The 72,089-nt window shown below is 36.4% G+C and overlaps 1 long non-coding RNA gene across 1 annotated transcript; it reads right to left on the bottom strand.

The window, feature by feature from the left end:
- Positions 1-27,886: 27,886 nt before the first annotated feature.
- Positions 27,887-41,116, bottom strand: LOC120877821. The gene is made up of 3 exons (XR_005724406.1): positions 41,000-41,116; positions 31,804-31,808; positions 27,887-27,903 (listed from the first exon to the last, which is right to left on the bottom strand). It is a non-coding gene; the product is annotated as an uncharacterized LOC120877821 (long non-coding RNA).
- Between the last annotated feature and the right edge of the window lie 30,973 nt (positions 41,117-72,089).

Genomic DNA, 72,089 nt, shown 5'->3' with positions numbered 1-72,089 from the left:
ACTGTCATAATCAAAATGTGTAAAAATAATACATGCTAGATAGGGTGTATGGAATAAGAACCCCTCCTACACTGATGATGATAATGTAAATTAATACTGTGGAGAACAGTAAGGAGATTCCTTAAAAAGCTGAAAATAAATGTACCATATAATCCAGCAATCCTACTCTTAGGTGAATACTCAGAGAAAATGAACACCCATGGCGGATTCATGTCAATGTATGGCAAAACCAATACAGTATTGTAAGGTAAAATAAAAATAAATAAAAGAAAAAGAAAACATTAATTTGAAAAGATGCATGCATCACAGTGTTTATAGCAACACTATTTACAATAGCCAAGACATGGAAGCAACCTGTCAACAGACAGTTGGCTTAAGATTATGTGGTGTGCTATCAATACACAATAAAATATTACCCAGCACCCTCCCCCAAAAATGAATGAAACAATTTCATTTGAAACAACATGGATAGATAATATTATACCCACTGAAGTAAAAGACAAACACTATGAGATATCACTTATATGAGGATTCTAAAAAAATAACACAAATGAATTTGTATATAAAACAGAAGCAGAGTCACAGACATATAAAAACAGATTTATGGTTACCAAACGAGAGAGAGATTGAGGGGGACAGATTATGAATATGGAATTAACAGGTACAAACTACTATATACAAAATAGTTAAACAACAAAAATATATTGTATAGTGAAGGGAATTATACCCATTATGTTGTAATAATCTTAAATGGAATATAATATGCTTAATCTGAATCCCTGTGCTGTACATCTGAAACTAACAATACTTTAAGTCAAACATACTTCAACTAAAATAAAGAAATATGTTTAACTGAACCAGAAACAAAACAAAACAAGAAGTTTTAGTTTAAGTAGTTTTGAGACTAAATTTTTATTTTGTTATATTTCTAGACTTTATGTTTGCATAGAACATTTCAAATTATCTTCCACTTGTTCATTTAGTGTACAAAACTATTACTTAGTTCTTACTACACAATAAAGGCAGAATGACAAAAAATAAAACAGCTTTTTGGAAACATTATATGTGCCCATAATATTGAAGCCAACTTCGTTGGATCATTATTCATAGCCACAGGGAACTAAGTTAACTTCTCCTTGATGAGAAATTAGAATTGTGAGTTCCTCAGAAAAAAAATCAATTAGCACAATCTTATCAGAATATATTGATTTAAATGAATCAATGATGCCAATATCTAGCTAAAGATACCCATTATTCATTTATATTTTATAACATATCAAAAACAGATTCATGATTTGCAAACATAAATGCAGATAGATGAAATAAATATTTATAGGTGAAATAAAACTGGAATAGGAAGATAAAAGCTAAAATCATTATATAAAATAAAGAATAATGACTGTGTAGAGTAGAGATACAGAGAAGGCAATGGCAACCCACTCCAGAAACCTTGCCTGGAAAATCCCATTGACAGAGAAGCCTGGTAGGCTGCAGTCTATGGGGTCGCTAAGAGTCAGACACGACTGAACGACTTGACTTTTATTTTTCACTTTCATGCGTTGGAGAAGGAAATGGCAACCCACTCCAGTGTTCTTGCCTGGAGAATCCCAGGGATGGGGGAGCCTGGTGGGCTGCCATCTATGGGGTTGCACAGAGTCGGACATGACTGAAGCGACTTAGCAGCAGCAGCAGAGTAGTGATAAAGAAGTATGACAACCCCTTTCTAAAATTTATAAATGTTATATTGTATTTTAAGCAAAGTTTTATTAAACAATAATTCTAAGTAACATTGATATTTGATTCATAGTTTTTGCCAAAATACTGATATTACTTTCATTTAGAAATTTTCAGACATGCCAGAATGTAGAGAAGCTTTGACTGAATGGTTTGTACTCAGTGCTTGAGAAATATGGCCCATTGCTCACTAGTAGACTCCTATGTTTTCTTAGGTCTAATTATGGAGAAATAATGAAGTTAATTCATGTTAATAGAAAGTTTTTTTCAGAAATTAAGAAAAAAATACATGTATCCAAAAGATAACATTATCAATTATGTTCTGATCAAGAGCAAAATAGTTTAAATTGTGTGTTTTTACTGCAGTTATACACTCCCTCAAGTCACAATTGACTCTAAACTGAATTGGTAATTTCCCTGAAAAGTAGATGGAGTAAATCATCAAGAAGGTCAAATAATACCTGCAATTGGGTGGTTCTTATCCCTATACTAAAATGTGCAGCATTAATTTTAACTTCTGTTTTCATATACATTTCAATTTTTATTGATTTGTCCAGCTTTATTAGGTGCAATTGAAAAATAAAACTATGTACTTTTTTGAAATAAAAAAATACATATAAATTTGAAATGTATACATTGTAAAATGATTATCAAATTCAAGTACACGTCTGCACCACTTCACATAGTTACTTTTTTTTTTTTTTTCCCTAAAGAGAACACATAAGATTTACTCTTTTCAGTTCACTACAATTCAGTCACTTGGTAGTATAACACTTTTTGTGACCCCATGGACTGCACCATGCCAGGCTTCCCTCTTAGCAAATTTCAAATATACAGTAAAATAGTATTAACTATGTCACTATGCTGTGTATATTACTTCCTGCAAACTTATTCATCTTATAACTGTAAATCTGTGTCCTTTGACCAACATCTCCCCACTTCCCTTGCTCCAGATCCCTGGACAACAGCCATGCTATTCTCTGGTTCTTTGAGTATTACTTTGTTTTCAAGAATCTACATATAACAAATACTGTAAAATAAGAGTAATGCTATTATTATTATATTGGGCTTCCACAGAGGCTCAATGGTAAAAAATCTTCCTTTGGTTGATTGTGTACACATTAATTTATTTCTGTGTTATCTATTCTGTTATATTGGTTCATATGCCTGCTTTATGCAAGACCATACTGTTTTAATTACTACAACTTTGTAACACAGTTAGAAATCAAGAAGTGTCATGCTTCTCACAGTGTTCTTCTTACTCAAAATTGCTTTAGCCACTTGAAGACTTCTGTGATTCAAAATGCTTTTAACAATTGTTTTCCCCATTTCTATGAGAAAATGCCATTAAAATGTTCATAGAAATCAAATTGAATCTGCAGGTTGGTTTGGGTAATATGGACACATCAATATTTTTGTTGTTGCTCTTCAGTCACTCAGTGGTGTCCAACTCTTTGTGACCCCATGACTGCAGCACATCAGGGTTCCCTGTCCTTCACCATCTTGATTGAAATCATCTCCACTGAATCGGTGAAACCATCCAGCCATCTCTTCTGTCATCCCTTTTGCCTCCTGCCTTCTATCTTTCCCAGTATGAGAGTCTTTTCCAATAAGTCAGCTTTTTTCATCAGGTGGCTAAAGTTTTGCAGCTTCAGCATCAAATTTTACAATGAATATTCAAGACTGATTTCCTGTAGGATTGATTGGTTTGATCTCATTGAAATTGAGGGGACTCTCAAGAGCCTTCTCCAACACCACAGTTCAAAAGCATCAATTTTTTGGCCCTCAGCCTTCTTTATTGTCCAGCTCTAACATCCATACATGACTCCTGGAAAAACGAGAGCTTTGTCAACAAAGTAATGTCTCTGCTTTTTAATGCACTGTGAAGTTTTCTCATAGCTTTTCTTCCAAAGAGCAAGTATCTTTTAATTTCATGGCTTCAATCACTATCTCCCATGATTTTGGAGTCCAAGAAAATAAAATCTGTCACCTTTTCCATCGTTTTCCCATCTATTTGCTATGAAGTGATGGTACTGGATGTTATTGTCTTAGTTTTTTGAATGTTGAGTTTTAAGCCAAATTTTCACTCTTCTCTTTCACCTTCAACAATAGGCTCTTTAGTTCCTCTTTGCCTTCTGCCATAAGGGTGGTATCCTCTGCATATTTCTCCTGACAATCTTAATTACAGCTTGTACTTAATCCAGCCTGACATTTCCAATGATATATTCTGCATTGAATTTCAGTAAGCAGGGTGACAATATATAGCCTTGATGCACTCCTTTCCCAATTTTGAACTAGTCCATTGTTCCATGTTCGTTCCTAACTGTTGCATCTTGACCTTCATACTGGCTTCTCAGGAGGCAGATAAGATGATCTGGTATTCCCATATCTTTAAGAATTTTCCACAGTTTTCATGATCCATACAGACAAAGGCTTTCATGTATTCAATGAGGAAGAAGTAGATGATTTCTGTAATTTTCTTGCTTTTTTGTATGATCCAAAGGATGTTGGCAATTTGATCTATGATTCCTCTGCCTTTTCTGAATCCAGCTTGTACATTTGGAAGTTCTTGATTCATGTACTTTTGAAACCTTGTTTGGAGGATTTTGAGCATTACCTTGTTACTGTGCAAAATGACTGCAATTGTGTGGTAGTTTGAGTATTCTTTGGCATTGACTTTCTTTGGAATTGGAATGAAAACTGACCTTTTCCTGTTTTGTGGCCACTGCTGAGTTTTGAGATTTGCTGGCATATTGAGTGCAGTGCTTTGACAGCATCATCTTTTAGGATTTGAAATAGCTCAGTTGAAATTCTATCACCTCCACTAGCCTTGTTCATAGTGATGCTTCCTAAGGCCCTTTTGACTCCACAGTCAGGATGTCTGTCTCTAGGTGATTGCTCACACCATCTTGTTATTTGGGTCATTTTCTTTTTTTTTTTTTTTTTTTTAGTTCTTCTGTGTATTCTTGCCACCACTGGTTAATATCTTCTGCTTCTGTTATGTCTGTACTGTTTCTGTCATTTATTGTGCCTATTTTTGAATAAAATACTCCCTTGATAGCTTTAATTTTCTTGAAAAACTCTTTAGTCTTTCCCATTCTATTGTTTTCCTCTATTTCTTTACATTTTTCACTTAGGAAGACTTTCTTATCTCTCTTTGCTATTCTTTGAACTCTGCATTCAAATGGGTATACTTTTCCTTTTCTCCTTTTCCTTTCACTTCTCTTCTTTTCTCAGCAATTTGTAAGGCCTCCTCAGACAGCCATTTTGCCTTTTTGCATTTCTTTTTCTTAGGGATGCTTTAATATTAATTCTTCTAATTCATGAACATGAAAAGTCTTCCCATTTATTTGTGTTTTTATTTTTTGTAATTATTGTTTCACAGTTGTCAGTGTACAGGTCTATTGCTTCCTTGGTTAAATTTATTCCTGCACATGTCACCCTTTTGTTAATATTGTAAATATATTTTTTTTTCATAATTTCCTTTTGGGGTAGCTTATTGTTAGTGTACAGGGACAAAACTAAGTTCTGCATGTTGATTTTGTATCCTAAAATTTTACTGAATTCATTTAGTCATTGTATTCCTTTTCTGTTGTAGTTTCTACGATTTTCTTCATATAAAATTATGTCATCTGCAAATAGAGACAATTATACTTCTTCCATTTCTATTTGGTTGACTTTTATTTATTATTTTGCATAATTTTCCTGGCTAGAAATTCTAATACTATTGAAAAGAGTTATAAAAGTGGACACTCTTGACATTCCTGATATTATAGAAGAAAATGTTTGCTTTTTGCCATTGAATATGATGTTAGCTTTGAGCCTGAAATACATGACCTTTATTATGTAGTTTTCTTTGTGACCCCATAGATTATACAGTCCATGGAATTATCCAGGCAAGAATACTGGAGTGGGGAGCCTTTCCCTTTTCCAAGGGATCTTCCCAACCCAGGTCTTTTCACATTGCAGGCGGATTCTGTACCAGTTGAGCTAGAGGGATGCCCATTATGTAGTGGTACACTCCTTCTATCCTTACTGTGTTAAGAGTTTTCATCATAAAGGATATTGAATTTTATTAAATGTTTTTATATATTTTTATGATACTTATATGATTTTTGCTCTCATTCTGTTAATACAGTGTATTGATTTGGATGTATTAGACTGTACTTGCATCCCAGTGACAAAGCTCATTTGATCATGGTACATAATCCTCTTACTGTTCTGTGGAACTTGGCTTGCCAGTATTTTATTCAATATTTTTATATCTCCACTCATCAGATATATTCACACATAATTTTCTTTTCTTATACTATCTACCATCTTAATAAATTATTCAGATTTATCTTACCAAATTCTGTAGCGTACAACTGGGGAACCAGGGACAAAAACTAAATCTCCAATTAATAATGTCATTCAGCCATGTGATACAAAGAAACTTAGTGTTAATTACTTTCATTAATTATTTATCAAACATAAATATCAACAATCTTTGAATACAATTTTAATGACTATTCAATATTAATGATGCATTCCTATTAATATTTTAAGTATATGTTTCTAATTTATTTCTCTTACAATGTTTTGCTTTCTTTTTTTTTTTTACATTTTCTTGAATTATGAAAGTATGATAACACATTTAAGAGAGACTTGGAAAATACAGAACAAGGTTACATATAGTTTTACTGTATATTGCATTGTTTTTTTAGTAGATAAACATTTTAGTTTGAGTTTCAATATTAAACTCTCAGAAGTTAATAGGAGAAAAATTAACAGAGAAGTAGAATGATATAGTTGTCCAGAAAAGCACTGTGAACCAATTCAACATAATTAAGAGTTATACAATTTTCACATAACAATAGGATAAAAATTCTATTCAAATTACCATAAACTGTGAAGTAGGAGACACTGGAAAATATACATGGACATGTGAAAGAGAAAGTGAAGAGAAAGACAAAGTGAAAGAGAAAGTGTTAGTCACTCAGTTGTGTCTGACTCTTTGAGACCCATGGACTGTAAACCACGAAGCTTCTCTGTACATAATGATTCTCTGGGCAAGAAGCTGGAGTAGGTTCCCATTTACTTCTCCAGGGAATCTTCTCAACTCAGGGATCAAATCTGGGTCTCCTGCATTTCAGGCAGTTTCTTTACTGTCTGACAAACAAGGGAAGCCCAAGGGACATAAAACAAGGTGTAAAAATCTCGTGGTCTAAAGGTGTTGAAATCATACGGTTTGTTCTCTTATCATGTGGAATTATGTTAGCAACCAATATCAAAATTATTTCCATATTTTCAGTGCAATGTGACATTTACTAAGAGAGATCTTCAACTCAGCCATTGAAAGCCTCAACAAACTTAGATTGAAAAACAAACAAACCAAAAAAAAAAAAAAAAACAAAACAGTAACAACAGTATGACTGCAGAGAAGAAAGCATTTAAATGAGAAGTTAGTATCAAAATGAGTAATTAATGTTAAAGATACTTTAAACAAAATCCCATTAATTGGAAATTGAATGTCCACTTTTAAATAAAGGGTGTATCTAAGAAGCCATAGCACAGAAAATTAGAAAAGTACTTGTAATGGAATAAAAACGTAAAGAGAATTTGCCAGGATTTTTACATGCAACTGAAGCTGCTCCATGCAATTAAATGCAACATGAAGTCTTGAATAGGTATGTAAACAAATAATAGATGCTAGCATGAAACTTGGTGAAATCTGAACAAAATCTGTACTTTAGTTATAATACTGTATCACTTGTTAATTTTACATTTTTTAATAGCATAGTATTTTTTTATATTCTCAGAATTGGACTAGAAGTTTCAAGCCTCACTCCATTCTTTTGAAAATCACTGAGAAAATAAATTTTCTATACTTTTTGCAGTAATACTAGACATCAAAATACTTAGAACTTTATCAAAGTTTTGAGTGAATATTTATTAGAAATCTAGCATTCTATTCACACTAAGTCAAACAAGTGGAGTAAATATGCCATACTATATTTTTTTAAGCTAAGCAAAGATTCATAAATTTTGTAAACTACATATATACTATATTATATATATATATATATATATATATATATATACATACACACACACAAAAATGCTTTTCTACTATACTTGATAAAGTCTTGAGAAAAAAAAAAAAACTAAAATGAAAACATTTGGAAATTGGAAAACATAAACTAAATAAAATGAAATCATTGATATGAAATAGAAAAAGTAAAACAAACTAGATAAAAGATCATGATGTTGTCCATTTGTTTTTTAAAATAACTACTCATTATAAACGCATCTGGAGCTTTGGAGAAGAATAGCAACACCTGGGCACTTGTATTTTTCAAACAATTCCAAGAATATTCTGTTATGCCTCTGGATTTTAAAAGATGATTACAAGCTTTCCTAGTAAATGGTAGTTTTAATTATATAGAATTCTATTGATTTCTGTTGACCAATCATGATACAATAGTATGAAGTGATAATAGTTAGACAATCACAATAGTAAAATACATTTATTAGTTTTCATAATTATTCAGTTTAGTTCAATTCAGTCACTCAGTCGTGTCCAACTCTTTGCGACCACATGAATTGCAGCACACCAAGCCTCGCTGTCCATCACCAACTCCCAGAGTTCACTCAGACTTGCATTCATCCAGTCACTGATGCCATCCAGCCATCTCATCCTTGGTCGTCTCCTTCTTCTCCTGCCCCCAATCTTTCCCAGCATCAAAATCTTTTCCAATGAGTTAACTCTTTCCATGAGGTGGCCAGAGTACTGGAGTTTCAGCTTTAGCATCATTCCTTCCAAAGAAATCCCAGGGTTGATCTCCTTCAGAATGGACTGGTTGGATCTCAGCCAGACAAAAAATAAAAGATAATTACAATTGCAAGCTATAATGGACACATGATTAACTTAACAATATAAAATAATCACATGTAATTTAGTGTCTTATGTAGACTGATGTGGCAAGTGGAAGTGCATGCATGCACTTAGTCTCATATGCCTACCCGTTCTGTGTATTTTGGTTGGTGCATTTAATCCACTTGCATTTAAGGAAATTATTGATATGTATGATCCCATTACCATTTTCTTTCTTTTTTTTTTTTTTTGGGGGGGGGGTTATTTTGTGTAATTGTCTTCCTTCCCTTGTTCTTGCCTAGAGAAGTTCCTTTAGTATTTGTGGTAAAGCTGGTTTAGTTGTGCTGAATTCTGTTAACTTTTGCTGGTCTGGAAAGCTTTTGATTTCCCCATCAAATCTGAATGAGAGTCTTACTGGTTAGAGTATTCTTGGTTACAGGTTCTTTTCTTTCATCACTTTAGATATATCCTGCCATTCTCTTCTGGCTTACAGAGTTTCTGTTGAGAAATCAACTGATAACCTTATGAAAATTCCCTTGTATGTTATTTGTTGTTTTTCCTGTGTTGCTTTCTGTATTTGATTTTTGTCTTAATTTTCATTAGTTTGATTACTATGTGTCTCGGTGCATTCCTCCTTATTTCTGTCCTACCCAGGACCCTCTGCATCTCCTGGATTTGGTTGACTATTTGCTTTTCCATGGTAGGGATGTTTTCAGCTATTATCTCTTCAAATATTTTCTCAGGTCCTTTCTGTCTCTCTCCTCCTTCTGAGACCCCTATAATGTGAATGTTCATGTATTCAATGTAGTCGCAGAAGTCTCTTAGGCTGTCTTCATCTTTTTTCTATCTTTTTCTTATATTCTGTCCTGTAGCTGTAATTTCCAGCATTCTGTCTTCCAGGTCAATTATCTGCATCAGGTATTCTGTTATTGATTTCTTCTAGTATATTGTTCATCTCTCTTTGTTTGTTCTTTAGTTCTTTTAGGTCTTTGGAAATCATTTCTTGCATCATCTCGATCTTTGTCTCCATCTTTTTTTGAGATCCTGGATCATCTTCACTATCATTATCCTGAATTCTTTTTCTGGAAGGTTTCCTATCTCCATTTCATTTGGCTGTTTTTCTGGCGTTTTATCTTATCTCTTAATCTAGGACAAAACCTTCTGCTTTTTCATCCTGGTTAACTTTCTGTAATGTGATTTTGGTTCTAGTTGGAGGGATTGTGGTTCTTCTTGCTTTTTCTGTCTATGTTCTGGTAGATGAGGCTAAGAGGCTTGTGTTATCTTCCTGGTTTGAAAAACTAGGTCTTGCTTGGGTGGGCAATGCTATGTCCAGTAAAACTTTAATCCAATTAACTGCTGGGGGTTGGGGTTGTGCTTCACCCTGTTTGACCTGAGGAGACCAAGCCCTAGGATTTATGGGCTCTGTGGTAGGTTAATTGTGATTTCCTGTTGGCTTAGATGGTAAAGTGTCTGCCTGCAATGTGGGAGACTCGGGTTCGATCCTCGGGTTGGGAAGATTCCCCTGGAGAAGGAAATGGCAACCCACTCCAATACTCTGGCCTAGAAAATTCCATGGATGGAAGGATCCTGGTGGGCTACAGTCCATGAGATCGAAAAGAGTCGGACACAATTTAGCAACTTCAACTTCACTCTTTCACTTTCATTTTCAAGAGTACTTATGTCAAATGAGTCCGGCTGCTGCCAGAGAGTCGGACACGACTGAGTGACTTCACTTTCACTTTAGTGACTATTATAATTAGGTGAAAATCCCGCATTAGGATGCTTTCTGTAAGCATCCTAATTGGTTATTAATTAAATCCTTGTTTATTCAGAAACTACAAATTTAGAAGTCAAGTTTATCTATACTGTCTCTAATTTTTTTTTTTCAAGTGGACAATTTTTTACTTGATCATTTTATTTCAGTTCAGTTACACAGTCGTGTCTGACTCTTTGAGACTCCATGGACTGAAACATGCCAGACTTCCCTGTCCATCACCAACTCCCAGAGTTTACTCAAACATGTCCATCGAGTCTGTGATGTCATCCAACCATCTCATCCTGTGTCATCCCGTTCTCCTGTCTTCAAACTTTCCCAGCATCAGGTTCTTTCGAAATGAGTCAGTTCTTTGCATCAGATGGTGAAAGCATTGGACTTTCAGCTTCAGGAACATTCCTTCCAATTAATATTCAGGACTGATTTCCTTTAGGACGGTCTGGTTGGCTCTCCTTGCTGTCCAAGGGATTACATCACAGTTCAAAAGCATCAACTCTTCATTGCTCAGCTTTCTTTATAGTCCAACTCTCAATCCACACATGACTACTGGGAAAACCATAGCTTTGACAAGACAGATCTTTGATGGCAAAGTAATGTCTCTGCTTCTGAATATGCTGCTTAGGTTGGTCATAGCTTTTCTTCCAGGAGCAAGCATGTTTCAATTTCATGGCTGCAGTCAATATCTGCAGTGATTTTGGAGCCCAAGAAAATAAACTCTGTCACTGTTTCCATTTTTTCCCATCTATTTGCCATGAAGTGATGGGACCAGATGTCATGATCTTAGTTTTCTGAAAGCTGAGTGTTAAGCCAACTCTTTCACTCTTCTCTTTCACTTTCATTAAGAGGCTTTTTAGTTCCCTTTTACTTTCTGGCTGCTGTAATCTGCATATCTGAGGTTACTGATATTTCTCCCAACAATATTGATTCTAGCTTGTGCTTCATCCAGGCTGGTATTCCACATGAGATACTCTGCATATAAGTTAAATAAGCAGGGTGACAATATACAGCCTTGACGTACTCCTTTTCCTATTTGGAACCAGTCTGTTGTTCCATGTCCAGTTTTAACTGCTGCTTCTTGACCTGCATACAGATTTCTCAGGAGGCAGGTAACGTGGTCTGGTATTCCCATCTGTTGAAAAATATTCCACAGCTTGTCGTGATCCACACAGGCAAATGCTTTGGCATAGTCACATAGTCAATAAAACGGAAGTAGATGTTTTTCTGGAGCTCATTTGCTTTTTCAGTGACCCAAGGGATGTTGGCAATTTGATCTCTGGTTCCTCTGCTTTTTCTAAAGCCAGTTTGAACATCTGGAAATTCATGGTTCACACACTGTTGAACTCAGGCTTGGAGAATTTTAAGCATTATTTTGCTAGCTTGTGAGATGAGTTCGATTGTGCAGTAGTTTGAACATTTTTTGGCATTGCCTTTCTTTGGGATTGAAATGAAAACTGACCTTTTCCAGTCCTGTGGCCACTGCTGAGTTTTCCAAATTTGCTGGCATAATGAGTGCACCAGTTTCAAGGCATCAACTTCTAGGATTTGAAATAGTCTACTGGAATTTCATTACTTCCACTAGCTTTGTTTGAAGTGATGCTTCCTAATGCCCAGTTGACTTTGCTTTCCAGGATGTCTGGCTCTAGGTGAGTGATCACATGATCATGGCTATCTAGGTTATGAAGTTTTTTTTTTTTGTATAGTTCTTCTGTGTATTCTTATCACCTCTTCTTAATATCTTCTGCTTCTGTTAGGTCCATACCATTTCTGTCCTTTATTGTGCCCATCTTTGCCTGAAATATCCCCTTGGTATCTCTCATTTTCTTGAAGTCTTTCCCATTCTATTATTTTTCTCTATTTCTTTGCAGTGATCACTGAGGAAGACTTTCTTATCTTTCCTTTTAAACTCTGCATTTAAATGAGCATGTCTTTCCTTTTCTCCTTTGCCTTTAGTGTCTCTTCTTTCCACAGCTATTTGTAAGACCTCTTCAGACAACCATTTTACCTTTTTGTATTTCTTTTTCTTGGGGATATTCTTGTTCACTGCCTCTTGTACAATGTCATGAACCTCATCCATAGTTCTTCAAGCACTCTATCAGATCTAATCCCTTGAATCTATTTGTCATTTCCACTGTATAATTGCAAGGGATTTGATTTAGGTCATACCTCAATGGTTTAGTGGTTTTCCCTAGTTTCTTCAATTTAAGTTTGAATTTGTCAATAAAGAGTTCATGATCTGAGCCACAGTCAGGTCCAGGTCTTGTTTTTTCTGACTGTATAGAGCTTGTCCATCTTTGACTGCAAATACTGAAATCAGTCTGATTTCAGTGTTGATCATCTAGTGATGTCCATGTATAGAGTCTTCTCTTGTGCTGTTGGAAAGTGTGTTTGCTACTGATAGCTTACAGTGAGCAGTGTTGGATTCATGATCTCCAAAATAAAAGGTTTAGGTTTGGGACCAGGGACAAGGCTTGATCACTCAAAAGCTTTTGTGTAGCAGAGTTTTATTAAAGTGAGAAAGGACAGAGAATGCTTCTGACACAGACAGCAGAAGGGGGATGGAGAATATCCTCCCCTCCCCCACTAGTTTTAGCAATCTGTTTTATGTTTTTTATAAAGCAAGCTATTAATCAAATAAAATAGACCCCTCAAGGCTGATGGAGTTTCACCAGGCCTTTCTCCCACAATATGCATTTTGAATTGGAATGGCACGAGTTGTGTCATCCCCCAGCCATGAAACAATTGATATGAATACTGGTTTGTTGAGCTATTATCAGTGCAAGGTTTGAGAAAAGGAAAAAAGTTAGTCTTAGGTGGAACCATTTTGAAGAAAGGCAAATTCCAAAGCAAATACATAGTTTCATTAGCATAGCTTAAGAAAAACATTTCCATGAAGAGTCTGTTTCTTTCTGCCACTTAAGGAAGAGATAAAAAGTGTCTGATACTTGCAGTCTATTTCTTCCCTTTGGAGACCCCTGCCCTTTCTGGCTGTTATCCTCTCATTCCTCTCTTTTCTTTTAGGAGAATTATGTCACCAAGGGAAAGGGACATTGTTTTCACTGAGGAGTGTGGTCCCTAAATTGTTGAGGCAACATATTCTCATATTTAGAGTCTTGATCTAGGGGCCCCAAGTAATAGATGGAGGAAATTCTGGCACTCGTAGGAGCCTGGACAACCGTTTGTAATTTAAAAGTCTTCAGACAATTAGAAATAATCCAGTTACAGTTACAGATGTAAGGCAAAATAGTCATAAACCAAGTTAAAACATAATCAAACCTAAAAGTCACATTATGTCCATATTTATGCCAGTTCCTCTTAGTATTGTTAGATGTCATCAGATCAAGAAAAGGTGTCACATATGATTGTTGTTGGTGAAGGTATTCTCAAGGTTGAAGAAAGTCATTTCCTTGAAGTGGAGAAACCCACCCTGTTAAACCTTTAATTGATGAGAAGGGGAGTGCTCCACAGACCCAGCAATTAAACCAATTGTGGAGGCTGGATAGGGATCACCTCCCGGAGTTCTCATAATGTCTGTTGAAAAGCTGAAAGGTGAGTCACATAGTTGACTCTAAGGCGTTAGAATCTATGACAATATCTGTGAACAAAAACGGTCTGCCTTAGGGACAGTCCTTTCTTTTTAGGGGCAATTCAAGCCCTCTTTTAAGCTATGAGTTAAACTTTAAACTATCTTGTGTTTCCTCAATTAAACGACACAGATGTCTCTTAAAATGTCATTAGCCTTTTCAACTTTTCTTGAAGATTGGGGTCTCCAGGAACACCTTCATTCCTCGAGCTTTTTACACCCCCTTTTTACAGGAGCTTTAAAGGTGGAGCATTGTTGCTCTGAACTTTAGAGTTTAAGATCCCACTTACATCATGAGAAGTCAGTGCAGCTGATTCATCAACCTTGCCCATTCATCAACCTTGGGCTTTAGTGGATACTGCTTTTGATGTGAAAATAAGTGTGGGTCTTTGAGCTTGACAACTACAGGAATAGCATTTTGTACTTGACCCACAATTTTTTATCAGTCCACACTCCAGGATTTACAGTTTGTTCTATTAAAAAGAGCTGGTCCCATATTCACGAAAACAGAGGCCTGGACCTTGTTCAGTATATCCCTCTCCAGAAGGGGTGATGGAGACTCTGGCATGATTAGAAACAGCACAGAGTCCTAGTTGCCACTTAAAGGATGACTGCCATAATAGTGTTTGGCTCATCCAGAAAGCCCCATTACGGTAGTGGATCAGGAGGACAGTGGATCAGGGCCTCAGTGAGCATGGAGAAAGTTGTCCCAGTGTCCAAAAGAAAATCGGCTGATTGGTCCTCCACCATTATTAATACCCGGGGTTCCTCAAGTATAATTAGGATGGGGACTTATGTGGGGAGCCTGGGGCACCTTCAGTCCTGATTGAGTCCAACCCCTGGGGCCTACACCACGGAGGGCAGTCTCTTCTCCAGTCTGGTCCTTTGCAGTCAGAACATGGAGTCAGGGCCGGCAGCTTAGATGCCTGAGGGCAATTCCACCTGAGATGCCCCTCCTTTCCACAGTAATAACAAGTCCATCCCTTTTCATCTGGGTCCCTATGGGCAGTTTTTCTCAGGCTGTTTCAGAGTATGTCTAACAACCATTGTTGGGGCTTCAGTCTTTTGTCTGGTTCTTTTTTTCTTATTTTCCTCCTCATATTCTTTACCGTAATATACCATCTGAGCCAGTTGCAACAATTTTTCAAAGACTGATTTGGTCCAAACGCCTGTTTTCATAACTTATGGCAGGTATCTGGAGCTGACTGAGTGAGATATCTATCTTTTTGATCATTCCTCCTTTTGAACGTTCAAGATCAATATCAGTAAACTTGTGGAGAGTCTCCCATAGTCCATCTAGGAATTTACCAGAAGCTTACTTCTACCCTGTTCTATGTTTGCCTGTTTGGCATACTTGTAAACTCTTAGCATATGCTCCTTTGAGTCCTACAAGAATACAGCTGGCAAAGTGGCTCTGTTATAGGAACCATTTGGCTCCCAGTAGGAAAGATAGCTATTTCATGTTCCCTCTTTCCCCTTGTCTCATGTTCAAGCCATTCATCTCTGAAAGTAGTAGCTTCCCACAAAATGAGTTCTCAAGTCAGGAGTCAGCGTCTGTCCCAAGACATACATTACATACATTACAAGTAAGCTCATAAAGTAAAGTTAGTCTTATAAAGGCTTTTATGTACTTTTTGAGTTCAGTTCAGTTCACTTCAGGCACTCAGTTGTGTCTACTCTTTGCGACCCCATGAACTGCAGCATGCCAGGCCTCCCTGTCCATCACCAACTCCCAGAGTCTGCACAAACTCATGTCTATCGAGTCGGTGATGTCATCCAACCATCTCATCCTCTGTCGTCCCCTTCTCCTCCTGCCATCAATCTTTCCCAGCATCATGGTCTTTTCAAATGAGTCAGCTCTTCCCATCAGGTGGCCAAAGTATTGGAGTTTCAGGTTCAATATCAGTCCTTCCAGTGAACAACCAGGACTGTGGTTGGATCTCCTTGCAGTCCAAGGGACTCTCAAGGATCTTCTCCAACATCACCGTTCAAAAGCATAAATTCTTTGACACTCAGCTTCCTTCACAGTCCAACTCTTACATCCATACATGACCATTGGAAAAACCATAGTCTTGACTAGATGGACCTTTGTTGGCAAAGTAATGTTTCTGCTATTCAAAATGCTATCTAGGTTGGTCATAACTTTCCTTCCAAGGAGTAAGTGTCTTTTAATGTCATGGCTGCAATCACCATCTGCAGAAATCTTAGAGCCAAGAAAAAATAAAGTCAGCCACAGATTCCACTGTTTCCCCATCTATTTGCCATAAAGTGATGGGACTGGATGCCATGATCTTAGTTTTCTGGATGTTGAGCTTAAAGCCAAGTTTTCACTCTCCTCTTTCACTATCATCAAGAGGCTCTTTAGTTCTTCACATTCTGCCATAAGGGGGGTGTCATCTACATATCTGAGGTTATTGATATTTCTCTTGGCAATCTTGATTCCAGCTTGTGCTTCTTCCAGCCCAGCGTTTCTCATGATGTACTCTGCATATAAAGTAAATATTCAGGGTGACAATATACAGCCTTGACGTACTCCTTTTCCTATTTGGAACCAGTCTGTTGTTCCACGTCCAGTTCTAACTGTTGCTTCCGACCTAAGTATATGTCTCTCAAGAGGCAGGTAAGGTGGTCTGGTATTCCCATCTCTTTCAGAATTTTCCACAGTTTATTGTGATCCACACAGTCAAAAGCTTTGGTATAGTCAATAAATCAGAAATAGATGTTTTTATAGAACTCTCTTGCTTTTTTGACGATGCAGCAGATGTTGGCAATTTGATCTCTGGTTCCTCTGCCTTTTCTAAAACCAGCTTGAACATCTAGAATTTAAAGGTTCATGTATTGCTGATGCCTGGCTTTGAGAATTTTACGCATTACTTTACTATCCTATGAGATGAGTGCAATTTTGCTGTAGTTGGAGCATTCTTTGGCATTGCCTTTCTTTGGGGCTGGAATGAAAACTGACCTTTTCCAGTCCTGTGGCCACCACTGTGTTTTCCAAATTTGTGGCATATTGAGTGCAGCCCTTTCACAGTATCATCTTTCAGGATTTGAAATAGCTCAACTGGAATTCCATCACCTCCACTAGCTTTGTTCATAGTGATGCTTCCTAAGCCCCACTTGACTTTACATTCCAGGATGTCTGGCTCTAGGTGAATGATTATACCATCGTGATTATCTGGGTCGTGAAGATCTTTTTTTGTACAGTTCTTCTTTGTATTCTTATCACCTCTTCTTAATATCTTCTGCTTCAGTTAGGTCCCTACCATTTCTGTCCTTTATTGAGCCCATCTTTGCATGAAATATTCCCTTGGTATCTCTAATTTTCTTGAAGAGATCTCTAGTCTTTCCCATTCATGTACTTTTTGGATACTCTAAATAATCTCGACCACAGTTAGAAATCTTTGAATTTCTACCTAGACTGAGGCAACCCCTCATGGAAGGGTGCCCTTACTCAGCCTGTTCAGTTGGAAGCCCCAGATACAGGGGCAAAGTAAGAGGACAGGAGGGAGCTGAAGGTTTCACATACAAATCTGTATCTTTAGGACATAAATCTGTCATGTCTCAGAGAGTGACAAAGAGCTACACATATGGCACTTCTACCAATTTCCCTTATTTTCTACAGAACCAGTCTAGTTGTAAAACAGTTATAATTGAGATATTTCAACAAGTTAACATTTCCCCATATTACAAAGGATACTGTGGCCATTCAGTATCACAGAAGATTGGGAATGTCTTTTTAATCTCTGGGGATCAAACTTGTCTCAGCAAATATATTTTAAAGGAGTGGTTCTGGAACTGCTAGCTCCCATCTATAAGAGAGAAAAAAGCAGCATCCACAGCCATGTTTTTTTTTTTTTTTTTCTCCACCAGAAGTGTCCTTCACTGCTCTAGATGGGGGTGTAGACAGGCTCTCCACTGAAGCTTTCCTCCCCTGGTCAGACTTAGTCTGTCCCTTACCAATGCTGGCATCTTACTCGTCTCTCCCAGTTCTACCACCAAGGTGGGGTGGAGATGCACCAGGAGTAGACCTGACAGCATCCCAGACTGATTTAGTTCCATACCACCAAAACCTTTGTTTGATTTGTTCTTTTCCTCTGATGTTGCCTGGAGTGGAGCACAGTAGATTTTCAGAATATTTCCCAAGCTAGTATTAATAGGGTAAGCATCCATCTTATGTGCGCCCATGTACATTCCTGAGTACAGTCCTGACCACAGTAGAAATGGTGAGTCATAAAGGGATAAACAACATCCAAGATGCCCCTTCTGTCACCATGCCAGTATATGTGATAACAAAAGGCTTGGCCAATGAAGAAAAAATGATTTATGTCCTCAAGCTACTAAGTCCAGTCCTTCCAGTTCATTTCCAGAGATTCCACAAAAGGAAAGTCTAGGGAGTTGAGACTAAAGCTACCAGAGAGCCTCCTTTGGTCCACTAAGAGCTAGTGCTACCAAAGGAAGAAGCCCATTGCACTTCCAATTTGACCAAATCGTGCAATTCCCAATCTGTGTCCTCGAAAACCTCATGGTAACCAGCAATGCTTCTATCCATATAGATAGGAGTCACAGTCATGACAAAGACTCACTTTCAAGTCTCTGGTCCCTGAGGCAGGAAGCCAAAAGAGTGACTTCCAGACTTAGAGATGTTCCTGGAGCTAGAGCTCCGCCTCACTCTGAAACCTGCTCTTGTAACTTTTGGCTCCTAACAAGGCTAGGTGCTTCCATACTTCAGGTTTAAGTGAAAGTACATAGTAACATCACGGATCACAATTGTCTTGAATGTCTATGATCTGACAGATTAGGCTAGTAGTTCTACTTTCCCAGACAGTTACAGAATGGTCAAAGAAACCAGGAAAAAGTGACCGAGAAAGGAAATTTTGGTCCACATGCTTTGCCCATCTCTGGCAACTTCCCTCACAGGGATGTTGGGTGTCTCTTGGCATTGGCAGGTTGGTATAATCCTTTGACAGGGTTTCTGCCATAAGTCATATGAGGTCACCTCAGAACCGCAAATTAGGGTATAGCACTTGGTTCATGCATGTGTGTCATTTAATCAATCTCACACACACAAGCACACCCTAGAGTTAGTAAAGTACAGAAGAAAATGTGTATACTGAGAAAACAGAGAGACTAGAGCTCTGAGTGTTCTTACCTTGTCCAGAAGATCCTGGATGAGCCCCCAAGATGATAGCTTACAGTGAACAGTGTCAGACTTGTGATCTCCAAAGAAGAAGATTTAACTTTGGGACCAGGGACCAGGCTTGATCACTCAAAAGCGTTTGTATAACAGAGTTTTATTAAAGTGAGAAAGGGCAGAGAATGCTTCTGACACAGACAGCAGAAGGGGGATGTAGAATGTCCTCTGCTGGGAGCCAGCACGGGAGATCTCACCCATGACATGGTCATGCGAAGAGACCTGATGGGCAAGGCGAGTCAGGCCTCAGGGTTTCCCCATGGGTTTTCCTGAATATCTACCCCCCCCAAAAAAAAAAAACAAACAAACAGAGTCTGCCTGCCTTATTGTACTATGCTTTCCACTCTTCTGCCTCTGAAAGAAATTAATTTAGGGCTCCAGTTAACAGTCTCCTGCATATAAAAATAATGTCTCCGCTTAAACCCCTTTGATGGCTTTCTAACTTATCTGACCAGTCTGCCTGACTTTACAATTTGTGGATTGTTTACAGCCTCCAACTGTGAGAGGCACGAAGCTTAAAACATCTTAAAGATATAGAGCCTTTTGGAGCTAAGAATTAGTTTGGTGAAGGGTTTGTTGAGTTAATGTTTGCAGCCAGGCCTCCATATCCTTTATCTTTTAGGCACCTGGGAGGATATTAATCAATGTAATCGGGATGCAGAAATAGGAATATAGTAGTTTTGATTTTAGCAATACTAGTCTTTTGAGTTAATTAACTTTCTCTTTGTTATAAATCACTGTACTCCACTTTCTTGTTATAAAATGTTGTATCCTTGCTATTTAAGAATGTAACTTTATTTAGTGCTTTCTGAGAGTGGCACCAGAGTTTGGGAAGAACAACACTATTACCCGTATCAGAAAAGGGCTGTAAAATGTTAATTGGCCTTCTGGCCAGAAGATGATGTAAATCACCTAAGACTTATGTATACAACTAGGTATGCAGAGAGAAAGCCTGGTCTTGATAAGAGTCAGAGCTGTTGACACTGCATAATTTTGTATTATCCATTGATCTCTACGTACAAACAACAAGTATAAAAAGCTTTTTGAACAATAAAGGATGGACCAGTTTCTCAGATTAGTCTCTCAAACTAGTTTCTTGGAAATCTGGCTCCCCCCGTGTCTCTCTCTCTTTCTCCCTCTCCCTCCCTCTCTTTTTCAGACTGAATTCCCATCTGGAACGGGGAGGCTCACCACATCTACTTACTTGCCCTGGCTTCTAAGATCCGTGAGAGAGGGAGCCTAAGGTGGGTCACCCTCTGCTATTAAAACGGGTGCCAATGGCCCAACATAGATGGTGCAAATCTCTTGTCCTGAGATTTTATTAGTTCTCCATGTAAACCAAGTTATTCAGCATCTTTTCTCCACTTAATTTTCCTACTATACTATTTCTTCTTAATTTCTATTTCTAAATAAGTAAGTTTTTCCTTGCCTACTCCGTCTCCCCTTCAAATTACCCTGGATCCACTGGGGCAGGACCCCGGCAGCCCTCCCCTCTCTGCTAGTCTTAGCAAGATGTTTTATGTCTGTTAGAAAGTCATTTACCAAATAAGAGAGGCACCTCAAGGCTGATGGAAATTTACCAGGCCCCTCTCCCACAATATGCATTTTTGAGACGAAATGGCATGAAGTGTGTCATCCCTGAGCCATGAAACAATTGATATGAACACTTGTTTGTTGACCTATTATCAGTGGAAGTGAAATCATTTTGAAGAAAGGCAAATTCCAAAGCAAATACATAGTTTCATTAACAATAGCTTAAGGAAAACATGTCCATGGAGAGTTTGTTTCCTCCTGCCACTTCAGGAAGAGATAAAAAAAAAAAAAAAAAGTCTGATACTTGCAGCCTATTCCCTCTGCTGGAAATCCCTGGCCATTCTGCCTGTTACCCTCTCACTATGACCAGTGTGTTCTCTTGGTAAAACATTGTTAGCCTTTCACCTGCTTCATTTTGTACTCCATGGCCAAATTTGCCTGTTATTCCAAGTATCTCTTAAATTCCTACTTTTGCATTCCAGTCCCCTATAATGAAAATGATATTCTTTTGAGGTGTTCATTCAAGAAGGTCTTGTAGGTCTTCATAGAACTGTTCAACTTCAGCTTCTTCAGCATTATTGGTCAGGGCATAGACTTGGATTACTACCAGAATGAAAAAAAGGTAATACATTAATTAAATCATATGTGTATATCATATAACTCATGCTCAATTTTTTTCTTCATTTTGCCATTTCTTTTCATCTTAATAAGTAAAGAATTAATAATCTGAGAACCATAAATGACTGGAGTACCAGATTATGAGCACAAGGCAGATATTAAGTAAAATATCAAACTGTGAGGTGTCTGTTAGGAGTGACTGGTATAAGAAAAAATAACAAGACCAAGGTTTAGGGATGGTTGTTAGAGAGATGGCTACCTAGAACCAGCTAAATCAGCTTTAGTTGCACAAAAATGGAAAGAGGATGGTTTACGCAGGATGTTCCTAAAACTTTTAAAACACTTCATGTCCGGTTATCTCTTGGATTCATAGTTAGCATCTTCCAAGGTGACTCCCAACCACTTTATGAATGAAGCATAACCTGCAATTCTCAGTGTGCCTATTATTAGAGAACAAGATGGAATTTTACAATGTAAGAACTGCCTTTCATTTGTCTGGTGAAGTTCAATTTGGCTCCCAAATTAAATATTTCTTACTAATGGAATTGATGCTTGTATCTGTCCATATTGTGTGGAATGATGTCTACAGCTCTTCCTGCTGTTTTTTCTCAGAGGACTCATGGTGGCAAGGGAATGAGGGTGGGAATTGCTCTTCCCCAGACATGTCTAAGTCCTCACTTCTGCTCTCACTTATGTGGTAGGGAGGTTTTGATGTCACTCATTTGTAGTAGTGTTAAATTTTATACTGCCACTCAGGTATGAAACTAATCTCAGGTATTAAAAAGGCATATTATTTATTTCTTTATAATTACACAGAACTCAGAAGTCTAATTCTTGCTTGATAACTAAAAACTGAATCTTCAAAATTGTGGAAACACTATTCCTTAGAAATTCTGAACTCCCATACAGCACAAAACACTTGTCCAAACATTGCTCAGAGAATTGACCAACCTTTGCCAGGCCTGTGATGTGTCTCTGCTCAAGAAAATGCCAATCTGCCAAACTGCAGGATATAGTTACTCCCAACGAATGTAGTACAAAAACTGTTTCTGTAAATTTCTGACCATTCTTTCCCTCTAACAATCCATTTCCCCAGATTCTTTCTAATCACTTTTATTCTTTCTCTGTTCTTTCTTTAAAACTCTCAATCACCTTTGTACTTGGAGTTGAGATCAACTTACTCTGGAGTCTCTCCCCTACTGCATATGTGAGGAAAATCTGTTCTGCCACCTTTTAATGATCACTTGATACTGTCTTTGCTCTTGCCAATAAAATTATTTAAAATTACTCTTTAGTTAATTCGGGATTCCTCATTCCTCTCTCTTGTTATCTTTCCCAATGTTCTTCTTATTTCAAGAAATGACTGCTTAATATCAGGGTGGAGACACTTGCCTTTTTAGTTATTGTCTTCTCTTGTCCTTTGTTGGGTTATGACTAAGATATTGGAATAAACATCAGTGCTGGCTTCTTTTGCCTGGTGTTTATGGGCTCATCATTACCTTCATTTGTCAAGGAAATAGGTTCTGGATCCCTCCTCCTCCTCCCATCCATGTAAGCCTGCTGATTCCACTTCACTGTCATTCTCAGAAACTTAGAGATGGTCCCATACTCTTGTCTATCATATTAGGATTTACAGGACTCTATGATGTTGTCTTCAGAATCACATAATTTTTCATCTTCCTTCACCCACTGCCTTACTGTCCAGATACTACATAAACTCACGTATGACATCTATTTTGTGTATATCCTAGAAAGTTGGGCCCCACACCCCCACCCCCACCCCGCCCTGTCTGCAGTTCCTCTCATAACAGGAACTGGCATCAGTTTCCTTCTTAGGAAACGATCAGTGTCTAAACCTTTGCCACATTATCTCTGATTTCCTTCTTTCAACTTTATAGTCAAACTTATTTAGATTTGGTTAGCAAATCGATCTTACTGTCCCCAGTAAGCTTGACTTCTTCATTATTAACCTCAATATTTAAAGTCAAGTTTTTGGAATTGACACAAAGCAACATTTTTTTTTTTTTCTTTCTATCAGGATCACTCAATTGAAAGCCAACCATGACTTTCAAGAACATTCTCCTTATCAAAGAATAATGAAAACCACCTTTATCATTTTTAACTTAAAAAAGGAATCATGAACAAAGTCTATGTGAGATTATTGGATAACATTCTTTGCTTAGTGCACTCTTACCAAAGTCTAGAGCATGTAAAATAAAAATAGTAACTCTACAAAGGGGGAAGCTGTAAGACTCCACTTTAATCAAGTGAGAAAGGCATATCCATAAATATGTGGGTTTATCTCTGGACTTTCTATTTTGTTCCACTAATTTTTCCCCCCCCAGTACCACACAATCTTGATGATTGTAACTTTGTAGTATCATGTGAAGTTGGAAAGGTTGATTTCTCCAGTTCCAGTCTTTCTCAAGTTTGCTTTGTATTAATTTCTTTTGTGTTTCCATGCACATTGTGAAATTATTTAGCAAACAGAATCCAACAACACATTTAAAGGATCATATATCATGATCAAGTGGGCTTTTCCAGAGATGCAAGAATTATTCAATATTTGCAAATCAATCAATGTGATACACCATATTAACATATTGAAAGATAAAAACCACATGATTATTGCAATAGATGCAGAGAAAGCCTTTGACAAAATTCAACACCCATTTATGATTTAAAAAAAAAAAAGAAAAAGAAAAACTTTCCAGAAAGTAGGCATAGAAGAAACATGATGAAAGCCATATATGACAAACCCACAGCAAACATTATCCTCAATGGCAAAAAAAAAAAAAAAAAAAATTGAAAGCATTGACTCTAAAATCTGGAACAAGGGTGCCCACTCTCACCACTGCTATTCAACTTAATTTTGGAAGTCCTAGAGACAGCAATCAGAGAATAAAAATAAATAAAAAGGAATTCAAGTTGAAAATAAAGAAATAAAACTCTCACTGTTTGCAGATGACATGACCTTCTGCAAAGAAAAACCTAAAGATGCCACCAAAAATTTACTAGAGCTAATCAATGAATATATTAAACTTGCAGAATATAAGATTAATACAGAGAAGTTCTGTTTGCCAAAAATGAAAAATCAGGAAGAGAAATTAAGGAAACAATCTCATTCTCCATTGCAATGAAAAGAACAGAATACTTAGGAATAAATTTACCTAAAGTGACAAAATACCTGTACACAAAGTTATAAAACACTGATGAAAGAAATAAAAAATGACCCAAATAGAGGGAGAAACATACCATGATCTTGGAAGAACACATCACTGATTGGAAGAATCAATATATGGAAAATGAGTATACTACCCAAAGCAATCTATAGATTCAAAGAAATCACTCTTGAGTTTTTAATTTTAATAAATATACCTTGGTTGTATATTAACTTTAAGGAAAACTGGGTGAAGTATTTACATGTGTGTTTGCTCAGTTGCTGAGTCATTTTCAACTCGCTGCGATTCCATGGACTGTACCCTGCCAGGCTCCTCTGTCCGTGTAATTTTCCAGGCAAGAATACTGGAATGAGTTGTCATTTCTTCCTTCTGGGGATCTTCCCAATCCAGGAATCAAACCCATATCTCCTGTTGCTTCTGCATTGCAGACGGATTCTTTATCTCTGAGCCTCTGGGTAAGCCCAATGAATTTACAGGACTCGGCTATTTTTGTAACTCATGAATCCAAAATTATTTCAAAATGAAAATGTTTAAGATAAGTTAATTTAAACCTGATGTTTCTACAACTGAATTTTCACATTTTCATTTGATATATCTCATAGGTACCTGAATTAAGCATAGCCCTGAACAAAGCTCTTTGATTTCCTCCAGAATTAGACTCTGTACAGATAAACTCATTTTTTTTTTATCTAAGTCATTCATCTCACAGCTTTGTCAACTGCATTTTGTCAATTTTAATTCCATTGTATGTCTGTTTCCTTCAAAGCATCCTTTTCCTTGTTTCAACCATTAAATGTTAGCTATCTATGGGGATCTGTCTTACACTGTTCTGTTTCTTTTACTCTACATATTATTCTTGGGGTGAACTTGTTTTCACCCATGAGATGAAGCCATGTGTCACAATGATGAATCTCAATCTTCTATACAGAAGCCAGAATTATCTGTTGAATGTGTATGATTGACTGCTCTACACCTACAAGGAACACTTTAACTTACTATATCCAGAGGAACTCAGCATCATTCCTTGAAATGGATACTGAACCTGTGATTTCTGTTCCCATGATTGACTTATTAACACCTCAAAGATAAATCAATATATAATTACACAGCATTTCTTCCATTTAATCTCACTATAACTCATCACATTTTAATGATTATAACCCTATCTCTTAAAGTATCTCAATATAGTCCTGCCTCTCATCCTCAGAGTTCTCTCTCTGGTAGTATTTAGCTAGTCTTTGAATTATGATTCTCACAGTAAGAGGCCCCTCCAATGTTTAACAAGTTCCGTTCAACAATACAATACAGCTCACTGATCTCTTTGAAATATAAATAAAACCATAGTATAACTCTGATAAGCTACTCTGTTGCTGAGAATGCTCCAATGGTTCTCCATAAGACCAGCCCAGCACTGCTTGTGATCCAATTCTCATGTAAGACAGCAGGATAAGTTATATCCTTTCGATTCAATGAAGAACATTATTAATAGAACTGGTCATTTTTTAAGTTGATGATTAGGGCTAGATACAGATAAAATAGTTCTTAACAAATGGTCTCTTTTCTCCTCAATCTATGTCACTGTGAAAAAGGTTGCACCTTGTCGAGGAATTGAGTCAAATATGTTTGGGATTATCAACTGAAAAGAATGTATATTAATACAGAGAAATTATAAATAGATAAGTATGGCCAAGTTAGATTGGGGGTTCAAGAATTTTCAGTAGCCAAATTCTGAATTTTTATTCCAGTTTCTCCATAAACATTTAGCTATTGGACGCTTTTAAGACATATGTCATGAATCATCAGAAGTAGTAAAGATATCAGCTTATGAAAGAACAATTTGTGGAGGAAGAAGTGAAAAAAAAAAACACAGATGCAATGAAGTGGGTGTCTTGATGAATACTTGGAGCACACTGAAATCCTTAGGAATTTAAGATCAAAGAGGTGGAACAGAATAGAATAATAAGATCCAGAGAGTGGCTAAGGAAATGAGTTTGTGAAGTACAGCTTAATGAATTCTGTAAGCTGGAGATGTTGAATATTTAGGTCAACAAGTATATTCAGTTTTCATTCCAAAGGTCAGTTTTCATTTCAACCCCAAAGAAAGGCAATGGCAAAGAATGTTCAAACTACTGCACGATTGCAATCATCTAACACACTAGCAAAGTAATGTTCAAATTAACCAAGTTAGGCTTCAAAATTATCTGAACTGAGAAATCCCAGATGTTCAAGTTGGATTTAGAAAAGGCAGAGGGAGCACAGATCAAATTGCCATCTTAGAAAAAGCAAGAGAGTTCCAGAGAAACATCTACTTCTGCTTTCTTGACTACACCAAATACTTTGAAAGTGTGGATCACAACAGACTGGAAAATTCTTAAAGAGATGGGAATTATTTACTGCTGCTGCTGCTAAGTCGCTTCAGTTGTGTCCAACTCTGTGAGACCCCATAGACGGCAGCCCACCAGGCTCCACCATCCCTGGGATTCTCCAGGCAAGAACACTGGAGTGGGTTGTCATTTCCTTCTCCAAAGCATGAAAGTGAAAAGTGAACGTGAAATCACTCAGTCGTGTCCGACTCTACGCGACCTCATGGACTGCAGCCCACCAGGCTCCTCCGTCCATGGGATTTTTCCAGGCAAGAGTACTGGAGCTGGGTGCCATCGCCTTCTCTTTAATCCCCTTTAATTCCCACCTGACCTGCCTCTTGAGAAACGTGTATGTGGGTCAAGAAGCAACAATTAGAACAGGATATGGAACAACAGACGGGTTACAAATTGAGAAAGGAGTACATCAAGGCTGTATATTGTCACCTGCTTATTTAACTTATATGCAGAGTACATCATGTGAAATGCTGGGATAGATGAAGCACAAGCTGGAATCAAGACTGCTAGGAGAAACACAAATAATCTCAGATATGCAGATGATACCACCCATATGGCAGAAAGCAAAGAGGAACTGAAGAGCCTCTTGATGAAAGTGAAAGAAGAGAGTGAAAAAAACTGGCTTAAAACTCAACATTTAGAAAATGAAGATCATGGCATCTGGTCCCAGCACTTCATGGCAAATAATGGGGAAACAATGGAAACAGTGGCTGACTTTATTTTGGGGGGCTCCAAAATCACTGCAGATGGTGACTTCAGCCATGAAATTAAAAGATGCTTGCCCTTTGGGAGAAAAGCTATGACCAACCTAGACAGCATATTAAAAAGCAGTGACCTTTGCTGACAAAGGTCTGTCTAGTCAAAGCTCTGATTTTTCCAGTAGTCATGTATGGATGAGAGTTGGGCCATAAAGAAAGCTGAGCACCGAAGAATTGATGCTTTTGAACTGTGGTGTTGGAGAAGACTATTGAGAGTTCCTTGGACAGGAAGGAGACCCAACCAACCCATCCTAAAGGAAATCAGTCATGAATATTCATTGGAAAGACTGATGCTGAAACTAAAACTCCAATACTTTGGCCACCTGCTCTGAAGAACTGACTCATTGGAAAAGACCCCGATGCTGGTAACAATTGAAGATGGGAGGAGAAGGGGACGACAGAGGGTGAGATGTTTGGATGGCATCACCAATTCGATGGACATGAGTTTGAGTAAACTCCAGGAGTTGGCGATGGAAAGGGAACCCTGGTGTGTGGCAGTCCATGGGGTCACAAAGACTCAGACATGACTGAGAGACTGAACTGAACTGAAGGCTGTTCAAGAATAGAAGTTGAGAAAAAAATCTATGGATATAAGAAAATCACCAAGAAAATAAAAGAACGTTGGGACAAGGGAAAACAATGGGCTATGTAGGAAGCTGATCTTTCTGCATGAGCACTGTCTGATTAAATGACACCTGGACCAGGGACTACTTGGTTGATGCCAGTTCTACTTCCTAACCAGGTGGTACATAGAGTGTCAGAGAAGGCATCCTCCTTTCAAGTAAAGTGTCCTAGTGAAAATAACATTTCTGGTAAGGTGAAGGGATATGTTCAGTGTTTGTTAGAGGTGAAAAGTGAGACAAGTTAGTGGACAGTGTAATGAACCTTCCAGAGGACATATCTTGGAGACTGTTCCATGTGCACTTGAGAAGAAGGTGTATTCTGCATTTGGATGGAATGTCCTGAAAATATCAATGAGATCAATCTTGTCTAATGTATCATTTAAGACTTGTGTTTCATTATTAATTTTCTGTTTTGATAAACTGTCCATTGGTGTAAGTGGAGTGTTAAAGTCTCCTACTATTAATGTGTTACTGCCAATTTCTCCTTTTATGTCTGTTAGTTTTTGTCTTATGTACTGAGGTGCTCCTATGTTGGGTGCACAGGTATTTACCTTGGTTATGTTTTCCTCTTGGATTTATCCCTTGATCATTATGTTGTGCCCTTCCTTATGTCTTGTAATACTCTTTATTTTAAGGTCTACTTTGTCTGATATAAGGATTGCTACTCCAGCTTTCTTTTGCTTTCAATTTGCAAGTATACTTTTCCGTACTTTCATTTTCAGTTTTCATGTAGTTTGAAGTGGATTTCTTGTAGACAGAATATATATGGGTCTTGCTTTTGTTCAGCCAGTCTGTGTTTTTGGTTGGGGCATTTACTCCATTTACGTTTAAAATTATTAGTGATATGTATGTTCCTATTACCATTTTCTTAATTGTTTGGGGTTTGCTCTTGTAGATTTTTTTTTCTCTGTAGTATTTCCTGGCTATATGTCTGTTTAACATTTGCTATAAAGCTGGTTTAGTGGTACTGAATTCTCATAACTTTTGATTGTCTTAAAAGCCTTTGATTTCACTATTAATTTTGAATAAGGTCCTTCCAGTTAGAGTAATGTTGGTTGTAGATTTCTACTTTTCAGTACATTAAATATATCCTGCCAATCCCTTCTTGTCTGCTGAGTTGCTGCTGAAAGATCAGCTGTTAAACATATGGGATTTCCTTTGTATGTTACTTGTTGCTTTTCCATTGCTGCTTTTAATATTCTTTTTTTTTTAATTTATTCTTTGTTAATTTGATTAGTCTGGAGACATAAATGGCAACCCACTTCAGTATTCTTGCCTAGAGAATCTTGTGGACAGAGGAGCCTGGTGGGCTGCTGTCTATGGGTTGCACAGAGTCGGACACGATTGAAACAACTTAGCAGCAACAGCAGCAGTTTGATTAGTATGTGTCTTGGTGTATTTCTCCTTGGGTTTATACTGTATGAGAATCTTTGTGTTTCTTGGGCTTGTTTGACTATTTCCTTTTCATGTTGGAGAAATTTCAAAAATTTTCTCAAACCTTTTGCTTTTCTCTTCTTCTTCTGGAACTCCTACAATTCAAATATTGGTGCCAAGTGTACAGGGACATGGACTGCCTCAGCCACTGGAATTATGGCACTACCAGAGTCTTTTTACAAACATCTGGTAGCTGGCAATCAGAAAGCCTCTTTAGCCAGTCTTTCTCCGTAGTTCCACCCATTCAGGCCTTAGAGGGCTCCCTTGCCTGGGATCCTTCTCTCTTGTTTTGTGCATCAGTCACATAGAGGGACTCCTCTCCCCCCTGCCCCCCACCAGCTGGAGTCCTACTCTCTAGATTGCCACATCAGGCACTTAAATGGACTGATTGGGGTCTTACTCTGTAGTTTTGTGCATCAGGTGCTTGATGAGCCAACCTCTCTATTGTTCAGCTGTCAATGCTCGTGTGTGGGGAGAGAGAGGCTATGGTGATGGCTCCATCCCCTATGCATGACTCAGCAGTATCGTCTTGCTTCCATGGCTGCCTGGTTTTCCTTCACAGGCATTTCCCACCACAATCTCCTCCTTCACATCCCCTTGGTACATCTCTCTGCAGTCAACAGCAGCCCTCTCCCCAGGATTGTGCCAAAATCCCCTCCAGTTCCCAGTCGCTGCACCTTCTAGGGTAACTGCATCCTTGCCCAAGGTACATATGGCTGTGAAAAGGACTGTCTGATTCTCATTCCATTTAGGCTTCCACAGATCAGCTGTATCATTCTCAGCCTTTAATGTTTCTCTTCTGACCCAGATAATTGTCCCTATGTGTGGAGCAGACACCTGCTTCAGTTCCCCCACCCACCAAAGGCTGGTCCAGTCCTGCTAACACTCCTGTTTATCCCCCTATTTACTTCATTCTACCAAGTTTTGCATGGTTCTATATATTATTTTCCTGTGGTCAGGTATTCCAGTCTGCTCGCAGCTGATTTTCTGCAAGCACTTCTGTGTCTGAAGGTGTATTCCTAATGTATCCATGGAGAGAGATATACTCCACATCCACCTACTCTGCTGTCATCTGTTCTCCACTATTGGTGTTTTGCCTTTTGTTTTTCTTAAAAAGTGTAGAGTAGTTCACAGAATTGTTACCTGTATGTGAAAGAAACCTCCTGGAAAAAAAATTTTTTTTTCCCTCTTTCTCATGTGTTGTAGATCATTATCCATTTAATGATAATTGTTCTTCCATTATAACATGAAGCCATTTGTTCAATTTCTATACCGACCACTAAAAATATCACAATGATAATAAAATTCAAACACGTTTTGGTAATTCAGAGTTACCTCAGATTTCAGTTCATGTGTTTATGTATGTGCATGTGTGTGTTATCATTTTGTAAGGCTATTAACGGTAAAGAAATTCTCTTTCTAGTGTACCATGTGACACTGAGTTCTATACTATAGTTCAAATAACCCACTTATGAAGTAAAAAGCCAGAACAAGCATTTAACCAGTTCCCCAAAGATCTAAAACTGCTGTTATATGGATGTGAACATAAGCATTTGGTGGCAAAAAAATTTAGAACCTGAATTGTTGAAAGAATATTGAAATAGGAGGCCACAGCAGGACAGATAACATTTGAGGAATATCTCCCCAGAGACATGTGTGATCTCTGAAAGTGAGAAAGCAATCCATTACATATAGGAACTAGTACAATCACCAGGATTGAATCCAAGAGACAAAATTCCTTGAGAAGGCATCCTGTAAGTCCATGGATTGTAACTTTGGAAGAAGATTGTTTATTTCAATCATAACAAAATGCTGCTGCTTTTATGATAGGGTTGTCTATACCCAACTTTATGGTTTGATGGTTCAGACAATTCTTAGTTCATTTTGAGCAGTCCAGGCTGAATGGTAACTTGGCGGCCCATGGATGAGCAGTTAGTTTCCATTAAGACTCAGTACCCAAGGGCTTTTTCTCAAGAACAAGGTAGTTTTCTGATATGAAGACATGTATTTACCTCAAAATCCTAATGTCTTACACTATGATTCACTTGCAGAATCTACCAAAGCCTACAAATAGAATCTCTACCAGGGATCTTTGAAGCACCATTGAATCTGTTGGATCAGTTGCTAGTCTGGACCTGTGACAGAGCCTTCTCTTATTCTAAAAGGACCCCATTCAAAGCTAGCAAGTTTTAGATCATCCAGTCAATGGCTGGAGTAGCATACAACATTAGAAATTATGCTCTTAATGCATAGTAGGAGGGGCCCAGATGCAACAACTCATCCTTGATATCAGAAGGAAAATTTCAACATGTTCTATACCACTGGACTCTTAGAAATGTCACTGAACTCCTCTAAAATGTTTTCAGACCTTTTCCCACCCTTTCATATGCAAATATATTACCAGCAAGTCTAGAGCAGTTACCATTTCTTGCTCATGAAGTCTATTCAGCAAATATGTGATTAATGTAATGGATCAGTGTGATTCCATATAGAAGGAAAAGGGAATCAAGTCCTTGCAGACTAAATTAAGGTGCAACAGGCATGGCACAAGTTTAAGCTGAAAATCTGAAACCCTAACATCATTCTTTTTTCCCTCCTTGTTCTAGCGTAGTTAGAAGCAACCAGTCAACTTCATAACACTCATTATTTTGACAAACTTGCCCCAAAGTATGAAATATGTTTTCAACTGGAATCTTGTTTTTTAAAAAGTATTTGATTAGGACTACATAATGGTGATATTTTATTTATCCTTATTGCCATATCATGCCATAGAATTTTAGTGCTTTATTTATGACTTGGAATAGGTTATAAAGAGATTTATGTTAAAAAATTGGCTCCCTCAATTGTAGAAGCTGTCAAATCTAAAATCTGTAAGAAAGTTGATAAGGCAGAGACTCAAGTATACTTTAATCTGTATTTGAAACAAAACTTCTTCTCCAGGAAACTTTTTGAGGCCTTCAACTTATTTAGGAAACCCACTCACATTTTCTGAGGTAATTGCCTTATTTTAAATCAATCTATTATTGATGCTTCACAGGTGGCATTAGTGGTAAAGAACCTGCCTATTTATACAGGAGACATAAGAGATGTGGGTTTGATCCCTGGGTCAGGAAGATCCCCGGAGGAGGTCATGACAACCCACTCAAGTATTCTCACCTGGAGAATCCCATGGACAGAGGAGCCTGGCAGGATAGAGTCCACAGGGTCACAAAGAGTTGAACAAGACTAAATGACTTATCTCACACACAGGCACACTATAGATGATAACTAACAGTGCAAAATACTTTCACAGGAAAAAAAAAAAGTGCCTCAAAGTTTGCTTAAATAACTAGATGCTCAGTCTAGCTGTGATGATATGTGCAATTAAAAAGTAAAATAAAAAAATAAAAATAAAAATAAAATATAAGCCATCACCTGGGCTTTTCCAAATCCTCTTCAATTTTGATAATTCACTAGAAAGAGTCACAGAACTCACTGAGAGTGATCATACTCATGGTTACAGTTTATCATGGGGAAAAGAGGCATATTAAATCAGTCAGAAAGGAAGCACTGAATGTGTTCTCATAGAGTCAGGATGAACCCCTTGTCTCCAAGGGACACTGCATGTGAAATGCTGCTCTGAGGAGCTCAATTGAGCCTCGCTGTAAGGGTTGTTGTTGTTGTTTTTCATGAGGCTGCACTTTGCAGATATAATTGATTGGTTGCACACATAGTTGATCTGTCTCCAGACTGGCTGATACCATATGACTCAAATCCTCTACCTAGGTGTTTCGGGTATGTACTTCCTTATTCTAAATCACGCTGTTGCTATATGGGTGTCCATGGCTTCAACACAAAGGTTACCACCCAGGAACTGGGGCTAAAGGGCAGATGCTCTGTTAAAGATGTTGCTAGACACTGTGAGTTTTTCTGGTGTTAGCTTAGCTTCTGCTTTAGTGTTAAGAATATAGGTACCTCTAAGTGATCATCTGCCGTTCGTATATAGCATCACAATGTGACTATAGCTAGGCCTTTATGTTGCTTTATGTGTGCCTTTACAAGTTGTTTGCACTTGTGTTGCTCTGCATTCTTTGTATGGACCCAGATTTCCCTCTGGAGTGATTGTCTTTCTGCCTAAAAGACCTCAGTTAATAGTTTCATTCTGGGTGTTTTTGTATTTTATTTTAGTAAGATTCTGCTAGAATTAAGTTCTCTCAGCTTTTGTATATTTGAAAAATAACTTTATTTCTCATTTTTAGTGAACTATATTTTTGCTTGGTACAAATTTTAGTTTGATTGTGTGTGTGTGTGTTTTTTTTTTTTTTACATTCAATAGTTTAGTGATGTCTTTCATTTGTATTGATTGTGAGGAAAAATATGCTATTACTCTTTTTTTTTTTAATCTTGATTACTCTGTATGTAATGTGTCTTTTTTTTTTTTTTTCCCTTATAGCTTTTAACATCCCCATTAATTCTTTCTTTTAAGAAATTTTTCTGTGGTATACTTTGGTATAGTTTCTTTCATATTTTTAATGTTAGTGATTTTTTTTGAAGTTCTTTAATATACCTATTTACAATTTTTGCAATTTGGAAATTTTTCAGCCATTGTATCTTTGAATATTTTTCTGCCTGTCTCTTTCCTTCAGGAAATCTAATTACACAGACATTAGTTAGGCTGCCTAATGTCTCATAGCTCACTGATGTTCCTTTAATTTTTTTAAACTCTTTTTATATTTTAAATCTGTTTTATTCTAGATGGTTCCTATTGCTGTAATTTCAAGTTCATTAATGTTTCTGTGCAATGTATTAATCTACTCTAATCTTATCCAGTGGATTTTTCATTGCAGAATTGAAGTTGTTATATCTATATGTCCAGTTTGACTATTTTTACTATTTTTCATGTCCTCAAAACACATTTAGAACAAATGAGATCTGTTACAATGACAGCTCCATTGTCTTTATTTTCTAATTTTAGTATCTTTTCAGTTATTAGATGTATTGCTTTCTCTTTATCCTCGTTAAGGATTATATCCCCCTGTTTCTCTTCATATCTGGTCATCACTAACTGAGTGTCAGGTGTTGTAACTTTCAGCTTCTTGGGTGCTATATATTTCTTTAGTCCTTTATGTATTCTAGAGCTTTGTTCTAAGATACAATTAAGTTGCTTTTTAACATTCACTAGGAGGGATTAGACAACTCTTTCTCCTCACTATTGAAGCAAGATCTTTCCAACTATTCTGCCTAATACACTGTGAATTTAAAATTTTTCCAGATTGATACAATTTTAGGTTTTGTGTGCTTCCTAAATACTTTCCACCAACATTTTTCTTTCTCTGACTTTTGCATAATTTCATCACATGCATGAGCTGCATAATATTTTACCTAATACTTAGAGACAGTCCTCCATAGATCTTAAGTTCTAGCTCTGTGCAGTCACTCTCTCCAGTACTCTGCCCTGTGCAGAGTCTATGACCACAGAGTGAGAAAAACCATGGAATCCTTTATCAACCTGCACTGTTTACTGAATGCAATCACTTACTTAAAATGAAATTCATTATCTCACGTCCTATTTTTGTGAACTGCTTAACTTTTTTCTCACTCCATTTGATGACTTTTTCAAGAGGGACTGAGTCTGCCAGGGGTTGGTTATCTACTACTAAACCATTCACTTTGTTTGACAAGTTGTTGCACCTTATATGAAGAGTAGGGCATGCATCATGACAACCAGAAGTATTACCTTTATAAATTCATCTTAGTGGGACATTTTATACTATTTGGTTGAAAATTGTCTGTGTTCTTGCATATACTCATACTTGCAACTGTAAGAATGTTAATATAATGCAGTAGCCACTTCCCCTTACTTGATTTCTAGCAGGTAACAATGTATATCTTTTGTAAATATATGACTATATTTCTACATACAAAATACAAAGAGTATTTCCAGTCTCATACAAATATTATTCATTTTTTCCCCAGTACTTCTATCTTAAGTGAAACAATTTCTTTCTAATCAGCACCTCTATTTAGAGAGGTGCAGATATAATTTACTTACACTGTGCTGTTTATTTGACATAGAAAGATAAATTGATAATGGGATTAATAACAGAGTTATGTCCAAAAGTTATCACTTTTAAATATCCAAATTTCAATATTTAGAACAGCTTAATAAGATGACCAACAAATAGGTAGTATATTTTCATTTCCTCCATCTTACTAAAGTGGTGCAATGAATTTTTATATACCAAATTTTGATTGCCTTGTAGATCACTTTATTTGAGGAATAATTACAGAAGTGAGATTAATGGACTAGAGTATATAAACATTTTTAATGATCCAGATAAATATTGTCAAACTGCCTTTCTCAGAGCTTGTAGCAATTAGGTTCCCACAAGCATAACATACTCGAGCATTTCCATCTATTTCAGGATTAAAAATAAAACATATTAGCTAATTTCATTGATGAAAATGTACTTGATTTTAATTAGATTTAATTTCTATGGAAAAAGATAAGATATTTATATTATGTGACTCCTTTTCTTTTCTATATTTTCCATTTATGTTGTTTAGTTCCCTTTCCATAAGTGTATCCAACTCTTTGAATTGTAAAATCTCATCATATATTACAAATATTTACATGCTTATGTCAAATTACTTTTGTAAATTGGTTCTGTTGCTTTATTTTATGCTTTATGGTTAGAATATCAATTTGAAAACACTTGAAATCTGTAGAAAAGCAGCTAAAATATTCAGAAAACTATTTACTCAGTTTCACTAAATTTTAATGTTTTGTAATATTTGCTTTATCTTCCTGTATAGATAGATGGTTAGATAAATGGGTAAATACCCATTATCTGCAGATGCAGATATAGTATATATTAAATAATAAAAGGCAATTATTTCTATTTTTTCTTTTAATTTCTTTTTTCACTTTTCTCTAATTTTTATTTAGAGTTTCCTTTAAATATTTAAATATACTTATTTATTTATGTTTCAGTTCAGTTCAGTTCAATCGCTCAGTCATGTCCGACTATTTATGTTTAATTGAAGGATAATTGCTTTACAAGTTCGTGTCAGATTCTGCCATACATCAACATGAATCAGCTGTATGTATACATATTTCCCCTCCCTCCTGAGTTGCCATCCCACCTCCCACCCTATCCCACTCCTTAAAGTTATTTCAGAGCACTGGAATTGAGCTCCCTGTGACATAGAGCATTTTTCCAGTGACTATTTAACTTTCAGTTCAGATCAGTTCAGTTCATTCACTCAGGCGTGGCTGACTCTGTGACTCCATGGACTGCAGCACTCCAAGCCTCCCTGTCCATCACCAACTCCTAGTTGGATACCCAAACTATGTCCATTGAGTCGATGATGCCATCCAACCATCTCATCCTCTGTTGTCCCCTTCTTCTACTGCCTTCAATCTTTTGCAGCATCAGGATCTTTTCCAATGAGTCAGCTCTTTGCATCAGGTGACCAAAGTATTGGAGTTTCCCCTTCAGTATCAGTTCTTCCAATGTATATCCAGGACTGATTTCCTTTCAGATTGACTGGTTTGATCTCTTTGTAGTCCAAGGGACTCTCAAGAGTCTTCTTCAACACCACAGTTCTAAAGCATCAATTCTTCGGCGCTAAGCTTTCTTTATAGTTCAACTCTCACATCCATCCATGACTAGTGGAGAAACCATAGCTTTGACTAGATGGACCTTTGTTGGCAAAGTAATGTCTCTGGTTTTACACATACTATCTATATTGATCATAACTTTTTTTCCAAGGAGCAAGCATCTTTTAATTTCATGGCTGCAGTCATCATCTACAGTGATTTTGGAGCCCCCCCAAAAATAGTCTCTCACTGTTTCTATTGTTTTCCCATCTATTTGCCATGAAGTGATGGGACCAGATGCTATGATCTTAGTTTTCTGAATGTTGAGTTTTAAGCCAACTTTTTCACTCTTGTCTTTCACTTTCATCAAGAGGCTCTTTAGTTCTTCACTTTCTGCCATAAGTGTGGTGTCATCTGCATATTTGAGGTTATTGATATTTCTCCCAGCAGTCTTGATTCCAGCTTGTGTCTCATCCAGTCCAGCATTCCTCGTGATGTACTCTGTGTATACATTAAGTAAGCAGGGTGACAATTTATAACCTTGACGTACTCCTTTCCCTATTTGGAACCAATCTTTTGTTCCATGTCCAGTTCTCAGAGGCAGGTCTGTCCAGTTTCACAGAAGACAGGTCAGGTTGTCTGGTATTCCCATCTCTTTAAGAATTTTCCACAGTTTGTTGGGATCCACACAGTCAAAGGCTTTGGCATAGTCAATAAAGCAGAAGTAAATGTTTTTCTGGAACTCTCTTGCTTTTTCATTGATCTAACAGATTTTGGCAATTTGATCTCTGGTTCCTCTGCCTTTTCTAAATGCTGCTTGAACATCTTGAAGTTCACGGTTCACATACTGTTAAAGCCAGACTTGGAGAATTTTAAGTGTTACTTTGCTAACTTTACGTATTTAACTTTACACTTGTTAATTTAACTTTACATAGGTCTATGTGTTTGTTTCAAAGCTATTCTCTCAGTATGTCCCACCCTCTCCTTTCCTCAGTCTGTTCTCTATGTTTGTGTCTCTATTGCTACCCTGCAAATATTTTCATTAGTGCCATCTTTCTAGATTGCATATATATGCTTTAATATATGATATTTGTTTTACTCTTTCTGATTTACTTCACTCTGAATAATAGGTTCTATGTTCATCCACCTCAGTAGAACTGAATCAAATCCATTTCTTTATATGGCTGCGAGATATTTATCTCTGGGCTTTCTGTTTTGCTCCATTGATTGATATTTCTGTCTTCAGTATGCCAGGACCATACTGTCTTGATGACAAGAACTTTGTAGTATAGTTTGAGGCAGGAAGGTTTATTGCTCTAACTCCATTCTCCTTTCTCAATATTGTTTTGGTTATTTGAGATTTTTTGAATTTTATACAAATTGTTAACATTTTTTTCCTAGTTCTTTGAAGAATACCATTGGTAATTTGATAAGGATTGCATTAAATCTATAGGTTGTTTTGGGTAGTATAGTCATTTTTACAGTATTGATTCTTCAAATCCAGAACATAGTATATCTCTTCATCTGTTTGTGTCATCTAATAAAAGACACCTATTTTTTAAATTAGGCCACATATATCACACTATTTTACCTTTAATACTTCATTGGATTTTAACTAATAAATTATTTATATAATCATAATGCAGTTACCAAACTCAGACAACTTACTTTGATATAATACTTTTTGTTTTTCTAAAGATGTTTAATTTTACTTTATTTAAAAAGGCTGAAAGGAGAAATAGATACCATATAATAATAGTAAAGAACTTCACTATCCACTTTTATCAGTAGACAAATTATCCTGTAAGAAAAATCAATAAGGAAACATCAGATTTAATTAACAGTATAAATCAAAAATACTTAACAGACATATATAGGACAGTCCATCCCAAAGCAACAGAATAAATATTCTTTTTAAGCGTACAGGGAACATTTTCCAGGATAGATCATATGTTGTACCTCAAAAGAAGTATTAACATATCTAAAACATTGAAATAATCAAATATATATATATATATTTTTTTTTTTCTCCCCATAACAGTATGAAACAGCATATCAGTAACAGGAGGAGCATTGGAAAAGTCATGTTAGTAGAAATTAAGCAACATACTTTTAAACAACCAATGGATCAAAAAAATATATATATATATTCAGGAGGGAAAAAATAAAAAATTCTGACACAAATAAAAATGGGAAAATAATATACCAAAATTTATGGAAGGTAGCAAAAATATTTCTAAATATTTCTAAAATATTTCTAATATTTCTAAATACCAGCAACTAAATGCAATCTCACCTACAAAGGATCAAATACCATGATCAAGTAGGATCTATTTTTGGGATGCAATCATGATTCAACATATACATAAATAAACAGAATATATCACCAAAACACAATGAAGAATGAAAATTATACTATCATTATAATAGATGAAGGAAAGCATTTGACCAAATACAACATTCTTTCACCATAAGAACCCTCAGCACATAAGGAACAGAAGTACTATATCATAAATTAATAAAGGTCATCTATGAAAAGCTCACAATCAACATTCTCAACAGCTCAGTTCAGTTCAGTCGCTCAGTCGTGTCCAACTCTTTGCGGTCTCATGGACTTCAGGACGCCAGGCCTCCGTCTCCATCACCAACTCCCAGAGTTTACTCAAACTCATGTCAGTTGAGTTGGTGGTGCCATTCAACCATTTCATCCTCTGCCGTCCCCTCCTCCTCCTGCCTTCAATCTTTCCCAGAATCACATTCTTTTCAAATGACATACCATTTTTTTTGCATCAGGGGGCCAAAGTATTGGAGTTTCAGCTTCAACATCAGTCCTTTCAATGAGTATTCAGGACTGATTTTCTTTAGGAAGGACTGGTTGGATGTTCTTGCAGTCCAAGGGACTCTCAAGAGTCTTCTTCAACACCACAGTTCTAAAGTATCAATTCTTTGGCACTCAGCTTTCTTCATATTCTGACTCTCACATCCATTCATGACTACTGGCAAAACCATAGCTTTGACTAGATGGATTTTTATGGCAAAGTAATGTCTCTGCTTTTTAATATGCTGTGTAGGTTGGTCATAACTTTTCTTCCAAGGAGTAAGCATCTTTTAATTTCATGGCTTAAGTCACCATCTGCAGTGATTTTGGAGCCCCCCAAAATAAAGTCTGTCATTGTTTCAAAAAGAAAAAAAATATTTTTCTCCAAGATCAGGAACAAAACAAGGATACTAACTCTTTTCAGTTCTATTCAACATACTACTGAAAATTCTAACCAGAGCAATTGGTCAAGATAAATAAGTGAAATTTATTTAAACCAGATAGGAAAAAGTCAAATTTTCTGGTTTTATATGACATAAACTGATATATATATATAGAAAACCTTGCAAACTCAACCAAAAAAACTACTAAAACTAATACAAGAATTCAGAAAAATTGCATGATATAAAATTAATAAGAAAATTTATTTTTATTTAGATATAAAATATAACAACAAGCTAGCTGGAAAACAGATTAAGAAACAATTACTTTTAAACTTAAGAATGAATGTAACTAGTGAGGTGAATGACATGTACACTGATAACTATAAGATACTGAAAATATTGAAGGGGACATAAATAAATGGAAAGATAATAAATGCTCATGCATTGAAAGAAATAATATTATTAAAATCCTCTTCATGAATTACAGCCTTGGTTGTGGTGAAGGACATTGTAAAACTTAATGAAGCTATTAGCTATGCCAATACTACGAAGAACAATATTGAAAAGGAATCTGGAATATTAGGCCCATTAATCAAGGTAAGTTGGATGTGGTCAAGAAGGAGATGGCACTATAGAACAGTGGAATCTTAGGGATTAGTAAACTAAAATGGATGGGAAAATGTAATCCAAATGGCCATTGTATCTCCTACTGTGAGCAAGAATCACTTAGAAGAAATGGAGTTATCCTGAGAGGCAAGAAAATAATCCAAAATGCAGTACTTGGGTGCAACCTCAAAAACGACAAAATGATCTAGGTTTGTTTCCAAAACAAATCATTCAACATCAGGGTAATCCAAGTCTATGCTCCAACCACTGACACCAAACAAGCTAGAGTTGACCAGTTCTATGAAGACATATAAGACTTTCTAGACCTAACAGCAAGAAAAAAGAAAAAAAAAAAAAAAAGCTGTCCTTTTCATCATAGAGGATAGGAATGCAAAAGTAGGAAGTCAAGAGATACTTGGAGTAACAGGCAAGTTTGGCTGTGGACTACAAAATGAAGCAGAGCAAAGACTAACAAAGTTTTGTCAAGAGAACATGCTTGTCAAATCAACCACCCTTTCTAAACAACACAAGAGACAGTTCTACAGATGGATATCACTAGATGACCAATACCAAACTCAAATGGATTACATTATTTGCAGTCGAAGATCCAGCTCTATAAAATCAACAAAAGCAAGATGTGGATCCTACTGTGATTCAGATTATGAGATCTTTAATGAAAAATTCAGGCTTAAATTGAAGAAAGTAAGGAAAACCACTGTGCCATTTAGGTATGATTTACATCAAATTCCTTATGATTATCCTTATGAAATTCCTTATGAAATACCCTTATGATACAGTGGAGGTGACATGTAGGTTCAAGGGATTAGATCTGGTAAATCGAGTGTCTGAAGACCTATAGATGAAAGTTCATAACATTCTTCAGAAGGTGGTAACCAAAACCATCTGAAAGAAAAAGAAATGTAAGAAGGCAAAGTGGTTGTCTGAGGAGGATTTACAAATAGCTGAGGAAAGAAGAGAAGCAAAAGGGAAGGGACAAAGGAATAGATATATCCAACTGAATGCAGAATCCCAGAAAATAAGAAAGAGAGATAGGAAAGTTTTCTTGTTTGTTTGTTTATTTGTTATTCTTCTATCATTTTTTAATTTATTTTAAATTGAAGGATAATTGCTTTATATAATTTTGTTGGTTTCTCCCAAATATCAACATGAATCAGCCATAGGTATAAATGTGTACCCTCCCTCTTGAACTGAGGAAAACAGTAGAATGAGTAAGACTAGAGATCTCTTCAAAAAATTTGGAGATAACAAAGGAACATGTCATGCAAGGATGGGCACAGTAAAAGAAACAGTAAAAACTTAACAAAAGCAGCAGAGGTGGCAAGAATACATAGAAGAAATATACAGTTCTTTGGCCCATTTTTCGATTGGGTCCTTTATTTTTCTGGAATTGAGCTGCAGGAGTTCCTTGTATATTTTTGAGATTAGTTGTTTGTCAGTTGCTTCATTTGCTATTTTCTCCCATTCCAAAGGCTGTCTTTTCACCTTGCTTATAGTTTCCTTTGTTGTGCAGAAGCTTTTAATTTTAACTAGGTCCCATTTGTTTATTTTTGCTTTTATTTCCAGTATTCTGGGAGGTGAATCAGTTCTAATGAGGTGGATGAAACTGGAGCCGATTATACAGAGTGAAGTAACCCAGAAAGAAAAACACCAATACAGTATACTAATGCATATATATGGAATTTTATGGAGACCCAGAGGGATGGTATGGGGAGGGAAGTGGGTGGGGGGTTCAGGATTGGGAACAGGTGTACACCCGTGGTGGATTCATGTTGATGTATGGCAAAACCGATACAATATTGTAAAAATAAAATAATAATAAAAATAAAAAAAATAAAAAAACTTCGACTGCAAAAAAAAAAAAAAAAGAACTATACAAGAAAGGTGTTAACGACCTGGGTAACCATAATGGTGTGGTCATTTACCTAGAGTCAGCCATACTAGAAGTATGAGGTCAAGTGGATCTTAGGAAGCAATACTACAAGCAAAGCTAGTGGGAGTAATAGAATTACAGCTGAGCTATTGAAAATCCTAGAAGATTATGCCATTGAAATGCTGTAATCAATATGTCAATAAACTTGGAAAATTCAACAGTGGTCACAGGACAAGAAAAGGTCAGTTTTCATTCCAATCCCAAATAAAGGCAATACCAAAGAATGTTCAAACTACAATACATTTGTGCTAATTCCACATGCTAGCAAGTTTAAGCTCAAAATCCTTCAAGCTAGACTTCAGCAGTATGTGAACTGAGAACTTCCAGATACACAAACTGGGTTTCAAAGAGGCAGAGTAACTAGAAATCAAATGGCCAACATCTGTTGGACCATAGAGAAAGCGAGAGAGTTCCAGAAAAACGTCTACTCCTGCTTCTTTGACTATACTAAAACCTTTCACTGTGTGGATCACAACAAACTGTGGAAAACTCTTAAAGAGACCAGACCAACGTACCTCCTAAGAAATCTGTATGTGGGTTAAGAAACAACAGTTAGAACCCAAAGAACTGGCTCAAAATTGGGAAAATAGTGTGACAATGCTATATATTGCCACCCTACTTAACTAACTTCCATGTAGAATGCCTGCATAAAGTCCTGCAAAATGCCAGGATGGAAGAAGCACAAGCTGGAATCAAGATTGCCTGGAGAAATATCAACAACCTCAGACATTCAGATGATATGACTCTAATGGCAGAAAGTGCAGAGGAACTAAAGACATAAAAGAGGAGAGTGAAAAAATCTGACTTAAAACTCAACATTAAAAAACAAAAACAAAAAAAAAAAAACCCTAATATCATGGTTGCATTACTTCATGGCAAATAGAAGATGAAAAAGTGGAAGCTGTGACAGATTTTATTTTCTTGATCTCCAAAATCCCTGAAGACTTTGACTGCAGCCTTGAAAGACCATTCTCCTTGGAAGAAAAGGTATAACAAGCCTAGATAGTTTATTAAAAAACAGAGACGTTACTTTGCCAACGAATGTCCATCTAGTCAAAGCTATGGTTTTCTCTGTTAGTCATGTATTGATGTGAGAGTTGGACCATAAAGAAAGCTGAGCACTGAAAATTGATGCTTTTGAAATGTGCTGCTAGAGAAGACTTTGTGAGTTCATTGAATTTCAAGGACATCAAGGCAGTCAATCCTAATAGAAATCAACCAAGAATATTCACTGGAATTACTGTTGTTGATGCTGAAACTCCAATAATTTGGAGACCTATTGCAAAATGTTGACTCATTGGAAAAGACCAGGTGCCAGGATGGCTATCATATAAGAAAATAAGAAATAAGTTGGCAAGGATGTGGATAAAAAGGAACTATTTTCACTGTTGGTGGGAATGTAAATAACTGAGTCACTTTAAAAAACAATATGCAGTTTCCTCAAAAATTATAAATGGAACTATCATAAGATCCAGTGATTCCACTTCTGGGCTATATGCAAAGGAAATGAAAGCAAATCTCAAAGAGACATCAGAAATTCAATGTTCACCACAGCATTACTTACAATATCCTAGATATGAAAGTATTTTAAGTGTGCATCAAAAGAAGAATAAATAAAAGTATGGTGCATTTATATAATATAAAATTATTCAACCTTAAAAAGAAGGAAATTCTGCCATTTGTGACAATTGTGCATTATGAAGGACATTATTCCAGACATTATGCTAAGTAGCTAGAAACAAAAAGACAAAAGCCAAATAATCTCACCTACCTGTAGATTCAAAGAAGTTTTACTCATAATCAGAGAGTAGAATACTCTTTGTCATGGATTAAGGAATGGGGAAAATGCAGATATGTTGGTTGAAAGATACAGATTTAGTTATAAGATGAATAAATTCTGGCATCTAAGAGACCATGGAATCTAATAACATGGTGATTATTGTTAAAAAAATATTATGTTGAAATATTTTGCTTGGAATTTGCTAAGAGTACTGATGTGAGTGACAGAGGTATTAATTAACTTGAATGTAGAAACTCACAATGCATGTGTTTATCAAATTATCATGAAAAATCACATTGAAAAATACATCGAAAAATCACATTGCACAACCTAAATATTTACCATTTTAATTTTTCAATCATATCTAAATAAAGATGACAAAGTAAATATAAAGCAATGTCTTAACCTTATATACAGTATTTTTATTATAGCTATACTTTAGACAGCTTGATTTTATGTTTCTAATTATTTTTCATCCAAGAGTTGTATAATAATGCTTTTCTTTTATTTTCATGTGGAAGAACTTTTTAAATTTCTCATTTCACTGAATTTTAAAGAGAATATTTCTTGTAAGATTTGAACTCCATATAACATTGATGTTTCTTAGTGATCTAATATATGATTGATTATGTGATTGTTTCATGTTCATCTTAAAGATTTTTTTGTTGTTGTTCTAGTCATCTGTCCTAAAATATTTATTAGGTTTCAACTCCCTGCTGATCTCTATTTTGCATTCTTAGGATTCAAAAGAAAACTAAATAAATAAAGTTCATTTACTCCTGGAAATTAATTTTATTAAAAGAATAGAGACAATGTATGATAAAAGGAGAGAATTCAGTGAAAAATCAGGAGAGGTGGGGAGATGAGCATGGACCTGTAAAGTAGTCAGGGAATATCTATGTTTACTCAAGAATTGTGTGGGCAGTCATGGAATATTTGTGAGGAGGACATCCAAGGTGTAGGAAAGGAAAGGTGTGAAATTCTTTAATTGTGAGTGTTGTTGTTGTTGTTCAATTGCTCAGTCATGTCTGGCTCTTTGTGACCTGAGGGACTACAGCATGCCAGGTCTCCCTGTCCTTCATTGTCTCCCAGAGATAGCTCAAACTCATGTCCATTAAGTTGATGATGCCATCCACTCATTGCATCCTCTGTTTCTCCCTTCTCCTCCTGCCTTCAATCTTTCCCAGCATCAGGATCTTTTCCAACAAGTTGGCTCTTCACAACTGGTGATCAAAGCACTGGAGCTTAAGCCTCAGCAACAGTCCTTTCAATGAATATTCAGGGTTGATTTCCTTCAGAATTGACTGGTTTGATCTCCTTGCTGTCCAAGGGACTCTCAAGAGCCTTCTCCAGCACTACAGTTTGAAATCATCAGTTCTTCAGTCCTCAGACTTCTTTATGGTCCAGCTCTCACATGCAAACATGATTACTGGAAAGACCATAGCTTTGACTGTATGGACTTTTGTAAGCAAAATGATGTTTCTGCTTTTTAATATGCTGTCTAGGTTTGTCACAACTTTCTTTCCAAGGAGCAAGTGTTGGTTTTTTGTTTCTTTTTCTTTTTTTTTTTAATGTAATTGCTGCAGTCACCATCCACAGTGATTTTAGAGATCAAGAAAATAAAATCTGTCACTGCTTTCAGTTTTTCCCTATTTTCTATAAAGTGATGGGACAGGATGCCATGATATTAGTTTCTATAATGTTGAATTCAAACCACTGCCCTCTCACCCTCATCAAGTGGCTCTTTAGTTCCTCTTCCCTTTCTGCCATTTTGATGGTGTCATCAGGATATCTGAGGTTATTGATATTTCTCCCAACAATCTTTATTCCAGCTTGAGTTTCATCCAGGCCAGCATTCCCCATGATGTCGTCTGTATATAAGGCGACAATATACAACCTTGATGTAATCTTTTTCCAGTTTTGAACCAGTGCATCCTTTCATGTCTAGTTCTAGCTGTTGCTTCTCGACCTGCATACAGATTTCTGAGGAGGCAAGTAAGGTGGTCTGGTATGCGCATCTCTTTATGAATTTTCCACAGTTGTTATCATCCACACAGTGAAAGGGTTTACCATAGTCCATGAAGTAGAATTTTCTGGAATTCCCTTGAATTTCTAGAAATATTCTGGAATTTCTATGATCCAGCAGATGTTGGCAATTTGATCTCTGGTTCCTCTGTCTTTTCTAAATCCATATTGTACATCTGGAAGTTCTTGGTTCCTGTACTGTTCTATTTTTAGTGGAAAACAGGTGACTGTAGCCACTGGATGTACAAAGAGGGAAAGTGGTAAGTGACATAATTGTAGATATCACAGCTGTTTTTAGTTACTAAGTCATCTCCAACTCTTTACAACCCCATGGATGGGGGCCTGCCAAGCTCCTCTGGCCATGGGATTTTCCAGGCAAAAATATTTGAGTTGATTGCCATTTCCTTCTCTAGGGGATCTTCTAGACCTATTGATCAAACTCGTATCTCCTGAGTCGGCAGGTGAATTCTTTACTGCTGGGCCACCAGGATTGCAGACAGCCTGTATAAATAAGAATACAGATATAGCAAAGAAAACAGAAAATAATTGGTTTGCACAGATAAATTTATTTTTCTTGCATATAGCAATATAAACATAGCAGGTGTCTCAGAAAGGAGGCAGAACTTAATCACAGGTTCATTCAAGTTCCAACTTCCTTCTGCCTTGTTGCTTCATTACTTTTTAAAATATTTTTCTCATTTCGTGAACAAAAGATGATCACTAGCACCAAGTCCATATTCCAACCTTTCTGCCTATAAGGAAATGAGAAGTGAAAGGCAAGGAACTTCCTTGTAATGTCCCTAAGCTGACATGTCACACACTGTGTTATCTTGCACAACATGACTAAAACTTAACCACATCACAATCTTACCTCATTGCAATTATCTGTACCAGAGGCTGGGAGAGATAATCCAAAATGGGATGCCCATTGCCCAGGAAACCCTCAAGGGATTTTATTGCTAAAATGGAGAAGTGAAAATGGATCCTGGGAAGAAAACTCCTAGAGTCTGATAGAGGATCAGATGATTTAGATCTTACAAAGACCCTTGTATAATTTTACCTTAAAGACTCAGTGAAATCAGAAACCATAAGATGTGAGCAACGAAGTAATAACATCTCCCTTTTATTTAAGAAAATTACTCTGATTAGTTTGCTTTTATGGAGACTTGCTTCTCATATACGTATTCTATATAAGCAGTTCTGTTTCAGAGGTGATTTTTCTGCCCATAACTTGTTATTAATTGTGCAGTTTCCATTTTTAATCACTATAGTTCTCTACAGGAAGGTAATATAATACACTGAGTAATGTACTGAATTCTGGTGCAGTATATCTGGATTTATGTTACCTCCAGATAAGCCCATTTCTGGTATGAGACTTCATGCCTCAATTTATTTATCTACCTCAAAGGTTTCTGTGAAGAACAAATGTATTCATATGTGTTAAGCATTTAACTAACTCTTGGCACATAACACACCTTTGGAAACTAGAAGCTAATTTTCTTATTCTAGCATATGTTAACCTCAACAATTAATTTGTTTTCTTTTTAAACTGGGTTCTAGCATTTTTACATTTATTCTTCTGGTTAACACTTCTATCTTCTTCTTATAAAATTTCACTATATTTTAAAAAATTATTTTGTGTTAATCAAGCAATCCAGAATTTTTCATTGTTACAATATTCAGACAAAGATATAAACATTTAGATACAGGTACAACATTTACTAGTTTTTATCATGTACTTTACATATTTACTTTACAAGGTTTTCCAAAAGGTTTTTATTGTTTCTTTTATAATTATTTCCTTTGTATGCCCTCTTAAATTTTATGTGAAATTTTGTATTTGTATGTGCTTATGTGAAGTGTATACATTTATATACATTTTGAACAAAGGGCTCCATGGTTTTTATGGATTTATCAAAGAAAATCTCAAGTCATGAATATTTTATTTCAAATATTTTATGTTATAGCTTTTCATATATAACACCAGAGTGGGCTGTGTTTTACAATAGAAACAGCCTTGTGTTCTCTTTTATTATTTTGCCTTGAATACAATTTGGCCTGAAAACAAATAAATCAACCAAGTAACAAAGTAACAGAGACTCTGATATGATTTCTGTGTGCCTGATAAAGTGTACTGTGTCAAAGTGCAGAAATGCCATGTTTGTATAAAATTTATGGGCTGAATTTCCCTTTCTTATCTTTTCAATAAAAATGAAGGACAAGCCATAAACTTAAAAATGACAGCATTAGTTAATGCATATTTAAATAGATTTAGTATTGAATATCTCTGAAATTATGGTTACATTGCCTTTTAGACTTAAATTTTAGTCCCATGGGTTCTCTCAGCTTAGAACTGCATATGCATTCTTCGGGATGTGTGTCTTTCTTTACTGCTGCATTTTAGTCTCAGTTGATTGATATTTACTGATCTTTCCTAGGGAATGGAAGGCAATCCAACAGAGAAAAGCACCTCATCACTGATCCCATAAGTATGTTTCTAGGTTGATTGAATGACCAGCCAAATGAAGCAACACTTTGTGTAGTTTTAAAGATGTGTTGCTTTCATGATTACAAAACATCTTTCAAATTATAACAGCATCTTTGTTTTCACCAACTTTATCCTCATAGTATAGCAATATACACAAAATAAATGGATTCAATAACTGTAGAGATTTTACATTTTTCACCCCATTCCTCCAACTCCTACACATTAAATATTTCACAAAGTCAAAATGCATATCTAGTAATTTTCATTCAATAATGCCAGTCTGTACAACCTTAATTGTTTCTTGTTTTTAGCAAATATTTGTGAAAATATTTTAACTGTTTTGGAGGAATATTTGCATTGCAGTCTTTCTACACTTCACATAATCTTCTATTATTTCTAAGGAGGCTAAAATCAAGCAGAGCAGAAGATGGGACTCCAAGATTCCTTGGTTAAACTCCTCCAGTTTGTTTGTTTTTATACCGAAGCCCTGCCAGCTCTCAAAAATGGTAGGTGAATGGGTAGAAGGTGACAATGATCTTCCCTTTCTACTTATTTGATGATGGAATTGTCCCTGGGAGCTTCAGGGTTGTGGAGTCCTTGGAGAGTCCTACATGGAGAGTCCTACATGGAGACTGATCAGTTCTACAGAGCATGCAGGTGGCAGTTTCACTTTTATCTTTTCCATACCAGCTTGGAGCATACTTACTGAATGTGCTAAGTACGATGCAAGGAATAAGAGATTCAAAATTAGAGAGAAGTTCTGTTCTGTACTGGTTCTTTCTTCATTCAAAGAAACCAGAGTCCCAGTGCACCTTGATGCTTTCTGACGCTATGTTTCCAGATGAGTGCTGTTCTTGGGGAGGGGTTTTTGCCTACCTGCTGTCAGCTATGAACACTCAAATCTTGACAGGAAGTATCAGTTGAGGCTGCATTTTCCAGGCCTCTCTATAACTAGAGACAATTTTTTATTCTCCTGGAATTTTATGAATAAAATACAGAAGTGCACAGTTGCAGATAAATAATCACTTCAGATGACTGAAGGGAGTTCAAACCAATGCATAGTTAACTGCCTTGGATAGGAAAAATTTCCAGTTTTGCCTGCTGATAATTAAGATGATATTGATGTTTAAGCTTAAAAATGAGACAAAATATTTAGACAAGTAATTATAACGTATAATTCCTGAGGGGAACCCACCCTGCAGACACATTTTGCTATACTCTTCAGAAATAAAAATCAATTTGCAAATTAGCAGCAATATACATTCCAATCGAACTCAATATAATTGTAATGCTATTGTGCTGTTTCCTTCCAAATTTACTTCAGCAAGTAGTTGGAAACAACTTCAGAATAATACTTAAAGAAAATTCTCCCCCAGTTTGCACACTGATCACACTTGCTGTGTAATTATATAGGCCATCGATCACACCACTCTGTACCAAGGCCAAGGAAGATTATTTCACATTCTTACACTTTCTATAATAATTTATAGCAAGTATGAGTTTTTCTGTTAATTGAACAAAAATATTTTTTAGTCCATTTAAACTTTTTTAAACAGAAAATTACTTGAAATATTTAGCTCCATAAGCATTAGCATTATGTTAGTGCATATTCTAAGTTATAAATTTTTAATTACTTCAATTAAAGTATTTCTGTTTCATAGCATGTATTTCATAGTGAAATTGGATGCCATAGGTGCCCTCTTACTATACCATCAGGAGTGAAACAAGACATGTCAATCTTGCTTCTTCAAGGCAAGCACTTTTTCAATATGTACATATTAAAATTTCCTCAATTAAGAATTACTTTTAGAAAAATCATATATGTTAAAACAATCAGTTCAGTTCAGTTAAGTTGCTCAGTTGTGTCCAAATCTTTGCGACCAATGTACTGCAGAATGCCAGGCCTCCCTGTCCATCCCCACTCCCAGAGTATACTCAGACTCATGTCCATTGAGTTAGTGATGCCATTCATCCATTGCATCCTCTGCTGTCCCCTTCTCTTCTTGCCTTCAATCTTTCTCAGCATCAGGGTCTTTTCAAAAGTCAGCTCTTCACATCAGGTGGCCAAAGTGTTGGAGTTTCAGCTTCAACATCAGACCTCCCAATGAATATTCAGGACTGATTTCTTTTAGGATGGATTGGTTGGATCTCCTTGAAGTCAAAGGGACTTTCAAGAGTCTTTGCCAGCACCACGGTCCAAAAGCATCAACTCTTTGGCACTCAGGTTTTTTTATAGTCCAACTCTCACATCCATACATGACTATTGGAAAAACCATAGCCTTGACTAGACCTGTGTTGGCAAAGTAATGTCTCTGATTTTTAATATGCTGTGTAAGTTTGTCATAACTTTTCTTCCACGAAGTAAGAGTCTTTTAATTGCATGGCTGAAGTCACCATCTTCAGTGATTTTGGAGCCCCCCAAAATAAAGTGTCTCACTCTTTCCACTGTTTGCCTTTCTATTTGCCATGAAGTGATGAAACCAGATGCCATGATCTTAGTTTTCTGAATGTTGGATATTAAGCCAACATTTTCACTCTCCTCTTTCACCTTCATCAAGAGGCTCTTTAGTTCTTCTTCACGTTCTGCCATAAGGGTGGTGTCATCTGCATATCTGAGGTTATTGAAATTTCTCCCAGAAATCTTGATTCCAGCTTGTGCTTCCTCCAGCCCAGTGTTTTTCATGATATACTCTGCATATAAGTTAAATAAACAGGGTGACAATTTACAGCTTTGATATACTCCTTTCCCAACTTGGAACCACTCTGTTGTTCCAAGTCCAGTTCTAACTGTTGCTTCCTGACCTGCATACAGATTTCTCAAGAGGCAGGTAAGGTAGTCTGGTATTCCCATCTTTTGAAGAATTTTCCAGTTTGTTGTGATCCACACAGTCAAAGGCTTCAGTATAGTCCATAAAGCAGAAATAGATTTTTCTCTTGAACTCTCTTGCTTTTTTGATAATCCAACAGATGTTAGCAATTTGATCTCTGGTTCTTCTGCCTTTCCTAAAACCAGCTTGAACACCTGGAAGTTCATGATTTGCATACTGTTGAAGCCTGGCTTGGAGAATTTTGAACATTACTTTACAATTCTGTGAGATGTGCCAAATTGTGCAGTAGTTTGAGCATTCTTTGGCATTGCCTTTCTTTGGGATTGGAATGAAAGTTGACCTTTTCCAGTCTTGTGGCTTCTTGTGGGTTTTCCAAATTTGCTGGCATATTGAGTGCAGCATTTTCACAGCATCATCTTTTAGGATCTGAAAAAGCTCAACTGAAATTCCATCACCTGTACCAGCTTTGTTCATAGTGATGCTTCCTAAGGCCCACTTGACTTGGCAGTCCAGGATGTCTGGCTCTAGGTGAGTGATCATATCATCGTTATTATCTGTGTCATGAAGATCTTTTTTGTATAGTTTTTCTGTGTATTCTTGCCCACTCTTCTTATTATCTTATGCTTCTGTTAGGTCAAAAGCATTTCTGTCCTTTATTGAGCCCATCTTTGCATGAAATATTCCTTTGGCATCTCTAATTTTCTTGAAGAGATCTCTAGTCTTTCCCATTCTATCAGTTCAGTTCAGTTCAGTTGCTCAGTCGTGTCCGACTCTTTGCATAGTTTTCTTCTATTTCTTTTTACTGATCACTGAGGTAGGTATATTGCTCCATGCTATTCTTTGAAACTGCCTTCCAGTTAGTATATCTCTTTTCCTCCTTTGCTTTTTGCTTCTTTTATTTTAAAAGCTATTTTTAAAACCTACTCAGACAGCCATTTTGCTTTTTTGCATTTCTTTTTCTTGGAGATGATCTTGACCCCTGTCTCCTATACAATGTCACAGACCCCTGTCCATACTTCATCAGGCACTCTGTCTATCAGATCTAATCCCTTGAGTCTATTTCTCACTTCCACTGTATAATCGTAAAGAATTTGGCTTAGGTCATACCTGAATGGTCTAGTGGTTTTCCCTACTTTCTTCAATTTAAGTCTGAATTTGGCAATAAAGAATTCATGATTTGAGCCACAGTCAGTTCCCAGTCTTGTTTTTGCTGACTGTATAGAGCTTCCTCATCTTTGGCTGCAAAGGATATAATCAATTTGATTTTGAAATTGACCATGGGTGTTTGCTATGACCAGTGCGTTCTCTTGGCAAAACTCTATTAGCCTTTGCCTTGCTTCATTCTGTACTCCAAAGTCAAATTTGCCTGTTACTCCGGGTCTTTCCTGACTTCTTACTTTTGCATTGCAATTCCCTATAATGAAAAGGACATCTTTGTGTGTGTGTGTTAGTTCTAGAAGGTGTTGTAGGTCTTAATAGAACCGTTCAACTTCAGCTTCTTCAGCATTACAGGCCAGGGCATCGACTTGGGTTACTGTGATATTGAATGGTTTGCCTTGGAAACAAACAGAGATCATTCTGTCTTTTTTGAGATTGCATCCATGTACTGCATTTTGGACTTTTTTGTTGACTGTGATGGCTAATCAATTTCTTCTAAGTGATTCGTACCCACAGTCATAGCTATAATGGTCATCTGAGTTAAATTCACCCATTCCAGTCCATTTTAGTTAGCTGATTCTTAAAATGTCCACGTTCACTCTTGCCATCTCCTCCTGTTTGACCACTTGCAATTTGCCTTAATTCATGGACCTATCATTCCAGGTTCTTAGGCAATACTGCTCTTTACAGGATCAAACCTTGTCTCCATCCCTGTCACATCCACAACTGGGTACTGTTTTTACTTTGGCTCCATCTCTTCATTCTTTCTGAAGTTATTTCTCCACTAATCTCCAGTAGCTTATCGGGCACCTACCAACCTGGGGAGTTCATCTTTCAGTGTTCTATCTTTTTGCCTTTTATTACTGTTCATGGGGTTCTAAAGGTAATTATTAAAACAATGCTTCATATCAGTTATAAATATGTTAGTAGCAGGAGAAAACTACATGAAACAAAATGCTCTTCAACAATATTTTCACACTAAATGTTAGGTATTCCTTTCATGTTATGTATGATTATTATGAAAGTTTTTAGTCATTTAATAAAGAATGAGATAAACAAGAGAAGCAAAATCTTTGGAATTAAAGAAACTTAAGACATGTAAACATTATATAAGTGGAGAAACTTAAAATTGTGGGAAAAAACCCTTACATCTCTCACACTCAAAAGCGACTTTTTTTTTTTTTTAAAGGAAAGTAGTTATAGTGCTAGTACAAGTAGTTTTAAACTAGGCCTGTACTACAGTAATAAACCTTTTCCACAAATGTCCCAGGAATATTTATAAATGTGTTTGTATCCCAAGACACAAGTCAAACCTCAGTAAGTTTCAGAGATCATACAATGAGATAATATTCTTTGGGAATAAGGAAAGTAATAATAACATAGATAAGAGCTATTAATTGTGTCTCTATTGAGCACTAAATGTTAAGTAAGAGACGTCAATTTATTGTGTTAGCCAACCACCAGGACTTGAATGAAAATAAGTTACCGTTATCCATATTTGTCATCAGAGAAACACAGTACCAAAAATGTTCAAACAAAGTTATTTAAACTAATTAGAAATTAACAAAATATGCATCTTACTAACTTTGTTTGAAAGCTTTAACTTTTATTTACAAAATATTTAAAATATAGCTGTAATAAGAATATTATTCATTAGTGCTTATAAAATATAATAAGTGGTGATCACATTCAAAAAACTGAGAAAATATTTGATTTATTTAAAAAAATAGAAATAAATGAATGGTGTTAAATTTTAGAAAAATAATCATTATTAAGATTTGAAAAAAACAGGCCTTAAGACATTCTATCTTTACATATAAATTACTTGCTTTAGAAATGTCTCAAAAATAAAGATATACAGAAATGTTTATTTTAAAAAAATGAAAGATGATACTGTAGAGAAAGAAAATGTTCTTTTTTGATTTGTTTAATGGAACTTAAATGATAATGCACATTAATCATGTTGGAAAAATCAACAAAAGTGAATTGCTGTAAAATATTTTGAATGATCAAAACTACCTGAAATCAATTTTTTTAAATAAAAATTGAACAATATGACAATGAAATAAATTACTACTGCTCTCAAATTGCTTTTATAAGAGATCTAATCCTAAATAATTTTATTTTTCAATTGCTTATAACATGCCAATATCTAAGTTACTCAGAAGAAAATAAAGGTTGCAAGATATAGAAAATGTCACTTTATTAATCCAAAAGACACTTCGGTACTAAGACAAATATAAAACAATTATGAGTAGAGATTCATTTTATACAAGGCCAAAAGTACGATTTTTTTTCTAAAAGTTAGGCATCCTGTTCCAGCAATATATTACCAAGGCAGATGTTCTCTGCCAGCTTTTCAAACCATTTGACTAATGAAGAAAAGATTAAAATGAACACACTGATACTTGCAAAAAGCCACTTGATAAAATTCAAAATCTGCTTGTGATTTTATATAAGTATTCTTAAGAAGTGAAGAAAGAAGTGTTGATCTATAAATGTAATGAAAAGCCAAACAAAGTATCAATCTTATATGTGTTGAAATTTGAGAAACTGATTCTAAAATTTATTGGTAAGAATAAAAAAATCCTGTGTATTGTGCTATATGGGAAAGAATTGAAAAATAAGTAGCTATATGTATCACTGATTCACTTTTCTGTACACCTGAAACTAACACAGTGTTGTAAATCAAATATACTCCAAAAAAACATTTTGCAAATAAATAAATTTTACTTGTTTATCATCCAGGTGAAACACCTTGATGTTGATATCACATTGTCTGCTTTTTCCTTTTCTGTATAGGGCTCTATGCATAGTAGTGAAAGCCACTTAGTCCTGTCTGACTCTTAGTGACCTTATGGACTATACAGTCCAGAGATTTCTCCAGGCCAGAATACTGGAGTGAGTAGCCTTTGCCTTCTCCAGGGGATCATCCCAAGGCAGGCTAGAACCCAGGTCTCCCTCATTGCAGTGGATTCTTTACCAGCTGAGTTACCAATAAAGCCCAATGATACTGGAGTGGGTAACCTATCCTGTCTCTAGTGGATCTTCCTGGCCCAGGAATCAAACCGGGCTCTCCTGAATTGCAGGCAGATTCTTTACCAGCTAATCTGTCAATTATTTCTTAATTTGATCCTGAATTATCGGGAAAGGAGGACTGAAATAATTGTAATATAGCTCTCAGGTTTAACATTTATATATATTTAAATATAAATTGTGATTCTGAGTACACAGTATCCTTATAGATTAAACATACAATTTATATTTCACTGTTAAAACAAAGCACGATATTATTACAAATACATTCAATGTGTCTTACCTATATTTCATGCATGTTACAGAAAGAATACATGTAGAATTAAATGTATTTTAGTATATTAAGCTATAAAGGAGAAACATTTTTAAAATGCTTAAGAATATCTGTACCTTTATTATGTGTTTATTTAAATATTATCTAAGATCTTGTGTTTTAACAAGAAAGCATGGATGTAAAATTTTTTATCTAGTTATGTCTTGAATGTAAAATTCCTATGTTATTATTTTTTAGATTCTCTACATGCATTAGTAATAATTTAACTTCAAATTTACCATATGTTTCTCTTCAAATTTGAGACTAGTAGTGGGGTGTTCTTATAAACTAAGAGCCTTCAATCTTTGGACTATCAACATGCCTGATAAAATTTGTATATGTAGCTAGAGCAATTCCCATTCCTCTCCCACTGTTATTGCCAATTTTAATACCATGGCATGTCTACTCCATATTTCATCATTTTAATATTTAAAGGGATGTGGCAGCTGTGTGATAGATTACTGGCCACAGGGTTGGAACACTTGGACTTGCCTATATATATATCAATAGCAACATGCCTAAAGTAGCTTCTTTAAACCACTCTGAATTTCACTCACTTTTCCTAAAAACTGGATTTAAAATAGCTGACACATGCCTTGCACACTAAGTAAACTACCAGTTAAAACTGGTTGCTTGCTGTTCCAGGATCAGAAGTTGCTGCTGCTGCTGCTGCTGCTAAGTCATTTCAGTTGTGTCTGACTCTGTGCAACCCCATAGATGGCAGCCCACCACACTCCCCCATCCCTGGGATTCTCCAGGCAAGAACACTGGAGTGGGTTGCCATTTCCTTCTCCAATGCATGAAGCTGAAAAGTGAAAGTGAAGTCGTTCAGTCGTGTCTGACTCTTAGCGACCCCATGGACTTTTCCAGGCAAGAGTACTGGAGTGGGGTTCCATTGTCTTTTCTGTCAGAAGTTTAGGTTAGTTTAAAACTTCTTTTACATACATGGATCATATGATTCTTAAGTTGGCTTAGCTATAAGCAGTCAAAAAGATCCATCATAGAAAATCTCTCAGAGTCAAAAGATTGGACAGTTCCCAATCTCTGCAAAGAGACAAAAGAGCTTTTTCATAATGCCTCACTAATTTCTACTTTCCTGACACAGAACATTAATTACTGAGTCAGGCAACCAAATCGTTGGCTGGTTTTTCTTTTGTATTTATTTCTCTTTGAGTCATGAATATGAGATTTTCATACTTTCAGATTTCAGTCAAATACAGATGATGACTATATTAGTTTTATAGGGCTTCTGTAATAAATCACCACTTGGTGGTTTAAAACAACAGAAATTCATTTTGTCACAGTTCTGTAGACCACAAGTCTGAAAACAACCTTCCAAAGTCTCTAAGAAAGAACCATTCCTTACCTCTACACAAACTTATAACATAGTAAGAAAACTACCGCTGCTGCTAAGTCGCTTCAGTCGTGTCCGACTCTGTGCAACCCCATAGACGGCAGCCCACCAGACTTCCCCATCCCTGGGATTCTCCAGGCAAGAACACTGGAGTGGGTTGCCATTTCCTTCTTCAATGCATGAAAGTGAAAAGTGAAAGTCAAGTCGCTCAGTCGTGTCCGACTCTAGGGACCCCATGGGCTGCAGCCTACCAGGCTCCTTCGTCCATGGAATTTTCCAGGCAAAAGTACAGAAGTGGGGTGCCATTGCCTTCTCCAAACAAAAGTATCATATTATTAATTTTGCATTTGTAATCTCTCACTTATTCCTAGTTAAGAGTAGGCTCTCCTTCAATACAAGACTTGCACATCATGTTCTACAGAATGTATACTAAAGCAATAATAAAGATGATGACACAAAAATGTCACACATAGTTCTTGCTGTCTAGTTATTAGATTTTCACACAAAGACATTAACATATACACAACAGGTAGTTTTTTAACTGTAGAGTGTGATCATGATTTATTATCCATTAAGTGGAAGTTGATCACAATAAAGGTCTTTATCCTTGCCATCTTCAGATTGAGTAGGTTGACAAGGAGGAGGAAGAAGAGGGCGGTTGGCCTTGTGTCTCAGGGTAGTGGGGGTAGAAGAAGTAGGGAAGGTGGAGTGGGAAGGAGAGGCAGGTGTAGCTTCATGTAAATACATTGTATTTTCTGTCTGAACTTTTGTTATTTATTTTTCCCTCTGACAATGTTTCTATATAGTATAAATCATTCTTCCACTGTTTGCTTTAGTTTCAATGTGCAAATCATAAAGGATCCAGGCCATAAAAGAAGTTAAAGGAAATCCTGAGTAATCAGAGCTCTTCAGTCAGGTTGTGCAATATCTAGTTTTTACCCAGTGATGCTTCTTCCATGTCTTCTTCCTCACCTGGCTCTTATTGGGAAGTGCTTTTCTCCATCACATGGTCTTCTGTCAATTCTTCTCATGTGGTGTCTTTTAGCTCTACACTTTCTGTAGGATTCATATCTTGAAACACTTCACCTCCAACCTTTTACTCTTTTTTTTGCCATATTCACAATCTCTTTCATAATTTCCACGATGGACTCTGTAGTAAATCTTGTAAAGTCATGTACAACATCGAGATGTGTTTTCCTCTAGCAGGAATTTGTTATTTTAGACTTGATGGTTTTTTTCTATTAATATAACAACTATGACATATTCCTGACTTTCATGATGTTCTCTCTATCAGGATTTTCTTCCATAGCATTAACAATGCTTTCCCTAGAGTACCTACCATGTGTAATGAAACTTAAAGTAAATTATGACTTCTGATCTGGAAGCTGAGTTAGAGTCACATTGGAGGGAAAGCTTTATTGACTATGCCAAAGCCTTTGATTGTGTGGATCACAACAAACTGTGGAAAATTCTGAAAGAGATGAGAATACCAGACTTCCTGAGAAATCTGTAAGCAGTTTGAACTAGACATGGAACAAAAGACTGGTTCCAATTCGATAAAGGAGTACATCAAGGCTATATATTGGCACCCTGCTTATTTAACTTATATGCAGAGTACATCATGCAAAATGCTGGGCTGTATGAAACACAAACTGGAATCAAAATTGCCGGGAGAAATATCAATAACCTCAAATATGCAGATCACACCACCCTTATGGCAGAAAGCAGAGAAGAACTAACTCTTGATGAAAGTGAAAGAGGAGAGTGAAAAAGTTGGCTTAAAACTCAACATTCAGAAAACTAAGATCGTGGCATCTGGTCCCATCACTTCAAGGCAAATAGATGGGGAAAAAACGGAAACCGTGAGAGACTTTATTTTGGGGGGCTCCAAAATCACTGCAGAGGGTGACTGCTGCTACTGCTAAGTCACTTCAGTTGTGTCTGACTCTATGTGACCCCATAGATGGCAGCCCACCAGGCTACCCTGTCCCTGGGATTCTCCAGGCAAGAACACTGGAGTGGGTTGCCATTTCTTTCTCCAATGCATGAAAGTGAAAAATAAAAGTGAAAGTGAAGAGAGTGACTACAACCAAGGTATTAAAAGACTCTTGCTCCTTGGAAGAAAAGCTATGAGCAACCTAGACAGCGTATTAAAAAGCAGAGACATTACTTTGCCAACAAATGTCTAGTCAAAGCTATGGTTTTTCCAATAGCCATGGATGGATGTGAGATTTGGACTATAAAAAAAAAGCTGAGCTGAGAAGAATTGATGGCTTTGAACTGTAGTGCTAGAGAAGACTCTTGAGAGTCCCTTGGACTGCAAGATCAAACCAGTCAACCCAAAAAGAAATCAGTCTTGAATATTCATTGAAAGAACTGATGCTGAAACTGAAACTCCAATACTTTGGCCAACTGATGGGAAGAACTGACTCATTGGAAAAGACCCTGATGCTGGGAAAGATTTAAGGCAGGAGAAGAAGGGGATGAGAGAGGATGAGATAGCTAATGGCATCACCAACTCAATGGGCATGGGTTTGAGTAAGCTCTGGGAGTTGGTGATGTACAGGGAAGCCTGGCATGCTGCAGTCCATGAGGTCACAAAGAGTCAGATACGACTGAGCAACTGAGCTGAACTGACCTGAACTTGGTGAAAGCTGATCACTTTGATACCTTCAGTATTGAACTTGGTGTTCTGAGTGGCCAGGGCCATTGTCCAATATGAAAAGAACTTTAAAACTCAGTCCTTACTGGCATGGTAATTTGTGACTTTCAAGACACAGCTTCAGTGAAACCAATCCAAAAAAAAAAAAAAAATTCTTCTTTGCCAAGCCTTTTTTTTGTACAGTGAATAAACTAGCAACTGTTTTTATATTTCCCTTCAAGGCTTTGAGATTAGCAGATATATGGAATGTTCCATCCTGATTGTAAACTCAACCACATTTATGCAAAACAGTAGAACTAGCCTATCTTTTCCTGCCTTAAACCCTGGTGCTGGCTTCTCTTTCTTGCTAATAAATATTCTCTGTGGAATTTTTTTTAAATAAGTTACTTTCAATTTGCATTAAAAACCTATCCAGGCATATACCCTTTATTTATTTATTTATATTGTTAATATAAATTTATTTTAATTGGAGGCTAATTACTTTAGAATATTGTATTGGTTTTGCCATACATTGGCATGAATCCACCATGGGTGTACATGTGTTCCCCATTCTGAATCCCCCTCCCACCTCCCTCCCCATACCATCCCTCTGGGTCATCCCAGTGCACCAGCCCCGAGCATCCTATATCATGCATTGAACCTGGATTGTTGATTCATGTCATATATGATGATATACATGTTTCAATACCACTCTCCCTAATCATCCCACCCTCGCCCTCTCCCACAAAGTCCAAAAGACTATTCTATACATCGATGTCTCTTTTGCTGTCTTGCATAGAGAGTTATTGTTACCATCTTTCTAAATTCCATATATATGCATCAGTATGCTGTTTATTCTATATATATGCTGTTAGTATGGTGTTTTTCATATATATTCACATATATTCCATATATATGCGTTAGTATGCTGTTTATTCCATATATATGCTGTTAGTATGGTGTTTTTATTTCTGGCTTACTTCACTCTGTATAATAGGCTCCAGTTTCATCCACCTCATTAGAACTGATTCAAATGTATTCTTTTTAATGGCTGAGTAATACTCCATTGTGTATATGTACCACAGATTTCTTATCCATTCATCTGCTGATGGACATCTAGGTTACTTCCATGTCCTGGCTATTATAAACAGTGCTGCGATGAACATTGGGGTACACATGTCTCTTTCAATTCTGGTTTCCTCAGTGTGTATGCCCAACAGTGGGATTGCTAGGTTGTATGACAGTTCTATTTCCAGTTTTTTAAGGAATTTCCACACAGTTCTCCATAGTGGCTGTACTAGTTTGCATTCCCACCAACAGTGTAAGAGGGTTCCCTTTTCTCTACACCCTCTCCAGCATTTATTGCTTGTAGACTTTTGGATAGCAGCTATTCTGACTGGCATGAAATGTTACCTCATTGTGGTTTTGATTTGCATTTCTCTGATAATGAGTGATGTTGAGCTTCTTTTCATGTGTTTGTTAGCCATCTGTACATCTGCTTTGGAAAAATGTCTGTTTAGTTCTTTGGCCTATTTTTTGATTGGGTCATTTATTTTTCTGGTATCAGGCTGCAGGAGTTGCTTGTATATTTTTGAGATGAATTCTTTGTCATTTGCTTCATTTCTTCTTGATCATTTTCTTAATTGTGTCTGAGAGATCCTCTGCTGCCTCTCTTGTTACCTTGACATTTTAAAAGCCAAACCTCTTTCTAAAATTATCACACAATCCTTTGTTAGCACGACATTCTCTAGCTTTAGATCTATCACCTTGAAGCGAAGTGAAAGTTCCTCAGTCATGTCCTACTCTTTGTCAGCCATAGACTATACAGTCCGTGGAATTCTCCAGGCCAGAATACTGGAGTGGTAGCCTTTCCCTCCTCCAGGGGATCTTCCCAACCCAGGGATGGACCCCAGGTCTCCCACATTGCAAGCAATTTCTTTACCACAAGGGAAGCCAAATCCATCACCTTAATTTTGTTTACGTTTTATACAGTGACCTTGCTTTTTCTCAAATCATAGTAAAGTCCATTGTTTTGCCTTTCTTTAAGCAATCATGCATCCACATAAAAGCAGCATTTTCAACACAAGATAAAAATATATTTCACAAAAAGTGAAAGTTTTTCATACTTGCAGGAGTAGCAGTAGCAATGGCTTCATGAATTTTCTTTTCTTTTTTACTATTGTCCCTTAACTGGATTCACATATCTTGCAATCGTGGGCAACTGCAGACCTCAAAATATGGTGATTCAATTCTTTCTTTTAATGTCAAAACTTATTTCTTGGGAGCTCTTCCAGTATCACTAGGAGCACTGCTCCCAGGTCCCATGATGTTACTCAATGTTTATGGTATTACACTAAAATGATGAAAGATAAATAAGAACTGTGAAAGATCACATTTTATTGTAATATGGAATTTACCAGAAAGATAAACTCTTCCTATGAAGGTGATTCTTTTATATGACATCTTAAGCAGATACTCACTACACTTGAGCTCACCAAAATAACAACAGGAAATGGCCACAAAATTATTAGAGTAGTTCAGTATGTACTACAGTTAGTTCTGTGCAGTTTTGATTTAATACTGAATCTGTATGTTTCTTTACATTTCTCATAACTGACAGTGGGACACATAGAGACTCTATATGTTTGTGTGCATAAGATTTGTTAAATTTTAACTTTTTTATAATATTTTCCTGTATATTTTATGGTAATAAATGATAAAATAAACTAGTATCTCTACATATTTTATGCACTCATGACATACTTAACTTTTTCTTTCTTTCTTTCTTTCTTTCTTTTTTTTTTTTACCTTATTTGGTCAATCTGTGAGGTGTTTTTTTTTTTGTTTTGTTTTGTTTTTCAAACAGTTACAAGCATCCTAAATTTCTTTGCAACATTCATTGGAAGAAACTTGCATATAAGCAGACCAATGCAATTTAAATCCATATTGTTCAAGGATCAACTGTATATAATAATAGAAAAGGCAGGACCACCTTTTCCTATTTTATTTTTCTTTGCTCACTCCTAAGAAGCCCTTGTTCTTGCAAGAGATCATGTTCTTTCAAAGGGTTGAACCAATTGTGAATTTAAGGCCAAATTAAAAAAAGATAATCTGAGGGAACACATATGAATATAGTCAAAGACTTTTGTCAATATACATTTTGAAAAGTCCTAATAATAGAATTTATAAATGATCTTTGGAGATTAATCAAGAAAGAAAAGGAGAGCTTGAAGATAACAAACTGGCAGTGATGTTTTCCAGCTATCAAAGTAGAATGATTATTAATATTCCCTATGTAAAAATTATGCTTGAAATTGAGACTGGAAATGCAATTTAGTGCATAAGGATTTTTATGTCTGTCCTAAAACAGGGTTTTGTTCACTAAGAATAAATTACATCACACTAATCTTACTTTCTGGCAATGTTGCTTGCCTGCTAAGTAATGGAAACATGTAATACTATGTTTGGAATACAGTATGAAATTTAATGATATTTTAGTGGAAATTATGAAAAAAAAATATGAGTTTGTTGCCTGTTCAGTTATGGGAGTTAGTAACAGTATGAAATGCTTACATTAAAAGTTACTCAACATAAATCCACCACGGGCGTATGTGTGTTCCCCATCCTGAATCCCCCTCCCACCTCCCTCCCCATACCATCCTTCCGAGTCATCCCAGTGAACCAGCCCCAAGCATCCTGTATTGAGCCTGGACTGGTGATTCTATTCATGATGATATACATGTTTCAGTGTCATTCCCCCAAATTGTCCCACCCTCTCCCTCTCCCATGGAGTCCAAAAGACTGTTCTATACATTTGTGTCTCTTTTTCTGCTTCACATACAGGGTAATATAATATTGTAAAGTAAAAAAATAAATAAATTAATTAATTAAAATTTAAAAAGTAATAGTTACTCAACAATTTTATCACAGAAGAGAATTGTGTCTTCTATCTGACTTCTTAAGCATTCTGTTTTTCAATAAAGCTACCAGAAGACATAGAACATATGTTTAACAAATATGTTCATTATTTGAAGATATGTAGAAGAGTCTGATTTGGGATGACAAAAAGATAAATTCATAATATCTCAAGGAGTCACAACATTAGAATAAATCTAGGGAAAAAAATGTTAATGCTATTACAGATGAATATCAAAAAGTGCACAAGAATAGGATGAGGAGGTTATGGGGATAAAAACAGAAAGTATAAAGAAATTATGGAGGAGGCAATTGGCAGTAAGAAATTCATGACATAATAAAATAATATGGTTATTACAAACAGCTACTGTATTGACAAAAATGTAAAATTTAAGTTCAGCTTTATATGGGTAGGTAATCCTCTTTAACTGGAGTTTAGTTTTCAGTTTTTAATATAAGTCTTTAAAGAGAATATTAAACCTAGAATATATTTTAAAATAACCATAAAAATGACCTGAGTGTATACGGTTTGGAAAAGAGAAGAATGTGGGCAGAAAATTAGAACTATAGATGATTACAAAGGCTGGCATGTAGGAAAAATCCTGTTTGGCCCCAAAGCATTGCATCAGATCAATAAGCAGTCTATATAGAAAATAGGCTTCAAAAATTAATCAAGCAAGAACTAATCCAATATTGATGAAACTCCAGAAACAATGATTTGCTTGTAATGGAATTGTACAAAAGAAGTCATGTTCAGGGCTAGAGAGAGGAGGTACTTTAATGTGATTATTATAAAAGGGGATTACAAATATCATCTATCACCATTAAGGTCTTTTCATCCTTGATATAATTGGAAAATACATGTTTAATTATGTATTTGTATAGATTGAATTTGGGAGACATAGGAATTCCTTGTCCTTCCAAAACAGAAGGAATATCTTTTCCTTGATATATCTATATGAAACACAAGTGCATATTATTCAGAATGAAGATCTTCTAAACATGTGTGTGTGTATCTTTATATATTCTTATATTCTGTGGCCATGAGTCTTTTAAATAAATATTAAGATAGCCCAAAATCTTTTTAGATAGTAATATTTTTGATTATAGGATTCATTAAACTGAATTTGAGGAATATCTGTATACAAAGGCTCCTAGATAATAGCTTCCATTTAATAGAACTCATTAAAAATCCAAGAATGATTCATAATGGTTATCTCATTTTTTTGTTTTGTTTTTACCCTTTGAAGAGTTTTAACTATTAAAGACTTGACATGATAAGATATTACAGAAACAGAAAAGTAGGTTTTTATTTTCCAGAAATTAAAAATGCATTTTTGTTTCCTTTTTCCTTTTCTTTCTTTTTTCTCCAAGCTCACTTGGTTGAAACTTTATATTCAAAGTTTAGTGCTATTTTGTCTGAACGAAATCCAGTTTCATATCAAAATAGTCGTGCTTTAATTTAAAACAAAACAGACAATATTGATTGCTGTTTCATTAGCATATGCTCTTTTCTCTACCTCCCTTTGTAAGTCTTCTGGAGCATGTAATTGTTATAACTATTCTAAACTTTGCACAAATATATTTTTTGAATGTAAGCTTTCTCTGTTATTAGCAATTGTACTGGGTTGAATGATGGCTCCTAAAAGACATGTTGATACACAATCTCTGAATAGCAGCTTATTTGGAAAATGGGTTTTTGCAAATATAATTAACTTAAGAATATCAAGATGAGATCATCCTGGATTAGTGAAGTAGGCCTTAATTCCATTAATACATGACCCTTTAAGAAAAGAATACATTTTTAAAAGTTGGTGGGGATCCTGATAGATAGTAGAGTTGTTACTATTGCTAAGTCTCTTCAGTCGTGTCTGACTCTGTGTGACCCCATAGACGTCAGCCTACCAGGCTCCCCCGTCCCTGGGATTCTCCAGACAAGAACACTGGAGTGAGTTGCCATTTCCTTCTCCAATGCGTGAAAGTGAAAAGTGAAAGTGAAGTCTCTCAGTCGTGTCTGACTCTTTGCCACCCCATGGACTGCAGCTTACCAGGCTCCTCCATCCATGGGATTTTCCAGGCAAGAGTACTGGAGTGGGGTGCCATCACCTTCTCCATAGTAGAGTAGGGTGTTGCTATTCTCAACTTCCCAGTGAACAGGTCAAAACTACAACTATACATGGAGCTATTCTCACTATAAACAATCTAAAGACTGACAGAGAGGTTCTTCTACAACCAAGGCTGTAAAGAGATACACACATGGCCTGGTAGGAAAGGAAGAGAAGCAGTCTCACACCCCAGCAGGGGCCATAGAATAGGAGAGGGATATCATGGGCTTGGGGATACTCCCTGGGGAGAGAGAGGTTCAAGCAACTTATTGGGCACACCAGAAAGATGAGCTCCTTCAGCTAATTTTAAAACTGATAGGACTTACCATAAGACTGTAAGAAAGGGAGACTCTGCCCTTGAAGTGCTTGCTCCAGGTCACAACATGGAAGCAGCACCTTGAAAACTTCTGGGACTCTGGGTGGCTTGCTGGGACTGATTCAGTGCACACTCCAGCACACACTAGACATCTACCCCAGCCCCTCTTGTTCCAGAATTGCTTTCCTCTAGAGTAGAGGCCTTTGTGACCAAAGGAGGTTCACACTTAGAGGAAACAGAGCTGGCTTGGACTTGACCCTTCCAGTGAACAGGGTAAAGTCAGAAAGCAGCAATTACCAGTGCATGAGTCCCTGAGTACATGCACACACTTTCTTACTCACAATCACTATGTACAGGCAACAAATTGACCTAGAGCCCTGGTCAACTTCCTAGGACCACCCCAGCACACATCCCAGCCTGCAATGGATGCCTGCTCAAGCACCTCCTGTTCTTGTACCAATCCCCTAAGATTTGAGGCTTCTGTGGACAAGGCCAGTATGCAAACATAAAGGGAGTGTAACCATGTGGGATCCAACCCTGCCTCTGGCAAGGGTGGAGGCAGCCTTTGTGAGCACATAAGGCTCGACCCTTATTTAGGAGAAGTGAAATGAAGTTCAGGGGAGATACTAGTATTACCAGGGATTCCCTGGTAGCTCGGTCGGTAAAGAATCTGCCTGCAATGCAGGAGACCTGGGTTCAATTTCTGGTTGGGAAGATCCCCTAGCGAAGGAAATGGCAACCCACTCCAATGTTCTCACTTGGGAAATCCCACCAACAGAGTATCCTGATAGGCTACAGGTCACAAAAGTCAGACATGACTTACTGACTAAACCACCACAATTGACATCACCAACAAAAGCAAAACCAACTCAGAGACCCCAAACCCTCTGTTTCCAGGCTAGATGTTACCAGACAAGGACATCCATTTAAGCCTGGGATAGGTAACTGTTTTACCTAATTTCATAGAGACAGAAAAAGTTAAACAAAAGACAAAGAAATGTGTTTCAAATTAAAAGAATCAAAGGAAAAATTTGTAATGAACCAGAAATAAGTAATTTACTGAATAAAGAGTTAGGAGCAATAATAATAAGAATGGTAACTGAGCATGGTAAAAGAGAGAGGAACATAATGAGAATTTCAACAAAGAATTAGAATGTAGAATGTAAAAACCACCAGTCACAGCTGATGAATGCAAAAACTGAAATGAAAATATACTATTAATAAAAGAGCAATTTGTTGATATACTGTATCATATTGACTGATTTGTGTATACTGAAGAATTCTTGCACTGCTGGGATAAACACAACTTGATCATGGAGTATGATCTTTTAGATGTGTTGTTGAATTCTGTTGCTAGAATTTTGCTGAGGAGTTTTACATCTATGTTCATCAGTGATGTGCTGTGTTGTGCTTAGTCTCTTCAGTCATGTACAACTCTTTGCCACCCTATGGTCTGTACCCACCAGGCACTTCTGTCTATGGGATTATCCAGGGAAGCATACTGGAGTAGGTAGTTATGCCTTCCTCCAGGGAATCTTCCCCACCCAGGGATGGAAACCAAGTCTCTTTGTCTTCTGCTTTGGAAAGCAGGTTCTTTACCACTAGTGTTACCTGGGCACCCCTTCATCAGTGATACTGGCCTGCAATTTTTTTGTGTGATGTCTTCATCTGGCTTTGGCATTGGGGGTGATGGTGGCCTCATAGGATGAGTTTGGAAGGTGTTTCTTCCTCTGCATTTTTTTTTATTATTATTATTGAAAGTGTTTCAGAAGGATGGGCATTAGCTCTTCTCTATAAGTTTGCTAAAATTTACCTGTGAAGCTACCTGGCCTTGGGCTTTTTGATCACAGATTCAATTTCAGTGCTTGTGATTGGCTTGTTCAAGATTTCTATTTCTCCCTGGTTCAGTTTTGGAAGGTTGAACTTGAAAGATAAAATCAATATTATAATCTCAGTAGATGCAGAAAAATATTTTTACAAAATTAAACACCCATTTATGACAACAACTCTTCAAAAATGGACATAGAAGGAAACTACCTCAACATAACGAAGGTCGTATGTGGTAACTCCATAGCAATCATGATTCTCAATGGTGAAAAACTTAAAGTATTTTCTCTGAGATCAGGAACAGGACAAAGGTCCCCACTACTATTCAACATACTTTTGGAAGTCCTACCTATGATAATCAGAGAAGAAAAAGAAATAATAGGAATCCAGACTGGATAAGAAGCAAAATTCTCACTGTTTGCAGAAGACATGATACTGTACTTAGGACACCCTATATATACTATCAGGAAATTACTAGAGCTAATCAGTGAATTTAGTAAAGCTTCAGAATACAAAATCAATACATAGAAATCACTTGCATTCCTATACACTAAGATTGAAAATTCAGAAACAGAAATGAAGGAATCAGTTTCATTTACCATTGCAACAAAAATAAAATACTTCAGAATATACCTATTTAAGGAAACAAAAAAGATACATACAGAAAACTATAAGATGCTGATGAAAGAAATCAAAGACGCTATAAAGAGATAGAGAGATATTCCATGTTCTTGGGTTGGAATAATCAATATTGTGAAAATGATTATACTTCCAAATGCAATCTACAGATTCAATGCAATCCCTATCAAATTACCAATGGCATTTTCGACAGAACTAGAAAAAAAAAAATCACAATTTATATGGAAACACAAAAGACCCTGAATAGCCAAAGTAATATTGAGAAGGAAGATTAAAACTGAAGGAATCAACATTTCTGACTTCAGAATATACTACAAAGTTATAGTCATCAAGATTGCATGGTTCTGGGACAAAAAGATAAATATAGACCAATGGAACAAGATGGAAAGCCCAGAGATATGCCGATGCACCTACAGGCACCTTATATTTGACAAAGGAGAAACGAACATACAATGGAGAAAAGATTGTCTCTTCAACAAGAGGTGCTGGGGAAACTTGACAGCTACATGTAAAAGAATGAAATTGGAACACTTCCAAACACCAAACACAAAGATAAACACAAAATAGATTAAAGACCTAACTCTAAGACCAAAAAAATAAAACACTCTTAGAGGAAAGCATAGGCAGAACCCTGTGAGATAAAGATGGAGCAAGATCCTCTATGAACCATCTTCTAGAGTAATGGAAATGAAAACAAAAATAAAGAAGTGGGGCCTAATTAAACTTAAAAACTTTTGTACAGCAAATGAAACAATAAACAAAATGAAAAGACAGCCCTCAGAATGGCAGAAAATAATTGCAAACAGAACAATTGACAAAGGATTAATCTCCAAAATATATAAGCAGCTGATGTAGCTCAATATCAGGAAAACAACACTATTAGAAAATGGGCAGATATTTCTCAAGAGAAGACATATGGATGGCCAATAAACACACGGAATGATGCTCAACATCCCTCATTATTACAGAAATGCACCAAAAACTACAATGAGTTACCACCTTACATCAGTCAAAATGGCCATCATCAAAAAATCTCCAAACAATACATGCTGGAGAGGATGTGGAGAAAAAGAAACCCTCTTGCACTGTTGGTAGAAATTTAAATTGATACAGCCACTATGGAGAACTGTATGAAGATTCCTTTAAAAACTAGGAATAAAATTACTATATGACTCAAGAATCCCACTACTGGGCATTTACTCTGAGAAAACCTTAATTGAAAAATGCACATGCACCCCAATGTTCATTGAAGTATTATTTACAGTAGCTAGAACATGGATACAACCTAGATGTCCATTGGCAGATGAATGGAAAAAGAATCTGTAGTACATAAATGAACACATTTGAGTCAGGTCTAATAAGGTGAATGAACCTAAACCATATTATACAAAGCAAAGTAGGTCAGAGTAAAACAAATATTATATATTAATACATACAATATGGAATCTAGAAATATGATATTTAAGCACCTATGAGCTGGGAAACAATGGAGACACAGACAGAAAACAGACTTGTGGACATGTGGACATAGCGGTGGGGAGGAGAGAATGGGAAGAATGGAGAGAGTAACATGGAAACGTATACTCTGCTGCTGCTGCTGCAACTAAGTCGCTTCAATTGTGTCCAACTCTGTGTGACCCCAGAGATGACAGCCCACCAGGCTCCCCCATCCCTCAGATTCTCCAGACAAGAACACTGGAGTGGGTTGCCATTTCCTTCTCGAATGCATGAAAGTGAAAAGTGAAAGTGAAGTTGCTCCGTCGTGTCTGACTTCTAGTGACCCCATGGATTGCAGACTGCCAGGCTCCTCCATCCATGGGATTTTCCAGGCAAGAGTACTGGAGTGGGGTGTCATTGCCTTCTCTACCATATGTAAAATAGTTAACCAGAGGGAATTTTCTGCGTAACTTAAAGAACACAAATGGGGATCTGTGACAACCTTGAGAGGTGGGATGAGTCGGAAGGTGGTAGGAGTGTCAAGAGGGACAGGACATATGTATACTTTTGGCTGATTCATGTTGATGCATGGAAGAAACCAACACAATATTGTAAAGCAATTAATACAATGTTGTAGAGTAATTAACCTCCAATTAAAATAAATAAATTTATATTAAAATTATTTTAAACAGATATCAGATGATACAGAAGAATGCATAAGTGACCTGGAGGAAAGAATAGTAGAAATTACTCATTTGTAACAGCAAAAATAAATAAATAAATAAATTTTTAAAATAGGATAGTCAAGGGACCATTGGGACAATATCAAGCCTACTAACCTGCATATTATAGGGGTTACAGAATGAGAAGAGAGAGGAAAAGAGGCCAAAAATATATTTTATAAAATTAAGACTGGAAACTTCCTAAAGCTGAAAAAACATATCCAAGAATAGGATATACGGAAAGTTCCAACCAAGATGAACCCAAAGAGACCCACACCAAGACACATCATACTTAGAATGGTGAAAGTTAAAGAGACAATTTTAAAGTCAGCAGGAGAAAAACAGAGTCACATACAAGGGAAACCCCCACAAGCTATCCACGGGTTTTTTCAATAGAAATTTTGCAGGGCAGAAGGGAGTGGCAAAATTTATTTAAAGTACTAAAAGGGAAAAACTTACAACCTAGGATACTCTGCTCAGCAAAACTATCATTCAGGATTAAAA

The sequence above is a fragment of the Oryx dammah genome, unplaced genomic scaffold (assembly GCF_014754425.2).
Source record: "Oryx dammah isolate SB20612 unplaced genomic scaffold, SCBI_Odam_1.1 HiC_scaffold_18, whole genome shotgun sequence".
Lineage (NCBI taxonomy): Eukaryota > Metazoa > Chordata > Mammalia > Artiodactyla > Bovidae > Oryx > Oryx dammah.
Note: the sequence above shows the minus strand (reverse complement) of the source record. Positions and strands in the feature narration are given on the sequence as shown.